Genomic DNA, 72,089 nt, shown 5'->3' with positions numbered 1-72,089 from the left:
TATTTTATTGTTGTACTTAATTGTGCTTTGTAGTACTGTATTATGCTGTGATTTACTGTATTGTTGTTATTAATTGCACTTTGTAGTACTGTATTATGCTGTGATGTACTGTATTGTTGAACTGAATTGCACTGTGTAGTACTGTATTATGCTGTGATGTACTGTTTTGTTGTACTGAATTGCACGGTGTAGTACTGTATTATGCTGTGATGTACTGTATTGTTGTACTGAATTGCACTGTGTAGTACTGTATTATGCTGTGATGTACTGTATTGTTGTATTGAATTGCACTGTGTAGTACTGTATTATGCTGTGATGTATTGAATTGCACTGTGTAGTACTGTATTATGCTGTGATGTACTGTACTGTTGTACTGAATTGCACTGTGTAGTACTGTATTATGCTGTGATGTACTGTATTGTTGTATTGAATTGCACTGTGTAGTACTGTATTATGCTGTGATGTACTGTATTGTTGTACTGAATTGCACTGTGTAGTACTGTATTATGCTGTGATGTACTGTATAGTTGTACTATATTGCACTATGTAGTACTGTGTTATGCTGTGATGTACTGTATTGTTGTATTGAATTGCACTGTGTAGTACTGTATTATGCTTTGATGTACTGTATTGTTGTACTAAATTGCACTGTGTAGTACTGTATTATGCTGTGATGTACTGTATTGTTGTACTAAATTGCACTGTGTAGTACTGTATTATGCTGTGATGTACTGTATTGTTGTACTAAATTGCACTGTGTAGTACTGTATTATGCTTTGATGTACTGTATTTTATTGTTGTATTTAATTGTGCTGTGTACTACACTGTATTATGCTGTGATGTACTGTATTGTTGTACTAAACTGAACTTTGTAGTACTGTATTATGCTGTGATGTATTGTATTTTATTGCTGTACTTAATTGTGCTATGTATTACTGTATTATGCTGTGATGTACTGTATTTTATTGTTGTACTTAATTGTGCTTTGTAGTACTGTATTATGCTGTGATTTACTGTATTGTTGTTATTAATTGCACTGTGTAGTACTGTATTATGCTGTGATGTACTGTATTGTTGAACTGAATTGCACTGTGTAGTACTGTATTATGCTGTGATGTACTGTATTGTTGTACTGATTTGCACTGTGTAGTACTGTATTATGCTGTGATGTACTGTATTGTTGTACTGAATTGCACTGTGTAGTACTGTATTATGCTGTGATGTACTGTATTGTTGTACTAAATTGCACTGTGTAGTACTGTATTATTCTTTGATGCACTGTATTTTATTGTTGTACTTAATTGTGCTGTGTACTACACTGTATTATGCTGTGATGTACTGTATTGTTGTACTAAACTGAACTTTGTAGTACTGTATTATGCTGTGATGTACTGTATTTTATTGCTGTACTTAATTGTGCTATGTAGTACTGTATTATGCTGTGATGTACTGTATTTTATTGTTGTACTAAATTTAACTTTGTAGTACTGTATTATGCTGTGATGTACTGTATTTTATTGTTGTACTTAATTGTGCTTTGTAGTACTGTATTATGCTGTGATTTACTGTATTGTTGTTATTAATTGCACTTTGTAGTACTGTATTATGCTGTGATGTACTGTATTGTTGAACTGAATTGCACTGTGTAGTACTGTATTATGCTGTGATGTACTGTTTTGTTGTACTGAATTGCACGGTGTAGTACTGTATTATGCTGTGATGTACTGTATTGTTGTACTGAATTGCACTGTGTAGTACTGTATTATGCTGTGATGTACTGTATTGTTGTATTGAATTGCACTGTGTAGTACTGTATTATGCTGTGATGTATTGAATTGCACTGTGTAGTACTGTATTATGCTGTGATGTACTGTACTGTTGTACTGAATTGCACTGTGTAGTACTGTATTATGCTGTGATGTACTGTATTGTTGTATTGAATTGCACTGTGTAGTACTGTATTATGCTGTGATGTACTGTATTGTTGTACTGAATTGCACTGTGTAGTACTGTATTATGCTGTGATGTACTGTATAGTTGTACTATATTGCACTATGTAGTACTGTGTTATGCTGTGATGTACTGTATTGTTGTATTGAATTGCACTGTGTAGTACTGTATTATGCTTTGATGTACTGTATTGTTGTACTAAATTGCACTGTGTAGTACTGTATTATGCTGTGATGTACTGTACTGTTGTACTGAATTGCACTGTGTAGTACTGTATTATGCTGTGATGTACTGTATTGTTGTATTGAATTGCACTGTGTAGTACTGTATTATGCTGTGATGTACTGTATTGTTGAACTGAATTGCACTGTGTAGTACTGTATTATGCTGTGATGTACTGTATTGTTGTACTGAATTGCACTGTGTAGTACTGTATTATGCTGTGATGTACTGTATTGTTGTACTAAATTGCACTGTGTAGTACTGTGTTATGCTGTGATGTACTGTATTGTTGTACTGAATTGTGCTGTGTAGTACTGTATTATGCTGTGATGTATTGTTGTACTGAATTGCACGGTGTAGTACTGTATTATGCTGTGATGTACTGTATTGTTGTACTGAATTGCACTGTGTAGTACTGTATTATGCTGTGATGTACTGTATTGTTGTTCTAAATTGCACTGTGTAGTACTGTATTATGCTGTGATGTACTGTATTGTTGTACTAAATTGCACTGTGTAGTACTGTATTATGCTGTGATGTACTGTATTTTATTGTTTTACTTAATTGTGCTGTGTAGTACTGTATTATGCTGTGATGTACTGTATTGTTGTACTGAATTGCATGGTGTAGTTGTACGTAGTACTGTATTATGCTGTGGTGTACTGTACTGTTGTGCTAAATTGCACTGTGTAGTACTGTATTATGCTGTGATGTTCTGTACTGTAGTACTAAATTGCACTGTGTAGTACTGTATTATGCTGTGATGTACTGTATTTTATTGTTGTACTTAATTGTGCTGTGTAGTAATGTATAATGCTGTGATGTACTGTATTTTATTGTTGTACTAAATTGAACTTTGTAATACTGTATTATGCTGTGATGTACTGTACTGTTGTACTGAATTGCACTGTGTAGTACTGTATTATGCTGTGATGTACTGTATTGTTGTATTGAATTGCACTGTGTAGTACTGTATTATGCTGTGATGTACTGTACTGTTGTACTGAATTGCACTGTGTAGTACTGTATTATGCTGTGATGTACTGTATTGTTGTATTGAATTGCACTGTGTAGTACTGTATTATGCTGTGATGTACTGTATTGTTGTACTGAATTGCACTGTGTAGTACTGTATTATGCTGTGATGTACTGTATAGTTGTACTATATTGCACTATGTAGTACTGTGTTATGCTGTGATGTACTGTATTGTTGTATTGAATTGCACTGTGTAGTACTGTATTATGCTTTGATGTACTGTATTGTTGTACTAAATTGCACTGTGTAGTACTGTATTATGCTGTGATGTACTGTACTGTTGTACTGAATTGCACTGTGTAGTACTGTATTATGCTGTGATGTACTGTATTGTTGTATTGAATTGCACTGTGTAGTACTGTATTATGCTGTGATGTACTGTATTGTTGAACTGAATTGCACTGTGTAGTACTGTATTATGCTGTGATGTACTGTATTGTTGTACTGAATTGCACTGTGTAGTACTGTATTATGCTGTGATGTACTGTATTGTTGTACTAAATTGCACTGTGTAGTACTGTGTTATGCTGTGATGTACTGTATTGTTGTACTGAATTGTGCTGTGTAGTACTGTATTATGCTGTGATGTATTGTTGTACTGAATTGCACGGTGTAGTACTGTATTATGCTGTGATGTACTGTATTGTTGTACTGAATTGCACTGTGTAGTACTGTATTATGCTGTGATGTACTGTATTGTTGTTCTAAATTGCACTGTGTAGTACTGTATTATGCTGTGATGTACTGTATTGTTGTACTAAATTGCACTGTGTAGTACTGTATTATGCTGTGATGTACTGTATTTTATTGTTTTACTTAATTGTGCTGTGTAGTACTGTATTATGCTGTGATGTACTGTATTGTTGTACTGAATTGCATGGTGTAGTTGTACGTAGTACTGTATTATGCTGTGGTGTACTGTACTGTTGTGCTAAATTGCACTGTGTAGTACTGTATTATGCTGTGATGTTCTGTACTGTAGTACTAAATTGCACTGTGTAGTACTGTATTATGCTGTGATGTACTGTATTTTATTGTTGTACTTAATTGTGCTGTGTAGTAATGTATAATGCTGTGATGTACTGTATTTTATTGTTGTACTAAATTGAACTTTGTAATACTGTATTATGCTGTGATGTACTGTATTGTTGTACTAAATTGCACTGTGTAGTACTGTTTTATGCTGTGATGTACTGTATTGTATTGTACTGAATTGTGTTGTGTAGTACTTTATAATGCTGTTGTACTGTTTTGTACTGTACTGAAGTGTTGTACTGAAATGTGCTGTGTACTACTGTATTATGCTGTATTATACTGTCCTGTAGCGCCACTGCACTGTATTGTGCTATGTAGCACTGTTTTATGCTGTGCTGCACTGTACTGTATTGTATTGATGTGTGTTGTAGGGGTTGTACTGTTTTGTAAGTTGTTGTATTATACTGTATATTAAAGTGATGTACTGTATTGTTCTGGAATGTACTATATTGTAATGTGTTGTTCTGTATTGTGTTGTGTTGTTCTGTATTGTACACAGTTGTAGTGATGTGCTGTATCTTACTGTGTTTTGTAATGTTAGTCATATAAAATAAAATAAAAATCCTGATTTTATATTTATAATATTTGAGATTATCAACAAACAACACATTTTTATTTTTGCATTTTTTTTGCATAGGATAGACATAATATTTAATTATAAAGACAGTTAAAAAGTTACAGTTTATACAGCCCCTCCACAAATATTAAAAAAGAAACGTGGTTATGCTGGTTCAAAGTAACAAATTAAGTAATATGACCCCAGACAAACAATATCTTAGAAATATACTGTGCATGCACATACACAAGTTAATAAAAATGTACAGTGTCTTATAATATTTGAACAATACACAAAACATGCTTTCTGGGTGGTAAAACTGATTATCCTTTTTAGAAATAAATGCTAATAATTCACAAACTTTGAAATGAAAATATCCAAAAATTAAATATACTGCTGCACACACAATAGACATATCAAGTTAATATTAATAAAATTATTTTCCATTTTAAAACTATCTGTTTTTCCTTTACTTGCATAAACATTTACTGCTCAAATTCATATTGAAGCTTTTTAAAAAAGTAGTCAAAAGCATATACAGTATGTTGCCCAGTATATGAGAGTGCTTTTTCCTCTTTGAAAATAAGCTATCATGTAATATCTCTGTGGTTGGGGCTATGGTAGGGCAAGAAAAATGTTGTGATCACTCTCATTGGATTTTAAAGTAACATCTTTGTATATTGTGACCTGCTGCCAGAATACTATATTTTTTTTTTTTTAGTGTGTGTATGTGCTTGTGTTTATATTGCTGTTCCTGTCCCAAAGTCACATGAGGGTATTGTTACCGTCCTGCGATGTTAAGGAGGTTAGTCTGCTAAATCTGGATGATGACTCCCTTTCTACAACCCTTCTTTTAGCCATTAGCCTCTTTAGGTTTGCTCGAAATTTTTCCCCAACAAAGGCATAAAGAATGGGATTAATGCAGCAGTGAAGCATGCCCAGACTCTTGGTGACCTGCAGTGCCAGGTCTGTTTGGTAACTTCTCTGGCAACCAGAGACCACCTTTGCCCTAACCAGTGTGTCCACCATGACAGCCAGGTGGTTGGGACACCAGCAGAGCAAGAAAGCCACTACTACAGCTATAATCACTTTCATTGCCCTCTGCCTCCGAAAGCCACGAGTACGAACAAGTCGGGCAATAATGACTCCATAGAAACCCAGCATGGCTCCCAAAGGAAGTAGGAAGCCCAGAAAATGATGCAAAATTCGTGTTGCAATCCGCCAATTAGCTGCGCTGGAGGTCTCATAGTGCTCACCACATTCCATTTTACCATCCTTCTGTGAAGGGTACGACTTATAATAGATAGCTGCAGGGAGGGAAAGCATTAAGCCCAGGGTCCAGACAGAAGCACAAGTGATCCAGCTGCAAATTACATGTCTATTTTGTCCACCAATACCCTCTTTAGATGCATGAACCACCACCATGTAGCGGTCTGCACTGATGCACACCAGAAAAAGTATACTGGTGTAAAAGTTGGCCTCGAGAACCATGCTAACAATTTTGCAGGTGCCGTCACCAAACACCCAGCCCTGAAGGAAGTAGACAGACCAGAGTGGCATTGTTACAGCCAGCATAATGTCGGCAATAGCCAGGTGAAACAGGAAGAGATCTGAAGGACTGAGTTTATATCGGCTGGAGCCTACTACTAAGCCCACTACCATGTTTCCGGGGATGGCCAGCAAGAAGATCAGCATGTAGATTATACAATTTAAGATTTTAAGAGTTTGGGGAAATGGATGGACCTCACAGGGCTGAGCGTGGTCGCCAGTGTACGATGTGTTTAAAACGATGTGGTCACTGATGGTATTTAGCTCTTCATAGACATCTTCATAAATTTCAGAGAACTCATCAGGTAGAATTGTAAAGCCTATTTAAAGAAAAGGACTGGGTTATTTTCAGACTCATCAAACATCCTAACATCACAACTTTTATTTTTGACTTATATTTTAAGAATAAGGCATTCTGTTGTAGGAAAATATTCAAATGTAATATGATGACATTACCTACCCAGAGTTGATTATAACTACATGTTCCAAATGTTTATTGGATTTATACAATAACAACTTCCTTTTTTAGAAAACACAAAGAACATACATAAAATTTTGCTGAATGGTCGCAATAAAAGTTTGTTTGTGTTTTGTAAAGCAGCTGTTAACAGCCTGATCTTTCTGACTGTTAACTTCATGCCTTATGTCATCCTTGCTAGAATTGTAAGATTAATATCATAACCTGTGTCACAAAGGTCCCAGAAATTTTTTTTAAACACAGGGGGGCCTAAGAGAAAAAAAAGGACCGCTGGAGGAATTACAGTGCATAATCACTCAGACGGCACTGGAATAAGACTCATCATTCATCAATAGCTGATATAACCACATGGACAAGGGATTACTTTGGCAAACCTTTGTCAAGCACTACAATACAGAGTTACATGCACAAATGCCATTTAAAACTTTATTGTGCAAAAAAGAAGCTTAATGTTCAGAAGTCATGTTCTCTGGGCTTAGAGGCATCTGGGATAAACCATCACACTGTGAAAATATATATTGTGGTCAGACAAATCAATATTTCGGATCTTTTTTGAAAAAAAATGGATACCATGTGCTCTGGGCAAAAGACAAAAAGTATCATCCAGTCTGTTATCAGCAACAAGTCCAAAAGCCAGGGTCTGTCATGTTAAGGGTGGTGTCAGTGCCCTTGGCAAAGGTAATTTTTGTGATGAAAGCATTAATGCAGAAAAGTACATTGAGATATTAGAGCAACATATACCTTTTTTAACAAGACAATCAAAACCTCATGCTACACACATTACAAAGGCATGCCTGTGGAAGAAAAGGGGACAATGCTGGACTGGCCTGCCTGCAGTCCTGACCTCTCCCCAATGGAGAATGTGTGGAGAATTTTGAAATAAAAAATTGCACAGTGACAACCTAATACTGATGCACACCAAAACGTGTTTGCAGGAAAAATGGGACAAAATACCACCTACAGTAAAACTTTATTGCTTGGCGTCCTCTGTGCCAAAACGTCTCAAGTGTGGTGAAAAGAAATGGCAACATTACAAAGTGGTAAATGCTTTACTGTCGCAACTTTTTTTGGAATGTGTTGTTTATTAACAACACAGGAATGGATGTTTGTTAACAAATGAAATGAAGTTGAGCAGACAAAACATGAAATGTCTCAGTTTCATCCTGTCTGCAATCAGATAAAAGTAACCATAAGAAACAGTGTTTTCTTTTCATTTGCGTTTACCATACTGTCTCAACTTTTTTTTGGTTTGGGATTGTACAAAAATACATTTTACAATTGTACTGTGATAAAAACAAGAAAGTTAACAGTAGCATTTAACTAAGCTTGAACACTCTTACAGCTTGTTATTTATGAAACATGAATGGATGAAAAACATAAATCAGTCATAAAGTAAGAAACCCATCTTACCTGCCATTATTCCTTTAAGATTTAACAGACAGATAGATTAAAGTCAACCTGTGTAATTAGAGGAAACAGAGGATTTCACACACAGATGTGTTAATATTTCCTATTTAACCAACTCAGAGTCGCAACCTTGCATCACTCACATATAGCATAGACGCAGAACTGGTATTTGTAAATTCCAGTCACTTGTGAAATCAGTTTTGATTCAATTGATTTACATCAATTAACACTTTGGTTAAAAAAAGACTAATACTAATTTCTTTTCTAATATTTATTTATTTATTTATTTAAAAAATATATATTGTATATTTCTATCCTAATAAATAATATCAAATGTAACATTAGAAGTTGTTCCTAAACATATTTTTCATTATTTTGTAATTGACTTTTTAACTGTAAATATGCCCAGTTAGGTTACATGCAGGTCTTGTAATTTCAATGGTTTCTTCAACCGTTCTTTTTTTGTAAATAAATAACTGAAATACATTCTTCTTCCTCCATAAAATATAGTTATTTAATAGGTTTTGTTGCTGTTTAGCTGCTAGTACAATGGAGTATTGCAGAAAGTGAACAGAATAATTCAGAAAGAAGATTCTTTAGCACTATCATTAAACAGTCAGTCAAAGGAGATTACAATATATTTTGCCAGAAAAGTTGTAAAATGTTTGTAAAATGCATTAAAACAAGAATCTGTAAGTTAACATTCTTGAATTTTTATTTAACTGACAAAAGTATAAAGAAATGACTTTTAACATTTTGGCTAACCAACCTGATTGTATTTTGTAAATATATAGGACATACACCGATCAGGCATAACATTATGACCACCTCCTTGTTTCTACACTTACTATTTTATTAGCTCCACTTATCATATAGGAGCACTTTGTAGATCTACAATTACTGACTGTAGTCCATCTGTTTCTCTACATACTTTTTATTTCACCTGCTTTCACCCTGTTCTTCAATGGTCAGGACCACCACAGAGTAGGTATTATTTAGGTGGTGGATCATTCTCAGCACTGCAGTGACACTGACATGGTGGTGGTGTGTTAGTGAGTGTTGTGCTGGTATGAGTGGATCAGACACAGCAGTGCTGCTGGAGTGTTTAAATACTGTGTCCACTCACTGTTCACTATTAGACACTCCTACCTGGTTGGTCCACCTTGTAGATGTAAAGTCAGAGACGATCACTCATCTATTGCTGCTGTTTGAGTTGGTCATCTCATAGACCTATATCAGTGGTCACAGGACGCTGCCCACGAGGTCTTGTTGGCTGGATATTTTTGGTTGGTGGACTATTCTTGGTCCAGCAGTGACAGTAAGGTGTTTAAAAACTCCATCAGTGCTGCTGTGTCTGATCCACTTATACCAGCACAACACACACTACCACTCCACCACCATGTCAGTGTCACTGCAGTGCTGAGAATGACCCACCACCAAAATAATACCTACTCTGTAGTGGTTCTGTGGGGGTCCTGACCATTGAAGAACAGCATGAAAGGGGGCTAACAAAGCATTCAGAGAAACAGATGGACTACAGTCAGTAATTGTAGAACTACAAAGTGCTTCTATATGGTAAGTGGAGTTGATAAAATGGACAGTGAGTGTAGAAACAAGAAGGTGGTTTTAATGTTATGGCTGATCGGTGTATATTTACAGGACACAGTGCTCCAGTTTGCCAGCTAAATGTTCTTTTTGCTCCATTTACAGCCTGATACAGCAAAGTTTGTGTATAATATAAACATTTTTAATGTTATTATTATGCACCCTATAAAACAAGGATTTGATTTCAATTTTTTGTTGTTTATTTGTTTAGTCATATGTCTGGTTTACTTTTCTCTAGCGTAAGCAATTGCAACATCAATTGCAAAACCAGATAGAAAGACTGGTAAACAGAAATGAATCAACCAAGGAAGATTATGTCTAAACAGGAAGTTAGGAAACAGTTGGGTTCTGTATGGATCAGACACTACTTTTATCTTGAGATTTTATCTAGTGGTAGTGTAGTGATTAAGGTACTGGATGAGAGTTGCAGGTTCAAGCTCCACCAGTACTAAGTTACCACAGTTGGGCCCTGGAGAAAGGCCCTTAACCATAAATGGCTTGCACTATTGGTCACAATTGTAAATTACTCAGAATTGTCTGCTAAATGCCATAAATGAATAACATTTTAAGGTCAAAAACTAGTTTTTAATTGTAGGTTTTCTGTAAACCTAAAAATCTGTAAAACCCAAATTGTAGAGCAGGAGGCTATCATCAAGGACACTGCTAGGAATTTTGGGATGCCTAAAAATGCACCATGGGCCCCTTGCCTCAACACTAATGTCATAATTTCAAAAGCGTTATAACCTGCCTGTTGCAGCCCAGCTGATAAATAGCTTGAGAAACACTGTTTGAATTCCTAATGGAAAGTTTTCACCTAACAGCGACTCACCTGTGCTGTCCACGCTACTTTTCATTAGATAGTTTTAATAGACTCATGTAGTCATTGAACTTAGTGACCATATACTGGGTGTTCAAATAAATATTCCAAGTAACAATGCACTAATGTTTAGACTCTGAGGTCAAATCTCAAAAGTACCAAATTAATACTTAAGCACGACCATTTATTACTTGGGAAGGGCTATTTCATTTCATAACCATGGCCATTAATTTTTTATTATAATATTTGATAATATTTAAAATGTGCATCCCCTTTAGGTTTAGTGAACCAACTCTCAAACTAATTTCATTTTCCATTTTGTCCATTTTTGCATTGTGCATTGCATTGTGCCAGTAAGATAGAAGGTCATCCTGAATGTACTGTTAAATGCCTGCTAGACATACATCTGGTCAAGAGTAGTAAAACAGTACTTAGGTGGCCCGAAAAAGCGATCTTGGGTGCCAGCTTGAAAGTTCTTGGTGCCCGTTTTAATCAGTGAATTCCACTAGAACCAGGAAGCTGGTCTGGGAACAAAAAGAAGCTGTTCCTAGAATGAACAACAAAACCCACAAGCAGTAGCACTCATCATGACTAATGCGTTGCAGCTGTTTTTGTATTTAAGACAGGCATGTCCAAAGTCCGGCCCGCGGGCAAATCGCGGCCCGCGATCGAATTTTATATGGCCCGCGTCTTCTGTCTTAAATTACATTACTTGTGGCCCGCCAGCACAGTCAAACAGAAAAAAAAAGTATCGTCGCTGTTTGATTAAAAACACTTTTAGCGGTTTTCACTTTTTTACACGTGTTGATTGTGGGTATAAATCTCTGTCTGCCCATAGCAGCGAATATCAAAATAATTCATCATAAAAGATGAATGAAATCACGCAATCTCTTTAACGAGTATCTCAATTGGCTGCTAGACCTGTCCATCAAAACCGCATATCTCCTCCTTCTTCCCCTCCGGTACTGTTAGAGAAAGAAGCGAAACTCGTTTGCTGCGTGATGTTTCAATCTCTGCAGTTTATTCAGGTCATTCAATCACATGGTTGTAAAAATGATTTATATTTGTGATGTTTGTAGTTTTTTAAAAACACATTTGTATCTGATATTTATATGGACTAAGCGTTTACACGGACTGTATTTATTAACACAATTGAACTTTTTATAGCAGTAAATAACATGATTTACAAAGTAAAGATATTGTCTGGTAACTTCCCAGCTAACAATTTTTTGTTCCCAGAACGTTCCGGGAACGTTAGTTTTTGGTTCCCAGAACGTTCTGGGAACGGATCATTTTGGTTGCCCTTTGGTTCCCCAGGAAAGTTTTCTTTACGGAAATAGAACGTTCCCGTTTGGTTGTGCATTATAGTTGTGGGAACGTTCCCCTAACGTTCCCGTAACCTTAAAATTATTGAAACCTTAAGGGAACCTTGTACTAACCTTTAAATTATTGAAAACTTTAGACAACCTTGCAATAACACTCCGGTAACACCGGCAGCCCGTGTCGGCTCTAACTCTTTTTAAATGACTGCCCAGAATCGGGCCAAATACACTGGCCCAAATCCGGGTGCCAGATCTCCGCCGACTCTCCCATAACTGGGCCGGAATAGCCCCCGAAACACTACGATACCATTTATTTACCGTTTTCTTCTCCTTTCACATCCTCATAGATAAAATAGTAGATTTATGCTACAGATTAACTACAGATGCTACAGATTAACTACAGATTGTGCAGTAGAAAGTATTTTATTAAGATAATTGCAGCAAGTAGTATAATAATAATAATCAGAATATTATAAATAAGACCAATTACAAAAGTGAACCAAAATGACAGCTATATGAATACTATACATAGAAAATACCATATAATTGCATATAAGAATAATAATTATAAAAGTAAACTATATATATACAGTGTATCACAAAAGTGAGTACACCCCTCACATTTCTGCAAATATTTTATTATATCTTTTCATGGGACAACTCTATAGAAATGAAACTTGGATATAACTTAGAGTAGTCAGTGTACAACTTGTATAGCAGTGTAGATTTTTTGTCTTCTGAAAATAACTCAACACACAGCCATTAATGTCTAAATGGCTGGCAACATAAGTGAGTACACCCCACAGTGAACATGTCCAAATTGTGCCCAAAGTGTCAATATTTTGTGTGACCACCATTATTATCCAGCACTGCCATAACCCTCCTGGGCATGGAATTCACCAGAGCTGCACAGGTTGCTACTGGAATCCTCTTCCACTCCTCCATGATGACATCACGGAGCTGGTGGATGTTAGTCAGTTTTCGAAGGGAGGGGATCATGCTCTGTTTCAGAATGTCACAGTACATGTTGGAATTGATGTTTCCCTCAATGAACTGCAGCTCCCCAGTGCCAGCAACACTCATGCAGCCCAAGACCATGATGCTACCACCACCATGCTTGACTGTAGGCACGATACAGTTGTCTTGGTACTTCTCACCAGGGCGCCGCCACACATGCTGGACACCATCTGAGCCAAACAAGTTTATCTTGGTCTCGTCAGACCACAGGGCATTCCAGTAATCCATGTTCTTGGACTGCTTGTCTTCAGCAAACTGTTTGCGGGCTTTCTTGTGCGTCAGCTTCCTTCTGGGATGACGACCATGCAGACCGAGTTGATGCAGTGTGCGGCGTATGGTCTGAGCACTGACAGGCTGACCTCCCACGTCTTCAACCTCTGCAGCAATGCTGGCAGCACTCGTGTGTCTATTTTTTAAAACCAACCTCTGGATATGACGCCGAACACGTGGACTCAACTTCTTTGGTCGACCCTGGCGAAGCCTGTTCCGAGTGGAACCTGTCCTGGAAAACCGCTGTATGACCTTGGCCACCATGCTGTAGCTCAGTTTCAGGGTGTTAGCAATCTTCTTATAGCCCAGGCCATCTTTGTGGAGAGCAACAATTCTATTTCTCACATCCTCAGAGAGTTCTTTGCCATGAGGTGCCATGTTGAATATCCAGTGGCCAGTATGAGAGAATTGTACCCAAAACACCAAATTTAACAGCCCTGCTCCCCATTTACACCTGGGACCTTGACACATGACACCAGGGAGGGACAACGACACATTTGGGCACAATTTGGACATGTTCACTGTGGGGTGTATTCACTTATGTTGCCAGCTATTTAGACATTAATGGCTGTGTGTTGAGTTATTTTCAGAAGACAGTAAATCTACACTGCTATACAAGCTGTACACTGACTACTCTAAGTTATATCCAAGTTTCATGTCTATAGTGTTGTCCCATGAAAAGATATAATAAAATATTTGCAGAAATGTGAAGGGTGTACTCACTTTTGTGATACACTGTAAATATACAGTATATATATATATATATATATATATATATATATATATATATATATATATATATACAATATAAAGAAGTACTGTTTGTTTGTTTATTAGGATTTTAACCTCATGTTTTACACTTTGGTTACATTCATGACAGGAACGGTAGTTACTCATAACACAAGATTCATCAGTTCTCAAGGTTATATCAAACACAGTCATGAACAATTTAATGTCTCCAATTCACCTCACTTGCATGTCTTTGGACTGTGGGAGGGAGCCGGAGCACCCGGATGAAACCTACGCGGACATGGGGAGAACATGCAAACAACACAGAAATGACCCAGACCGCCCCACCTGGGGATCGAACCCAGAACCTTCTTGCTGGATCTTGTGACCTTGGCTGATGATCTACACCGGCTGTTAGATGCTGCAGAGTAGTGTTCATAGTTTTTACTCATGTATGAGAGGTGAATAAGCAAATGTGGCTCAGTGATGGTAGTGGACACTTGAATATGTACAAAAAATACAAGGGACAATCTTTGGGTTATAAAATTATATACGATCAGCCATAACATTTAAACCACCTCTTTGTATGTATACTCTTTTTCTATCAGCTTCACTAACCATATAGTTTACTAACCATTTACTGACTTTCCCTATGGGATTAATAAAGTTATCTATCTATAGGTGCACTTTGTAGCTCTACAGTTCCACTGTCGTCCATCAGTTACTCTGCATACTTTGTTAGCCCCCTTTTACCTTATTCTTCAATAGTCAGGACCTCCACATGACCACCTCAGAGCAGGTATTATTTAGGTGGTGGATCATTCTCAGCACTGCAGTGACACTGACGTGGTTGGTGGTGTGTTACTGTGTGTTGTGCTTATATGACTGGATCAGACACAGCATCGCTGCTGGAGTTTTCAAATACCGTGTCCACTCACTATCCACTCTTAAATTATACACACCTGCTTTGTTGGTCCACCTTGTGGATGTAGTCAGAGATGGTAGGTCGTCTGTTGCTTATTATTGTATTACTATTATTGTTGTTGTTGTTCTTGTTGCTTATTGTAGCTTTTAAGTTTACGTTATCCACAGTATTCAATGAACTTTAATTATTTAGCAGCTGTTGTCTAATGCTAGAAACTGTTAGCCTTTTAGCTAACGTTACCTGAAGTGTTTCAGTTCAGACTACCAGTTAACCTGAAACTCACTAGATAACATTACCATAAACAGTTTCCATTTCCAAATTGTTCTCTATCTTAATCCAAAACTCATTAATATACTTTCTGCTTACATTTTACTAAGTAAAAAGTTGTTGAGATTAAATGTTTATTTACCTCACACGAACAAACGATTCCTCTTCTTCAACGGCTCGCGTCGCACTGTTGCTATGGTGACGCTCGTTCTGCCGCCGCTGAATCAGAGACTGGACGCTGGGCCACAGCCGGACAACCAGCGTCGGCGCGCATGCGTTTCTACGAGCACCAGCCAAACCCAGCTGTGGTAACAACTGGGCCGGATCTGGCTACATTGATTCTGGCCGATTCTGACACTCGGCCGACTGTGCCGATAGAAAAGTGGTAACTGGGCCAGATGATTGTGCTAGCTGGGTTAACTTAGAAACCTTCCGGGAACGTTACTGGAACGATACTTTATACACATAAGAAATAAAACCTTATACAAGCTTTACCTAACGTTCTCTGTTAGTTCTCATAAAACCATGAGAGAACGTTAGGTTTCATAGTTTTATAGTTGGTACTTGTTGTCGTGGAAGGAAAAATTAAGTTGTTTGTCACTGAAACTCGAACCTTGAATAAGGGTTTTGTTTATACTGTTTAAGCTACTGAATATGTGAAATGAACACGATGTACTAGAACAGAATATTCCACTTCTGTTTGATAGCAAGTTAACAGTTTAACAACATCATTGCTCTTATCTATATGGGTTGAACCTCTATCTATAAAAAACATTACAAAGAATGTTTTTTGGTCCTTCAGCCTGCATACGCTTTGCTGACTGTTTGGATCCTCTGCAGAGAATAAACTATCATCTTCTTACTAACTTCAGCTCTGACTCTAAGTGTCTTATTATAGTGTAATTTTGGAATTCTGTCACCACACTTGTAAGTAAAGGTTGATCTACATGGACCGTCCCAAGCAAAAGGCTGTTTTTTTGGTAAGTTCCTACCAAAAAACTTTAAAGATCATAAGAAAACCTTCCGGGAACGTTACTGGAACGTTACTTTAAACACATAAGAAAGAAAACCTTAAGGCAACTTTTAGATAACGTTCTCTGTTAGTTTTCATAAAACCATAAGAGAACATTAGGTTTCATAGTTCCCGGAACGTTCCGGGAACAGCGCTAATTTTTTTAACGAAAATAGAACGTTACCATAACGTTATGGGATGGTTCCCTAAAAATAACCATAGGGGAACCAAAATCTAACGTTACGGGAACGTTCTGTGTTAGCTGGGTTGATTGTTTCAGGTATTTATAGGTATTTAAATGGTAATTTAGAACAGTATTTCCCAGTCATGTTTCTGCACATTACAGTATTAAAAGGTTTTCTTAATAGATCTATTTGTGTTTTGATGTTTTATTGATGCACAATATTAGATCAAAATATTTTGAAAAGCATGATTTCTGAGTTAGCCAGATAACTTAAGCACAGTGTCAAGGATTGTTCAATATGAACGTCTTTTTTTCTCTTTTGTCTTATGGTTATTTATGCCAGGAAATACTCCAAAGGTATCCATGCATTGTTATAGTTTTTTTTTTTTAATAGTTTATTTAACAGGGACAATACAAATAAACATTGTTACATAAAATGCACCAGATGTGTTGTATAAGAGGCTTCTAGCATAAGCTAATTTGCAGCCCCAGTCCTTGGTTAGGCTTTTATAACAAAAAAGTACAAAATGTAAATACATAAAATACATAAAACAACATACTGATTTGAGCAATTACATTTATGATGAGTCCATCTTTATATCTGTTTATCAACTAATACTATTATATATAGTGTTCACACATTTGATTCTGTTTAAACCATTGCTTTAAATTTATATTAAAAACTTTTAATTCATTTTCGGTTTTGATTTCTGAAGGTAATAAATTCCATAATCGTACACCTTTAACTGTAAAAGAAGACTGACCAAAAGTTGTTCTATAGACTGGCATTCTAAAGTTGCCACTTACTTCTCCCCTGGTTGTCACTCCTTTGTTTTCCTGCTTTGTAATGAACTGGCACAATATTTTTGGTGCAAGAATATTTACGCACTTACAGACAAGCTTTAGGATAGAGAATTTTATAAAATTATCAAAACTCAGCAAGTTGTATCTTTTTAGAATTTCACAATGATGCCATCTCATTGATTTCCGATTCATCACTTTTAACGCCTGTTTATATAATGACATTATAGGTTTGATTGTTGTTTGAGAAGCTTGACCCCATTCAGTTGCACAATATGACATATGCGATAGAATCATAGCATGCACATACAGTGTATCACAAAAGTGAGTACAGCCCTCACATTTCTGCAGATATTTAAGTATATCTTTTCATGGGACAACACTGACAAAATGAAAATTTGACACAATGAAAAGTAGTCTGTGTGCAGCTTATATAACAGTGTACATTTATTCTTCCCTCAAAATAACTCAAAATACAGCCATTAATGTCTAAACCACCGGCAACAAAAGTGAGTACACCCCTAAGAGACTACACCCCTAAATGTCCAAATTGAGCACTGCTTGTCATTTTCCCTCCAAAATGTCATGTGATTTGTTAGTGTTACTAGGTCTCAGGTATGCATAGGGAGCAGGTGTGTTCAATTTAGTAGTACAGCTCTCACACTCTCTCATACTGGTCACTGAAAGTTCCAACATGGCACCTCATGGCAAATAACTCTCTGAGGATCTTAAAAGACGAATTGTTGCGCTACATGAAGATGGCCAAGGCTACAAGAAGATTGCCAACACCCTGAAACTGAGCTGCAGCACAGTGGCCAAGATCATCCAGCGTTTTAAAAGAGCAGGGTCCACTCAGAACAGACCTCGCGTTGGTCGTCCAAAGAAGCTGAGTGCACGTGCTCAGCGTCACATCCAACTGCTGTCTTTGAAAGATAGGCGCAGGAGTGCTGTCAGCATTGCTGCAGAGATTGAAAAGGTGGGGGGTCAGCCTGTCAGTGCTCAGACCATACGCCGCACACTACATCAAATTGGTCTGCATGGCTGTCACCCCAGAAGGAAGCCTCTTCTGAAGTCTTTACACAAGAAAGCCTGCAAACAGTTGCTGAAGACATGTCAACAAAGGACATGGATTACTGGAACCATGTCCTATGGTCTGATGAGACCAAGATTAATTTGTTTGGTTCAGATGGTCTCAAGCATGTGTGGTGGCAATCAGGTGAGAAGTACAAAGATAAGTGTGTCATGCCTACAGTCAAGCATGGTGGTGGGAATGCCATGGTCTGGGGCTGCATGAGTGCAGCAGGTGTTGGGGAGTTACATTTCATTGAGGGACACATGAACTCCAATATGTACTGTGAAATACTGAAGCAGAGCATGATCCCCTCCCTCCGGAAACTGGTTCGCAGGGCAGTGTTCCAGCATGATAATGACCCCAAACACACCTCTAAGACGACCACTGCTTTATTGAAGAGGCTGAGGGTAAAGGTGATGGACTGGCCAAGCATGTCTCCAGACCTAAACCCAATAGAACATCTTTGGGGCATCCTCAAGCGGAAGGTGGAGGAGCGCAAAGTCTCGAATATCCGCCAGCTCCGTGATGTCGTCATGGAGGAGTGGAAAAGCATTCCAGTGGCAACCTGTGAAGCTCTGGTAAACTCCATGCCCAGGAGAGTTAAGGCAGTTCTGGGAAATAATGGTGGCCACACAAAATATTGACACTTCAGGAACTTTCACTAAGGGGTGTACTCACTTTTGTTGCCGGTGGTTTAGACATTAATGGCTGTATATTGAGTTATTTTGAGGGAAGAATAAATTTACACTGTTATATAAGCTGCACACAGACTACTTTTCATTGTGTCAAAGTGTCATTTTGTCAGTGTTGTCCCATGAAAAGATATACTTAAATATCTGCAGAAATGTGAGGGGTGTACTCACTTTTGTGATACACTGTACATCTTTGCAGCCTTCAGTGAAATGCAAGTTTAAACCCAAACCATGTTTGGCACCTGAATGCTTATATTTGGTTGTTGTTCGCTGTGTGAAAATAAAATGATTAAATAACAGCGTATTATATGCATATTTTATTGGGTTTTTTTTATTTATATTTTTCCCCTCTTTTTCCCCCCCAGTCTAGTCGTGTCCAATTACCCTGACTGCGTCCTCTATACTAATTCGACCCTTCACTGCTGACTGAGGACGCCTCTCAACTGACTTGCGCCCCCCTCCAGTATGCACAGTCAGTACAGATAGTGCATTTTTCACCTGCACGAGTCGAGTTCATACACTTGACGGGCACTGTGTATGGAGGGCCACACCCCCATCAGCATTATTCTTCAGCCCTGTGCAGGCGCCATCAGTCAGCTAGCAGGGGTCGCAGTCGCACCAGTTATAAGGACCTATGATCCGACTTTCTTACCCTCTAACTGTGAACAACAGCCAATCGTTGTTCATACAGCCGCCCAGCCTAGTCGGAAAGGCAGAGCTGAGATTCGATATGATGTATTTGAAACCCCAACTCTGGTGAGCTAGTGTACTTTACTGCTGTGCCACCTGAGCAGCCTCATATTTTATTGTTTCAAATAATGTTATCAGGGACTGTTGTCCCTCGGGCACTTTCACATTATCAAATCTGGCCCTCCTAGAAAAAAGTTTGGACACCACTGATTTAAGAGAATTACACCTAGTACTCTCTCATTAACTACAGATAGTCTTTTCCGTCAGCAGAAGTTAATCTGAGTCCATTTCAACTTCTCCAATTCTTTGCTCTCCAATTCATTGCTGTTACTTTTTAGCTAGCAGACTGCCAGACAGCTCAGAGATTTTTATCTTGCATTCTTTTCCAGTTGGGAAAGAAAGATTGCCTTAGCTGTTTTAATTCTGCCTTTTTGGGTCAAATATTGTGCTCAGGTGCTGGCAGGTGATCTTCTTTTCTCCCTCAGCACTGTCTTTACACTAGATTACACATATACATTCTGTAATAATACGACCACAATTACTTAAACACTTATGCAATTATTTACCTTTTTAGTTTTTATTTATAGTTAATATTTGCAGCATGTGGTATCCTGGGATAACACCCGGATAACCCACTGGTCACTGGCTTCAACTAAAGTGATGTAAAGCATCCTGGGAGCACCAAGAGGGCTGCATCCACTTCTATTAGCCTAGTCTAAACTATAAACACTAAAAAATACTAATATTAGAAGATTTTTTCAGAGCTTTTATTGGATGGGCAGATGATTTCTCTGGGTGGGCAATTCCCACATCAGTCTACCCGTAGACACGCCCCTGAGGATTACTACTCTAAAAAGAACCTGGTGCTTACTGTTATGTAAAGTGGAGGGTCTGTGATGATATTGGACTGCTTTACTCCAAAGGCCTTGAAAATCTTCTAACTTCATCCATACATTATTACAAGTGTCAAAGTCTGTGGTTGGAACAACATAATGATGGTGTGTTAGTGTGTGTTGTGCTGGTATGAGTGGATCAGACACAGCAGAGCTGCTGGAGTTTTTAAATACTGTGTCCACTCACTGTTCACTCTATTAGACACCCCTACTTGGTTGGTCCACCTTGTATCGCTCATCTATTGCTGCTGTTTGATTTGGTCATCTTCTAGGCCTTCATCAATGGTCACAGGACGCTGCCCACAGGGTGTTGTTGACTGGATGTTTTTAGTTGGTGGACTATTCTCAGTCCAGCAGTGACAGTGAGGTGTTTAAAAACTTCATCAGCATTGCTGTGTCTGATCCACTCATATATACAGTATATATATATATATATATATATATATATATATATATATATATATATATATATATATATAGTTTATTATTGTAATGTTTGTATATATACTGATCCTTTAAAAATACATTTCATCCTTTAAAAATAAATTTCACTCAAAAATAAAAATAAAGGCATATAGCTTACAGCCAAAGCGTGGCATTTCATGTGCAATACCTATTGGCGGCCTATAGAGGGCGTAATTGTTCCTCGTATTAAGTGTTTTTGGATGGCCCTGGACCCACAGCGAGACTAAACACAATAAAGCAATCATTAAAAAGAATTAACGAATATTTAAAATAGCTATAATTACTTAATCATAAATAAATCGTAAACAAAGACTGTACGTAATAACGTGAACGTGCAGTAAAATACTAATTAATTTGCAAAGGCTCACCGTAAGACAGCTAACTCAGGGTCCATCTAGAGAAAAGAGGAAGAACTACAAGCGGAAATGGGCCGTCATTAGTAAATACCAAAAAAATTGGAGAAAAATTCTGGAGTAAAACAGTAATCACAGCGTTTAATTTACACTCAGCTCTTACAGATCATTAACTTCAAACAACATGATTCTTTTGGAAATTAACAACCGTATCATAGAGGAGACGCTGACTCTAAAATTTGAGAGTGCATCTAACGGGTGAGAGAATAAAACTGCTGCTAAGAATGTCTGTGCATTGAATCTTTCTGCTTTTATAGTATGTTTGGTGCAGGATTTTGTCTGATTTTTCCAGTTTATCCACCTCTGTTGCAGTCAGTCAGTTACATTAAATGTTTAGTGCAGATTCATTACCAAGCCAGATTGGTGTGCGGGTGTGTCCCTGATAATTCACAGTTGTATTTTGATTTATTAAACTGAATCTGGCTTATATTTATTGATCAGGAGACTGTATCTTTTTGATATTCAAGTTGCTTAATAAATGCTGTTATTTACTGGAGTCTTTATTACTTTATTAGCTAGCCGTAGCTCACTTAATTTACCATCTTCAAATTCTGTGTATAAATTCTGTGGATATTTGTAATTATACGTGAATATATATATATATATATATATATATATATATATATATATATATATATATATATATATATATATATATACTCTGACACTTCCGCATTTTTGAAGAATGTGTACACCCCAAATGACTCCCCCGCTTAACACAAAGTGCACTAAGTAGCACTACTTGCATCTAATATTGCATACCCTATGTAGTGCGTAGTGCACTGAGCCATTTGAGATTGAGCCAAGGTGTGCCTATCGGCGACATACCTGAGGTAGTTCTGACATGTTCTGTTATTTAGCTCCATCTGAGTTACATCTCACACATCTGTACAGACATAAATATGCAGTTACCCGAAAATCGACATAGTAACAGTTTGACATTGCATTTCACATTATCAATAACAAGCCGGCAAACAGCAAAAAAAAAAAAAAAAAATTATCCAAAACAATGAACACACATATACACACGCACAGTCGCAATCAGAAAATATTTAACCTGTATTTAACTTTCAATATGTTATTCTTCTAGTCCTAAGCCTCACCTTTTTTGCAGCAAACAAACCACAGATCTACATGGCCAAACAGTTCTAGGTTTGATTTGTCTCTCATATGTCCCATAACTCTGCACATCTGTCCAAATAACTTTCTGAATAATTCCAATTTACTCTTATTGTGCTTCTTGGTCAATAGTGGTGTGCAGAGTGAACTCATTGAGGACATTTTTGTTAAGTGATCTTATGGTTGCCACTGACACATTTATCTCAGTTTTCATCAGGCCATCCTGTAACTGGCCTGTATACTGACTAAGGTGTCCAGGTGGCTCAGTGGTTGAATGTGCGAACCATTGTTAAAAAATTAGCTTTCAGGTTTTAATTCTAGGTGGTGATATTGGCCCAACAGGCGCAATTGGCTGTGCCAGTGGGAGAAAGGTTGACAGGATTTTATTGCCGCTATAAAATTGCGATCTCTGTTGTCTGGTTGAGGTGCCTGCTTAAGAGGTGAATGATTTGTGGAGCGCATGTAAAATGCCCCTTTGTGAGACTCTGCGTGATAGTCTCAGCTTTCTTTGGCCTGTACAAGGGTGGCATAAATAGCAAAAGAATTTGCAGTTGAGGAATTGGCAATGATTAAGTAGGGTAAAAGAAAGGTGGCAAAATGAAAAAAAGTATATAGCAACTATAAAGGCAACCCAGGGCATGACCTCACATTTTTAAGCCCTATAGCTGTTGTCTGACCAGAAAATCAGTCAAACTGAAGTTTATTATGTATGTATTTATGTCATTTCTAAATGTTTGTTCACAGAAATGAATGACCTTTTTAATTGTTAATACATATTAGATGCAATACATAGAGAGTAAGGTTGACAAAACATTTGTGTAGTCATTTAAGACATGCTACTCTTGTTGTTTTTCCTTGCTGTAGGAATAAACCTGAAGCAGTGGAAGTCACATTTGCCGGTAAGTTTGACTAACATTTAATAAAGGTTCTGTTGTTCATCGTAACTTGGCATTAAATACTATAAGTTAACTTTCTAATAAACTTGTCCTGTATGGTAATTTGTATGTTTGTGTGTGTGTTTTGTGTTTGTGTTTTGGGTGTGGACGCACACAGACTTTGATGGTGTTCTTTACCACATCTCAAACCCCAATGGTGACAAGTCCAAAGTTATGGTCAGCATCTCACTCAAATTCTACAAGGATTTGCAGGAGCATGGAGCTGATGAGGTAGACTTCTTCCTCATTACACACCATATATAGTCTGGCCATGAGACTGAATGCAAGACCCATACTTTAACCACTACAAAAATGTCTAATGCCAGTTGATTGTTGTTATAGGATAATATTAGCATGTACAAACATTTTGTGTAGGAGATCAAAACTAGAAATGTGATATGCTATATTTAATTTCAGTAGACATAAAGCTTTTAGTTTTCACCATTTAAGGAAGTACTGACTGCTGTGATCTGACTAAAAGCAGGAAGTTTAGTGTGAGTCATAACGACCTCTGATAACTTTTAGTACCAGAGGTAGCGGTTGTTCACAAGGGTTCTGAAACCTCTACTGTGAAAGAGGAAGTCATCTAAATAAAGGGTTTGATTGGTCATTTGATGCATTGCTGCATGTTTAAGCTTGTATACATGACATCAAGTTTTTTTTTTTTGTCATGGTTATTAATCTTTATAAAGTTAAATGCTTGCAATTTGTATTCCCTAGTATGTCATTAACATATTAATTTACTGGAGCTAAGGGGTTCAACCCAAATTATTAAAACCAACTCAAACTGAGACCTGGGTTCAAGCATCAGCCTTGCAACTGGACTCGTCAGGCACTCTTTAGACACAGTTGGGCGTGTGTAGGAGTGGGGATGCAAGATGGGGTATAACCTTATTGTCACTACGACGATGAATCCCACTGTCTGGTCGTTGCACCAACACAAGCGCTAAAATAATTCTTAATTATAGCATTTCCACATATGGGTATGGCTTATGTAGGCATGTTGGCAGGTAATAAAAACTTGATGCCAGATTTATGCCAGATTGTAAATAAGAATTTATTACATCACAAAATGTGTTTCCACAGTTATTAAGTTAAAAAAAACCAGTATGCTTTACACCACTTGAGTCAGTACCTTGAATTCTACACTGCTTTTGTGATGCTGCCTGGGGAAAACTTAAACACACAAAGCAAAGGACGTTTTTGTGCTCATATTTCTTTCAGAGGCACTTTGGAACTCTGTATTTGATAGAGCCACAATTTTATGTGCTACATTGTTCAGTACCCAGCAGTCATGTTGCTCCCAGATGTCAGTCTTTTATTGCTCCTAGATGATGTAGTACCAGAACTACGCATAATAAATAGGAATTCAGTACATTGTACTAAAAATTGTTGCTTACATTCAAAATGCACTGTTGCCTCACAGCAAGAAGGTCCTGGGTTTGATCCCCAGGTGGGGGTCCGGGTCTTTTCTGTGTGGAGTTTGCATGTGCTCCCGTGTCCGCGTGGGTTTCCTCCGGGTGCTCCGGGTTTCCTCCCATAGTCCAAAGACATGCCAGTGAGGTGAATTGGAGATACAAAATTGTCCATGACTGTGTTTGATATAACCTTGTGAACTGATGAACCTTGTGTAATGAGTAACTACCGTTCATGTCATGAATGTAACCAAAATGTAAAACATGACCCTAAAATCCTAATAAATAAACAAACAAACATTCAAAATGTGTCATTTTTTAAAATCTGAATTAAGTAAAGACTTGTTCTTGAGAGCTGCTTTATTATTATATTTTTTTAATGATTTGGGTGCAATTTATAGCCAGTCTTTTTGTTTTTCAGCTCTTAAAAAGGGTCTATGGGAATTTCCTTGTGGCACCTGAGTCAGGTATGTGAGGTGCTTTTTCAGATTTGTTTACATTCAAGCATACAACATACAACACAAACACATAATTCGGAAGGACCAAGCACTCCAAGTTTCATATGTTAGATTGTTGGCTTGCTAGGATTAAATAAGCATCTTCTCTAAAACTCCTATGCACACCATCTTAGTTTCTTATTGATGTTTTTTAATTGTTGTTTTGTTGTTGTTCACATTCCAGGCTACAATGTGTCCCTGCTTTTTGACCTGGAAACTCTTCCTGCTAATAAGAAAGAGATCATCCACCAGGCAGGCATGCTAAAGAGGAACTGCTTTGCTTCTGTCTTTGAGAAGTACTTCAGGTTTCAGGAGGAAGGTAAAGAGGGAGAGGCAAGAGCTGTTGTCCATTACCGCGATGATGAGACCATGTAAGTTTTCCTCTTTAAGCCACATTGGAAAGTCACTCAGTTATTAATACAAAAAGTGTTCATACATCTTACATAACTGCTTTATCCTGATTATAGCTGTAGTGGGTCCAGACCTTTCCTAGAAATACTGGGCACAAGGCAAAATGCACCCAGGACAGGGTACCGATCCATCTTAGGGCAGCAAATACTTATTCATTAACTCATTCACTTGGGCCCAAGGGGCAGTTTAGTGTTCCACCTGCTGGCAAGTCCGTGGGAGATTACTTTACTCTTCTGGAAAGGCTTTCCTCGAGAATTTGGTGTGTGTTTGTAAAGCATTAAGTCAAAAAAGTAATTATGAGATGAGGCACTGATGTTGGGTGAGAAGTCCATCACAGTAGATGTTCCAATTTATTCCAAAAGTGTTTAATGGGTTTGTAGGTCAGGACGCTGTGCAGGACACTGGTATTCTTACACTTTATGCCTCACAAACATAGTATTTATTTTACGTTTATTTCCTGTGCGCAACAGTGTGTAATGTAGTGCACAGTGCACTAATTAGACATATTAAGACATACTTTAATTTCCTTCAGGATCAATAAAGTATCTATCTATCTATCTATTATTTAGCATAGTAGTGTGGGAATTAGGGCAAGACCTGCTTTACTGAAAATACATTAACTATATGTTGAGTCAAAGCATTAGGACCACTAATATGCTGTCAAAACAGCTCTGGTCTATAGACACATGGACTCTATAAGACATCTGAAGGAGCCCTGTGGTAACTGTTATCAAGACATTACCAGTAGGTCCTTTAACTTCTGTAATTTGCAAGGTGGCTCATCCTACAGTGCACACTAGTGCTATTTTTGCACGAGTACATGTTACACATGTCCCTGGCTTTCCAGATGATCATAATGAAAACCGGACTTGTCAGACCAGGCCACATTGTTTCATTGCTCGTATGTCAAATTCTGATATCTGCATTACCATTGTAGGTTCTTTTAATGATCAACCAAGGTTAGCATGGGCACTTTGACTAGCCTGCAACTACACAGCCCCAGGAATCGAAGGGTTTGATGCAGTGTGTGACATTCACCTTATTGCCAGTATTAAAACTATCTGCAGCAACTAGCCCTTCTGTTGGTCTGCATCAGATGCCATACTCTTCATGTTCTCAGGCATCAATGACTCTTGGCTACCCAACAATCTGTCAGCAGTTCATGGCCTGTCTCTCTGAACCAGTGTTAGTGGGTATGGCTGACTGTGAGCACCCCTTGCTGTTTCTGAGATACTTCAACCCAGTCTTCTGGCCATAACAATGTGTCTCTTATCAAAGTCACTCAGGTCTTTATGCCGGATCTTGTGTTACTTCCATCAGCCCAACATTTATTGTATTTCCTACAGTCACATACACAGTTGTTACAAAATAGATTTTTGCACTTTTTTGGGAGGGGGTGTTTTGGCTCATTATTGTATAAATATATTCCCCACATCAGATGAAAAGAAATATATTATGCAGGTTAGTTGATGTGATAAAGCAATAAAATTAGGTTACTTAGGTAACTTACTCTTTACTCAAACCTTTAATTGTATTTTTTAGAGCTTAATTAATAGATGTTAATATAAACGACATTTAGGTAAATTTTGTGCATTTAATTTTAATTTTGTGCAAATTAATCTGCATGGAACACCCACCCTCTTACTTGTTTGACATACGATTAAATGTTTGATAATATAACACTTGTCTCTAGATGGCACCCTAGGTATTTGTCCACGTTGCGTATGCCTTGACTGTCTAATTGGAAATCGAATCACAGCACTACACTGTTTATTGTGTCTAAATGTTCAGCCTGACAGTGTGTGTTGTAAGAAACCTTTTGTTTTGGCTTTATTTACAGTGACTATGGTTATATCATTAGCAAAGACACTGACACTCAGCTACAGTAAAAAACTTTTTTATTTACAGGTATTTGGAGGCAAAGAAAGACAGAGTGACTGTGGTTTTCAGCACTGTCTTTAAGGATGATGATGATGTTATTATCGGAAAGGTGTTTATGCAGGTCAGAATTATTTATTATTTTACTGTTTGCCAACATCTCGTTATTTAAATTATAGTGAAGTCGTAGCCTAGTGGTTAGGGTACTGGTCTAGTAATCAAAAGGTCAGTGGTTCAAGCCCCACCACTATAGGTTGCCATTGTTGGGTCCTTGAGCAAGGCCCTTAACCCTCAATTGCTTAGACAGTATACTGTCACAAATGCTGAAAATTAAAAAAAAAATTTAAAGCAAATGGCCTTCCTTTGTTTAGTAATACTGGTCTGTAATGTCATAAATACTTGTTTAACTGGCACGAAATATGTGCATGCTAAAAAGCAAAACAACTTAAAAAAAAATGGTTGTCACTATTTTTGACCCCTTTATATGCTACATTATTCTTGTGATCCAAATAAGTTTGTACCTGCCATTTATTTTGGGTAAAAAAAAATTTCAAATACTGATAAACATTTTGAGTAAAATCTTTTGTTCAACCTTCCAATTGCATAAACATGTTTTTATTAGTGGTTAAAATTATATAAATGTGTTCTTCATCACTTTGTATACAAAATTATGTTAACACTTGAATGGTGGAAACCATTTATTCAAAAAACATACTTTATATGTGTAAGATGTTCACCATTATGTTCAGCACACAAAAATCAACGAGCAACAGTACCATTTAAAGCCCGGACACACATTTCTTGGGGAATAGACCCATTAGTTTTAACATAATTTTGACATATTTGAAATATATTTGGCTTGTCAATTAAGCTACCTAAAGAGAAATAACTTTTTTATATGAGCAATATGGGTGTTACATAAATAAAAAAATTAAGTGAAATTATGTTAAATAAAATGTTTTTTTTTTGTTTATAATGCTCTGGTTAAGGATCTAAAATCATACTCTGTTAAATATGCAAAAACAGAGGCAATAGGATATTTGCATTATTTTATTTTTTTTAACAAACTATAAACAAATGTGCACTTTTTTATAATTCTGTGATCTCTGTCTTTATTTCAGGAGTTTAAGGAGGGAAGACGAGCTAGTCATACAGCTCCACAGGTGCTGTTCAATCACAGAGAGCCGCCACTGGAACTGAAGGATACCGATGCTGCTGTAGGAGACAACATCGGCTACATCACCTTTGGTGCGTATATCTTCAAATCAGGCTGTGTTGCAAAGCTTCTGTTTGTTGTCCTGTTTAGACAACTGTCCTTCTAGAAGTTCACATGTAGTAAGTTTGCTGTTAAAAGCACAATTTGTGACAATTTTGTATGCATGTTCTACAGTTGAGCTAAGTAAGGAACATTTATGAAGGTTTTGATTTTGGACCCTTTCTGGTATAAATAACAGTAAAAGTATATTTAAAACACTTTTTATACATTTTATATCTCTTACCATCCATGATCAAACCACAACCTCAGAGTATCATTTGTACAGAAACAACATGCAAGACATACACTTATACACAGTAGGCCCATATGTGCACTAAGCACCTGTAATTTCACTGGTATGTTTTAAGTGGTAGTACATTTTAAAGCATGTGCTACCACTAGCATTACTGTTTTTGCCTAAATGTACAGTGTATCACAAAAGTGAGTACACCCTCACATTTCTGCAGATATTTAAGTATATCTTTTCATGGGACAACACTGACAAAATGACACTTTGACACAATGAAAAGTAGTCTGTGTGCAGCTTATATAACAGTGTAAATTTATTCTTCCCTCAAAATAACTCAACATACAGCCATTAATGTCTAAACCACTGGCAACAAAAGTGAGTACACCCCTTAGTGAAAGTTCCTGAAGTGTCAATATTTTGTGTGGCCACCATTATTTCCCAGAACTGCCTTAACTCTCCTGGGCATGGAGTTTACCAGAGCTTCACAGGTTGCCACTGGAATGCTTTTCCACTCCTCCATGACGACATCACGGAGCTGGCGGATATTCGAGACTTTGCGCTCTTCCACCTTCCGCTTGAGGATGCCCCAAAGATGTTCTATTGGGTTTAGGTCTGGAGACATGCTTGGCCAGTCCATCACCTTTACCCTCAGCCTCTTCAATAAAGCAGTGGTCGTCTTAGAGGTGTGTTTGGGGTCATTATCATGCTGGAACACTGCCCTGCGACCCAGTTTCCGGAGGGAGGGGATCATGCTCTGCTTCAGTATTTCACAGTACATATTGGAGTTCATGTGTCCCTCAATGAAATGTAACTCCCCAACACCTGCTGCACTCATGCAGCCCCAGACCATGGCATTCCCACCACCATGCTTGACTGTAGGCATGACACACTTATCTTTGTACTCCTCACCTGATTGCCGCCACACATGCTTGAGACCATCTGAACCAAACAAATTAATCTTGGTCTCATCAGACCATAGGACATGGTTCCAGTAATCCATGTCCTTTGTTGACATGTCTTCAGCAAACTGTTTGCGGGCTTTCTTCTGAGAGACTTCAGAAGAGGCTTCCTTCTGGGGTGACAGCCATGCAGACCAATTTGATGTAGTGTGCGGCGTATGGTCTGAGCACTGACAGGCTGACCCCCCACCAATCTGCAGCAATGCTGACAGCACTCCTGCGCCTATCTTTCAAAGACAGCAGTTGGATGTGACGCTGAGCACGTGCACTCAGCTTCTTTGGACGACCAACGTGAGGTCTGTTTTGAGTGGACCCTGCTCTTTTAAAACGCTGGATGATCTTGGCCACTGTGCTGCAGCTCAGTTTCAGGGTGTTGGCAATCTTCTTGTAGCCTTGGCCATCTTCATGTAGCGCAACAATTCGTCTTTTAAGATCCTCAGAGAGTTCTTTGCCATGAGGTGCCATGTTGGAACTTTCAGTGACCAGTATGAGAGAGTGTGAGAGCTGTACTACTAAATTGAACACACCTGCTCCCTATGCACACCTGAGACCTAGTAACACTAACAAATCACATGACATTTTTGAGGGAAAATGACAAGCAGTGCTCAATTTGGACATTTAGGGGTGTAGTCTCTTAGGGGTGTACTCACTTTTGTTGCCGGTGGTTTAGACATTAATGGCTGTATATTGAGTTATTTTGAGGGAAGAATAATCTTACACTGTTATATAAGCTGCACACAGACTACTTTTCATTGTGTCAAAGTGTCATTTTGTCAGTGTTGTCCCATGAAAAGATATACTTAAATATCTGCAGAAATGTGAGGGGTGTACTCACTTTTGTGATACACTGTATGTCAGTAAAATTGCTAAACAGTGTGTGCATAATTAAAAAAAGTACTTTGGGCTTAATAACAATTTTTTATTGCATGCTGCAAATTATCCAAGGTTATCTGGCATACCAGTTAGGTTTGTTTCAATTACTATCAGAGGTACTCGTGCCATATTTTGAGTACCACTGCTCTAAAAACATCACTACAGTGGCTGTGAGTAAAGCCAACTCATAATCCTACAGAGCAAAAAACCGCATTAATACATTCACATTTAAACATCTCTGTTATAATTTGCTGAAGTTCGTAAACATGTTTATTTATTCACTCTGAGCAAACAGCCTATATACTGAAAATCCAGTATCATTCTGACATTAAATCCAGTATCATTCCGACATTAAATCCAGTATCATTCCGACATTAAATCCAGTATCATTCCGACATTAAATCCAGTATCATCTAGGAAGATTTTTTCTTTCACTTTGTCATTGTGGGCTATTTTGTGTAGAATTTTGAGACAAAAATTAACTCAATCTATTATAGAATGAGTCTGTAATGTAATAAAACATGTTGAAAGGGGTGTTCCGACTTGATTGTATATAGACAAGTTAAAAAAATATGTGCCAGCTGACTTGAAATTTATGTTTTAGGCTTTCTTATGTGAGTACAAGTGCAAAGAGGTACAATAATTTTTTTTCTTTTGCAGTTCTCTTTCCTCGCCACACCAACGCAAATGCCAGAGACAACACCATCAATCTAATCCACACCTTCAGGGACTACCTGCATTACCACATCAAGTGTTCTAAGGTTTGTGTGTTTGATTGATTGTACTGATTAAAACAGATTGTATTTGCACTCAGCTGGAATCTGTGTTTTTCAAGTAATTGGTGTTTTTATAGTGAGGATTTTTGAAAACTTAAATAGTAATTGTAATTGTGTAATTGTATTAGTAATTGTGTTTGGACACCGTAGCTATCAAAAACTTTAAGCAAGGATTTAAAGATTCTGTGGACAAAACACATATCTGTAATTGCTGTCTGATTGTTTACTTCTTCCTGTTCTGATGAGCTTCAAGTCTTTTAGTAAGTCTTTTTTTACTCTTAATTTGTTGCTGGTAAGCTTTATTTCAGTCATCTAAATAATGTCTAAGAAGTTTAAGCAGCTACTTTATTTTTATTATTATTTGAAGTAATTAATATCATTGTGTTATGTTATGGTTTTGTTTTGAGATTTTACATACCTGAAAATAAAAGTAAGATGTACTGTATTTGTCTGAACAGTATGTTTATGTAAATATTGCTGTGTAATCTAATACCTTATGGGACTTTGCATTTCAGGCCTACATTCATACACGCATGAGAGCCAAGACCTCAGACTTTCTAAAAGTGCTAAACAGAGCAAGACCTGATGCTGAGAAAAAGGAGATGAAGACCATCTCGTAAGTTCATTTACAACTCTCAATCCACACTTTATAGCCAAAAATCTGCAAACACCTGACTTAAGCTTTTAATACACCCCAATTCAAAATCATGTGCATTAACTTAAGCTAGTCCCCTCTTGAACATCTTCCACATGTCTAAAAAGGTTATCCACAAGATTTTAAAGTGTCTCTTTGGAAATTTGTGCTTTTTCAATCTAAAAACTTTTTGTAGGGTCAGTCACTAATGTTAGACGAAAAGGTGTTGCTTGCAATCAACATTCCAATTCATTCAAAAGGGATTCAGTGGGGTTGAGGTTTGGGCTCAGTAAACGTCGCTGTTCCTTTACACCAGGGGTGTCAAACTCATTTTCACCGAGGGCCACATCAGCATTATTGTGGCCCTCAAAGGGCCGATTGTAACGTATTCTGCTGTGATTGCAGTCTGTCGTTTTTCTTGGAGGCTAAATTCTGCATTTATATTGTCCTCCTTTACCACAGACACAGCCTCATAACACAAGAGACGCAACGTTTTCTCTTCCTGAAGCACAAACTTGTTTTCATTTTCATTACATTTCCTCCTTCTGCTTAATTTTCTTACTTATCTTCTTGTACATTTTAGGATCATGTGTAAATATGTGTAACATCATCTACTGGCGGGCTGTGTCATTTTGCAGGTCACAAAATCAGCATGCGTTTTGAGAGATGCAGTTAATGTAGGATTTTACAGTGTATTTTAAGACAATTGTTCTGCCCTCGCTAATAGTTTATCCCCCTTTCCCAGCTAGACAGACAGACAGACGGACAGCTCCCTTCAGAATACAGTCAGTTTTATTTGCTTCCCAGCTGTGTGATACACTGTGTGCACCAGAATGAAATACAAAAATACAAACAATAAAAACAATAAAGAACTTAATATAGTACAAGCACACAGCTGTAGTCAAGTGTTACATCTGGTACAATTTGAGATTTAACCAAACGTAAAATAGCGCTAACGAGTTAGCATTTTGTGTAAAGATACTAATTGCTATAGTAACGTAACAACAGTATTTAATTACGGTAAATTTGTAACTAAAGCACTGTGATATACTCACTAAACATTTACAAACAACTGAGAATATAAACGCCACTACTTACAGACGATGCTTTGGTATTATACTGCAAGATAATTATTTATATTTATTATTATTGTTTACATTACTACCCGCGTTCTTTTGCCGTAAAAGTCACATGGCTTCTCATCGAAGGTCAAAGTTAGTTGCCATGACTACGATATCAACAGTTAAAGGCTTAAAGGCGCAGGTGTCCCATTAAATTATAACTGCGTCTCTGTAACGACTCGAACCATCACAACAATCATACAGTCGTTTAAGCTCTCGCGGGCCGGATCAAATGACGCGGCGGGCCGGATGTGGCCCGCGGGCCTTGAGTTTGACACCCCTGCTTTACACAATACTTCATGAATCACATGGTCATTGTTTTTATGCTAGAATTAAAAGGGTCTTCCAAAAACTATAAAATGCATTTTATATAATTCATTTTATACACTGGTTAGCACTGTATGTGGCTAAAACACTTGAATAATAAAATCCTATTAATTAGAGAAAAGTGTCCATATATGTTTGGCCATACAGTGTATATCTTCAATTGCTCCTTTAAAATACACTCAAATCTTTTGTCAACCCGGCTAAAATGGACAAAATGCATTTTGTGTTTCCTGGTGAAACCAGACCAGCCAAGACCCTGTTGATGATGATATTAATGATGGAAAAACAAGACAAATGACATCTACAAATCAGATAGATTTTTATTGGCAAAATGTAAATAATAATTTTTTATTTGTTTATTAAATATTTAGTGTTAAGTATTTGGTAAATTCTGAGTATTTAGGAACTCGTAACTGGTCGTCATGAACTCCTGTCTTGCTGGGTTTTGAGCATGATGTTAATACTAAGGCCAAATTTTCGTAGTAATTTATCAACTTGGGAAAGTTCAGAAAGAAAAATGAAAATGTATTGAGACTAGGGATGTCCCGATCACGTTTTTTTGTTCCCGATACCGATCCCGATTATTAATTTTGATCCCGATCCGATACCGAGTCTCAAACCGATACTTGTATTTTCTAGATATTGTCTAGATAAGAACTGGATACTACTGTTCACACAGTGCACACTTCAAGTACATAACAGTTATTCAAATTAATCCAATGTACATGTTTAACAACTAAATAGCTCTGCAGTGCTGTGGGGAAAAATGCTGCATCCAAGCTATTGGCTTAATGTTTTGTATTTTTACAAAATCAATCAAAAAGAGTGAGATGATTACAGTTTTACTTTAAACTTTACAATCGAAGAAAAAAAATCTGTTTAATGCAGTGATACACTAAAAATGAACAGAAATCTGTGTAGCAGCTTAACTTGAATATAAGAAAAAAAGTTACTTAAAAGCATTACAGTAAAACCTGAATACCAAAATAAAATGGAAAGGCTCTTTTGTTATAAAGGAAAGCCAGTTTTTAAAGTGCTTGTATTGTGACAGTGGTTTGATGGACGTTTCTATGCGAAGTGAGTGTGTTTTGACCCTTTGGGGCTTCCATAGTGCATGGAATAGCGTGCTTGACTCTAGCTGTCCGCTATTCGGTACCGTAACAGAAGAAGTTAATAAAGTGTTATGCTCCCGACAATATGTGAATATACTGTGTATTTATTTCTTTATTAAACGAGTGCATCACTACGTTGTTTTGTAAACCGGTGTGATCCTTGACTCACACACCATATAAACAGTAAAATTCTACAGTAATGAACGCAGCTCTGCTCCCACCGCCTCGTGAAACGCTCGCATTGCAGACATTACACGTCGCTGCTGGACTTGTTTCACTTTCCAATTTAAAGTATTTCCACACAGCGGACATGCTGATGTAAAACAAAAGATCGGGATTATGATCGGGTTTAGTAAAGCCGATTACGATCGGGTTTAGTAAAGCCGATTCCGATCAGTTAAAAAATGCCTTGATCGGCCCCGATCTTTGAGATCGGATCGGGACATCCCTAATTGAGACAGTAAAATAGCTACATGCCGTGTGTGTGTGTGTGTGTGTGTGTGTGTGTGTGTGTGTGTGTGCTCATTTAGTCTTTTATTCGTGGGTTAGAATTGTAATGAGAATAGGCATTTCTGTACAAGCATTTATCATTTGCTCTTGATAACACTAAGAATAGAACAGTGTTAAATAATAGCCTATTTAAATAATTAGAACTAATAAGGTCTATTGATTTATTAGCTTTTGTAGTTATTTAGCTTAAATGAGCAAGCACTCACATCCTGCCCACATCAAAATAATGTCTAAAACGAGTAACCAGGAAATTCCCCTAAAGTGGGGAAAAAATCTTAAATAGAAGCTGATGATTTTGTCCAGCCTTTGAAGGCGTTTTGTCCCCTGTATAGTTATAGTTGGACTCATCTGGTTAGTTTTGGTCATACAACATGAGTACCCAGTACCAGCGAAGCCCATAACAAAACAAAATTTTGTGTTTGGAACATGTACAAGGAGTAGTTAGGGCAGCACGGTGGCTAAGTTTGTTGCACTGTCGCCTCACAGCAAGAAGGTCCTGGGTTCGATCCCCAGGTCCGGGTCCTTTCTGTGTGGAGTTTGCATGTTCTCCCCGTGTCCGCGTGGGTTTCCTCTGGATGCCTCTACATGCAAGTAAGGTGAATTCGAGACACTAAATTGTCCATGACTGTGTTCGATGTTAAGGTTTGGGGTGGCACACTGGCTCAATTGGTGGCACAGGCGACTCACAGCAAAAAGGTCATTGGTTTGATTCCCAGGTGGAGTGGTCCAGGTCTATTCCCTGTGGAGTTTGTATGTGTTTCCTGTGTCTCTGTGGTTCTCCACAGGAAGCTCCGGTTTCCTCTCACAGTCCAAAGCCTGTGTTGACTGGTGCAATTACGACCTCTGCTGGCTGACTGATGGCACCTGCACAGAGATGAGAAAAGAGTTCTCTCAGGGTGTGTCTCTCCATACACAACGCTGAGCTGCACTGCACTCGTCAAAGTGTAGGTGATAAGATGCATACAGCATGCTGTCCACGTGTCGGAGGGGGTGTGGGTTAGCTTTATTCTCCTCCATCAGAGCAGGGATCGGTGGAGAGGAAGCATGACGCAATCAGGCAATTGGACGTGCTAAAAGGGAGAAAAAGGGGAAAAAATGCATAAACAAATTTTTTTTTTTAAATCCTAATAAAACAAACACATTTTAAGGTTTAAAAATTTTGTTTCTTGACCAAAAAGTTTAAAGTCTACTTTTGATCTGGTACATTGCCTTATTTGTGTCCCAGTACTGTTTGCGGTAATACATAATGATGAATCCAAATCCATAACTTGCCCTGGTTATTGTTCTTGGGATCTTTTTACAAACCCGTTCAGCTGAATTATTGCCACAGAGTTTCATTTTGCTTTTATGCAGCCATGATCAGAATTTTCCCAGACAATAGCAATGTCTTTTATACTAAAACCAGATGCAACTTACACAAGAACATATCAAATAACAAAAGAAAGGTAATTTAACACTTGCTCTCCCCACTGATTATAATGTGCTATAAAATAGCATGCTTATCTAAAATCTACTGTACATAACCCCTGTTGATAATTTTCCTGAGAAGGAAATAAGGAAACATGATAAGGATTTATGCATAAGTCTTTGTAGGAGAAATACTCAAGAAAGAGAAAGAAAGATAAGCTGTGTGAATAAGGTACAGGTAAAAAAAACTAAGCAGAAAAATGTAATACAAGCATATTTCTACCACGTACATAAATAAAAAAAGCAATGTCGTGATATAAATCATGTATTAAAATTACATTGTATTACCAACCCCCATTTATAGCAACATATAACATACAGGTACATGGTCTAGTATCTTTATAGTTGAGGCTTTAAAGCAACAGGTATTAAAGGCAGCTTGAAAACACCATACTCCTCCTCAAATAATATTTTTAAGCTGTGTGTATTATATATGATTTGATGCGATTTACTTTCAAAACCTTTAATGTTTGTGTAAAAATACTGTCTTGGGTGTTTCATATATGAACGTAAATCCAAGTAGTCTGAAGTAAAACATAAAGTAGAACAAAATCCATTTCTATTAGATTGAGATATGCTTGCAAGCAGTTACTATTATTCAAAATGCTATCTATTACTATCTAAACTATCATGTTGTTAATATTACAATATGGATTTAGAATATTTAACCCCCTTGACTTTTTGCACACTTTAACGTATGGCAGATTTATACGTATACACAGAAAACATTAGGACCACCTGTCTAATATGCTGCAAACACAGTTCTGAACTGGTAAGACATGGACTCCACAAGACATCTGCAGAAGTCCTGTGCTATCTGGTACCAGGATATTACCAGCAGATCCTGTAAATTTTGTAAATGGCAACAGTGCATCCTGAAGCCTGTATGCCTATTCAGGGTGCTTTCAATGGAAAACAGGAGTTAGCTTGGGCACTTTGGTCTGCGACTACACAGCCCAACACAGGAAAAGGTTCAACTCGCTGTGGCATTTACATTCACATTGTGACATTTACCTAATCACCAAGTGATAAGGTGAAGTATATGCAATAAATGCCAGTAATTGCCTTTAAGTATTCTGGTATTAATGAGTTTTGGCCAGCCAGCAATCTGCTGGATGTTTGTGGCTTTTTCTTCCTTGAACCACTGTTAGTGGGTATTCACCACGACTGCCTGATCCTATATCTGTTGCATTCTGCAGGTGAACTGAGTGACTGCCATCAGCCCAAAATTTAATATATTGCTGACCATAGTCATTGCCATTTTTGTTCGTAAATTTGCATTTTATCATCCATAAGGATGAAGTAAAAACATGTTTTTAAAGGTTTTCAGACTTCTAAAACATGAAAACACTGATTCGCAAAATTGTGTAGACCCATATTATTTATCCTTTTTAGCAGCCCCTTTGGCATCAGGTACAAGCTGTACATGCTTTGTAAATGTGGATCTGGTTAACTTATCCTGTTTTTCATTGCAGGTCTTCTTAAGCTCCATCAAGTCTGTAAACTGCCATATTCAGGTTTCCCCACAGATGTTCAGTGTTTCCAAAAAAAAACTCTAAAACATTATGGGTGGTTAAGTGTGGCAATTATATAATAATAATAATAATACATTTTATTTATATAGCGCTTTTCAAGATACTCAAAGACGCTTTACATAAGACAAATAATCAAAACAAATACGTACATACACCATACAAATCATAGTACAAAATCAAAATAGTACATCAACATCAAGAATAATTAAGATAAAAACAAAGAGAGCAGCATAAGACAGTTCATTAAAAATTAGCTAAATTATGAGAGAGAACAACAAATATAGAACAATTTCTTAAAATTAGACAGAAACAGGACAGATTTACATGCAATCAGGAAACTGAAAACTTTACAAGTTTTAGGATCTAGGACTTCACATTTCTGTCGTGATCTAAGTATAAAAACTATTAAAAAGAATAGCAAAAATAAAAGCATTTATTTTGTGTTGTTACATTCATTCACAAAGTCAATGGCTCTTTGCAAATGTGGTAAATTTACATATTGGATAGGTGTACTTAATAAAGTGCTCAGTTAGTGTATGACTAGTTAGGCCTCTGAACAAAGTTGAACAAAGAACAGTTAGTCTTAGCACACTGCTTGTGCTGGTGTTGGGAGGCAAGCAGTCTGACAGGACTTCTTTTTGTTATTCTTGGCCCAAGATCCATGCACCTCATGTTATTTGGCTATGATATAATCTGACACCAATACAGTACAACTGGTGTTACTTCAGTTTAGTAAAGGCACCCTAAAACTTAATTTTGTGGGTGACCTGAAGTGCGTATCTTCCTTAGCTAACAGATTTTAATGGTTATCCATACATTCAGTTCTGTTTGTCCTGTACTTTTGGAGCAGTTTAAAGATTTCCTTGAAACATTTCTTTTATTAAATGTCATTAAAGGTGAGTGTAGTAAACAGAGGCTCCCACAAAGTAGTTTGGGCACAGGAGTGTTTCTACTTGCTTCAATCAAATGCCAACTTTTGTTTGCTTTGTTTCAGGGGCAAGACATTCTCTCGCTGAAGAACATGGATACTCCAAACCTGAGCTGATGTCATTTGATAAGACCCTATTGCACCACCAGTTTTTAAAGGCTCTAAACCTCTTTTTGTGTTTTGTTTCTGCTTTTTAAAAAATATATGCTTCAGATTGTAACCTAAGACATCCTTGGAGCATTTCAAAACATAATAAAACCCTAAATACATAGATTTATCTGTATAAATTAATGTTTTGATACCTTTTACTTTGCATATTTACCATCTTACTACTGCCATATCTGTCTCTGTTCAAATTTTTCATACCCCTCTTATTTTCATTGCTGCTTTTGATGTCATAGCTCAGTGGATGGTAGACATGATAAATAAACCTCCTTTACAAAATGTACTGGGTGAAATGTTTTTAGAAATTCTTTCGGTTTTGGTGTACTCGTTTTTAAATTTTTGTTTACTTAACTTATTCGAGAGCAAATAAGGGTTTGTTGTTTGCTGCTGTTAACGCTTAGCAGTAAAAATGCTGATAAGTATCACTTTAAAGCACATTCTGTTTAACTTCTATGGAAATTGTCAGGTTGCAGGCTTTGATGCAATGCATTTAGTTTTTAAATTCCTGGCACCCTCATGAACAATAGTGGTAGTGACTGTGATTGTGTACTCACAGTGATCAGAAAAAAAAATCTGCTCAAACAATAAACATAACTGGGGGGTTTTTTATATTTAAAAGCACACTTATTTTTTTAATAAATTTTTTATTTATTTTAAGAATGCTACAATATCATTGATATACCCAAAATAATATTTTAAACTAGCTCAAATACAGCCAAACAGTGACCTGAGAAACTCCTCTTCCAGAAGTAAATTTCATGATAATTTCATTCATAGACATTGCAGAAACTGCATAGACAGAAATTAAATAGATCAAACCAAGCAGTCAGCTAGCAGAAACAAGTGCAAGGCTTCAAGACTCTTGATGTACTGTACAGTGCTGTAAAAAGGTATTCTATTTTTGCTCATTTGTCATATTTAATTTTTAACTTAACAACTTCTTTGTTAGTTTAGATTCATTCCTACATTTCAGGTCTGCAACACATTCCAAAAATACATGTTCTTCATTGCCTTTAAGTATTGTGGTATTAATGAGTTTTGGCCACCCAGCAACCTGCAGGATGTTTGTGGCTTTTTCTTCCTTGAACCACTGGTGGGTATTCACCACCACTGCCTGATCCAGATATAATTATTTTGCCCTTATTAAATACACTGCCCATATCTGTTGCATTCTGCAGGTGAACTATGAGTGACTGCCATCAGCTCAAAATTTAATATATTGCTGACCATAGATCCATGCACCTCATGTTATTTGGCTATGATATAATCTAACACCAATACAGTACAACTGGTGTTACTTCAGCCTAGTAAAGGTACTCTAAAACTTAATCTTGTGGGTGACCTGAAGTGCGTATCTTCCTTAGCTAACAGATTTTAATGGTTATCCATACATTCAGTTCTGTTTGTCCTGTACTTTTGGAGCAGTTTATAGATTTCCTTGAAACATTTCTTTTATTAAATGTCATTAAAGGTGAGTATAGTAAACAGAGGCTCCCACAAAGTAGTTTGGGCACAGGAGTGTTTCTACTTGCTTCAATGAAATGCCAAATTTCATTTGCTTTGTTTCAGGGGCAAGACATTCTCTCGCTGAAGAACATGGATACTCCAAACCTGAGCTGATGTCATTTGATAAGACCCTATTGCACCACCAGTTTTTAAAGGCTCTAAACCTCTTTTTGTGTTTTGATTCTGCTTTTTAAAAAATATATGCTTCAGATTGTAACCTAAGACATCCTTGGAGCATTTCAAAACATAATAAAACCCTAAATACATAGATTTATCTGTATAAATTAATGTTTTGATACCTTTTACTTTCCATATTTACCATCTTACTACTGCCATATCTGTCTCTGTTCACATTTTTTATACCCCTCTTCTTTTCATTGCTGCTTTTGATGTCATAGCTCAGTGGATGGTAGACATGATAAATAAACCTCCTTTACAAAATGTACTGGGTGAAATGTTTTTAGAAATTCTTTCGGTTTTGGTGTACTCATTTTTTAATTTTTGTTTACTTAACTTATTCAAGAGCAAATAAGGGTTTGTTGTTTGCTGCTGTTAACGCTTAGCAGTAAAAATGCTGATAAGTATCACTTTAAAGCACATTCTGTTTAACTTCTATGGAAATTGTCAGGTTGCAGGCTTTGATGCAATGCATTTAGTTCTTGAATTCCTGGCACCCTCATGAACAATAGTGATAGTGACTGTGATTGTGTACTCACAGTGATCAGAAAAAAAATCTACTCAAACAATAAACAAAACTAGTTTTTTTTTTTTATATTTATATATTTGATTTATTTTAAGAATGCTACAATATTATTGATATACCCAAAATAATATTTTAAACTAGCTCAACTACAGCTAGACAGTGACCTGAGAAACTCCTCTTCCAGAAGTAAATTTCATTCTTAGACATTGTTGAAACTGCATGGACAAAAATTAAATAGATCAAACCAAGCAGCCAGCTAGCAGAAACAAGTGCATGGCTTCAAGACTCTTGATGTACTGTACAGTGCTGTAAAAAGGTATTCTATTTTTGCTAATTTGTCATATTTAATTTTTAACTTAACTAACAACTTCTTTGTTAGTATACATTCATTCCTACATTTCAGGTCTGCAACACATTTCAAAAAAGTTGGGCCGGGGACAATTAAGGGCTAGTTATAGGGTGAAAAAAATAAATATTTTACCTCAGGATAAATAAAGTATCTATCTATAACAATGTGATATCAAACAGGTGGGGCGGCACGGAGGCTAAGTGGGTAGCACTGTTGCCTCACAGCAAGAAGGTCCTGGGTTTGATCTCCAGGTGGGGCGGTCCGGGTCCTTTCTGTTTGGAGTCTGCATGTTCTCCCTGTGTCTGCGTGGGTTTCCTCCGCCTGCTTCGGTTTCCCCCCACAGTCCAAAGACATGCAAGTGAGGTGAATTGGAGACACTAAATTGTCCAAGACTGTGTTTGGTATAACCTTGTGAACTGATGAATCTTGTGTAATGAGTAACTACCGTTCCTGTCATGAATGTAACCAAAGTGTAAAACATGACGTTAAAATCCTAATAAACAAATAATCAAACAGGCACAAAAGCAGTATTTACAAAAGGACTTTGAAGAGCAAAAATGGGCAGTTTGTCAACAAATGTGAAAAAAATATTGAAATGTTTTAAAACCATGTTCTTCAAAGAAAGATTGGAGGGGTTTTGCATAGATCTTCCTCTACAGTGCATAATATCATTGAACAATTGGAGGAATTTGGAGGAGCTGAACACCAGTGAACTCCAATTTTTCAGATGACACTGCTATAAGAACCGCCATTCATCAATAGCTGATATAACCCCATTGGCAAGAAATTACTTCAGCAAACCTTTGTCAAGCACTATAATACGGAGTTACAACCACAAATGCCACCTAAAACTTTACTATAATCTTACTTTAATCTTACTTTCTAAATGCTAAAATGCATCATCATAACCCAAACACACAAGAAAACCATAGATGGTAGATAATCTAGGCCCACCCTCACACGCACACACTTAACATTTGGTTAGTCTACCCATTTTTTTTATTTTTTACTAACTCATTCAAGAGCAAGTGAGGCTTTGTTGTTTGCTGCTCTATAATTACTCACAAAACAATGTTATTTAAAGAAGAATTGGAAGGGTTTTGCATAGTTCTCCCTCTACAGTGCATAACATCATTAAACAATTCAATGAATTTGGAGAAATTTTAGAGCGTAAATGGCAAGGGCACAAACCTTTGCTGAACACTTGTGATCTCCAATCCCTTAGACAGCAATGCTATAAGAACTGTCATTTATCAATAGCTGATACAACCACATGGGCAAGGAGTTACTTTAGCAAACCTTTGTCAAGCACTTCAATATGGAGTTACAACCACAAATGCCACCTAAAACTTTACTGTGCAAAAAAAAAATAAAGTACTCATTTTAAGGGCTTGCCACAGCATCTTAATGGGATTCAAGTCAAGCCTTTGACTCGGCCACTCCAAAACTTTAATTTTGCTTCTTTGCAGCCATTCATAGGTGACTTGCTTGTGTGCTCTAAATCGGTGTCCTGTTGCATAACCTAACTGCACCTAAGCTTTGGGTCACTAACTGACTGGTGACCATTCTCTTTCAGAATTTTTAAATAGAGAGCAGAATTTGTGGTTCCATTAATTATGACAAGTTGACCAGGACCTGCAGAAGCAAAGCAGCTTCAGACCATCTTACTACCACCACCATATATGATGTTCTTGTGGTGGAATGTGGTTTTAACAGTACCCATGTCTTCCATAAAGATCCACCTTTTATTCATAAGTACACAAAATACTATCTTAAAAGTATTGGGGGTCAAAAATGTGAGACAATCCTTTGTGTTTTTTTGGTCTGCAATGGTTTATACCTTGCAACCCTCCAATGGATGTCATTTTTGTCTTTCGTATTGTAGAATTATGTACACTGACCTTAACTTAAGGCAAGTGAGGCATGCAGATGTTTGTCTGGGTTCTTTTGTGACCTTAATGAAATGTGCATTCTTTGGTAGGCCTGTCACTTTTGGAAAGATTCTGATGATTCAAGTTTTCTCTATTTGTGGGTGATGGCTCTCACTGTGCTTCACTAGACTCATGTTCTGCTTTTTGAGACCTTCTAGTCTGCTTTACATTGCCAGACAGATTCTATTTCAGCAATGTTTAGATTCAAGGTGTCGCTAGTGAATTGAAACCCAATTGTCAATTGAATTTGTTTAACTGGTTGATTTAGAAGCTTAATCCACATGGGTGAAATAGCTTTTGAATAAATTCTCAGTTAATTGAATAATCATTTAAAAGCTGTGTTTTGTATTTACTCATGTCTTTATCTTATATTAAAATGAATTGAAAGATCTGAAACATAAATGTGACAAATTAGGAAAAAAATAAAAGAAATTTGGAAGAGGCAAAAACTGGGGAAAAAACTAAGAATCTCATATTTTATCACAGATTTCATTGTCTGTTTCTTTCACCAATAAAGCGTTAAAATATGTGTTTTTATACTAACACATTTTGTTAAACATAATTTCATTTCTTTAAGTTTAACTAACACCCAATTCACTTCTGCCACCTAAATAACCGGTTGCACCACCTTTTAGTAACAATGCAACTAAATGCAACTACACTTTTTTCTGTAATTTGATAATAGTCATTCACATGAGGATCAAAGGATCTCCAGTTTGTCAACAAATGCATGAGAAAATTATTGAAATGTTTAAAAACACCGCAATCAAAGATTGGAAGGGATTTGCATATTTCTTCCTCTACAGTGCATAATATCATTAAACGATTCAAGGAATCGGGAGGAATTTCAGTGCGTAAAGGCCAAAGGCACAAGCTTAAGCTGAACGCCTGTGATCTTCGATCCCTCAGAACCGCCACTCAACAATAGCTGATATAACCACATGGGCAAGGGATTACTTTGGCAAACCTTTGTCAAGCACTATAATACAGAGCTACATTGACAAATGCCACTTAAAACTTTACTGTGCAAAAAAGAAGCCTTATGTTAACCATGTCCAGAAACAGCTTCTCTGGACTCAAAGGCATCTAGGATGGACCATCACACAGTTAAAAAAATAGACGCTGTTTTCTCTGGACCAAAGACGAAAAGACTGTCCAGACTGTTATTAACAACAAGTCCAAAAGCCAGGGTCTGTCATGGTATGGGGATGTGTCAGTGCCCTTGACCAAGGTCATTTACACTTCTGTGATAGCAGCATTAATGCAGAAAAGTACATTGAGATCCTAGAGCAACATATGCTGCCTTCAAGACATCATCTTTTCCAGGGACATCCAACGCTTTACTGTGTGGATGTTTATTAATAAATAAAATAAAGTTGAGCAAAAAAAACATGAAATTTCTCAGGTTCATCCTATCTTCAATCAAATAAATGTCAAAGTAAATGTAAGAAACTCTCTTACTCTTTCAAAAGCATAGATGGTAGATAAACTAGGCCCCATCCTCACACACACACACAATAATTAACTAGACACATACCAATAATACCCCAAGAACTACATACCATCAACTATTTACAACAGGTGTGGGGTTACACCTGACATCTCTGTGGCATGGTGTGACTTGCTTCTTTAGAAATGTAAGTGTAAGGAATTTTTTCAGAAGGTCAGATTTCCTTGAGTCTTATCCTTGTCGCTCAAGCACATGCACAGATGACTTCAAACAGGTTGATTTAATTTACTCATCAGAAGCTTGTTTAAGTTAACACAACCATTTGCAGCCACTGCTCACTTAGTATGAATATGGCCATAGAAATTAATAATATATTCAACATTTTTGTATTTTTTGAAAGATTTAATTTTCCATTCAAATTGTTATGAAAATTATCTAATTTGTAAAAAATGAATGATTTAAAGAAAAAAAATTGACATGCATCTTTTAAAACCTATAGTATGAACTGTATATTCTTAATTGGATGCCTGCAACATTGGGTTTGGGGAAAGTTTGGAAAGTTTATGCAATGATGAAAAGCACATGTTTTGAAACGTTTCACTGGAAAACTGGTGAACGACAAAAGATGATGCAATCATGGTCATATATGAAAGATGCATTAATTAAAGCTTCAGTTGTTTAAAAATGGCATGCTGACGGGCTTGGGAATACTTTGGGAAAAAAAATTCAGTAAACACAGCTCATTAGTGCATCTACAATTGCAAGTTAGGATTCTATGGAAGCCACATATCAACAAGATTCAGGAATGCTGGTGACCTTTTTGGCTCATGCTTATCTATATACAACAATCAAGCAACAAAAAAAACAAACATATTACAACAATCAGAGGTGTCAGAAGTATGCATGTTCTTTGCTTAAATAAAAGTACTACTAATCTAATAAAAATACTCAAGTATAAGTTAAATTATGGCTTACATAGTTTACTCAAGTAGAAATCTAAAATTACATGCTACTAAATTTACTTAAAGTTTATTTGTTTACTACAATTATTTACTACGATGTTTTACACTTTTTGTTACATTCATGACAGGCCAGGTAGTTAGATTACACATGATGTAAAAGGGTTCAAATATTTCTTTAAAAGCCTTTCTAACTCAATTTGTGACAAAGAAATGTATTTTACTGAGGGCAAGCGATACAGTTGTACAACTACATGAATCATCTGCAAAAATCATAGAAATGACATTATCATCTTTAACTAACCATCACAAAAAAATTCAGACATGAGGAACCAAAATTTACATAATACTTTGATTTTTTTTTAAATAAATGGTGCAAAATCACGCATAACTAGACATGTCAATATTCCTTCATGCAGTATAAGGTATACACTACTTGTACACTACGTGACGCAGCATTCAGGTCAGGTGACAAACAAACCTACAGTGAAGCACGAGGGAAACTTAAAAAAGACATCAGGGAGGCAAAACGGAAATACAAACAGCGCATTGAGGACCATTTCAACAACAACAATGCACACAGCATGTGGAATGGTATAAAGGCACTGTCCGACTATAACACCACCAATGTCCTGCCTAATGATGATCCGACACTGCCCAATTCTCTGAACCAATTATTTGCCCGCTTTGACACTCAGAATGAGGCTCTGCCCATCCCGCCACTCACCAACCCAACTGCTGGAGGACCAACACTGGTTCTAAACCACCACCAGGTGAGAACCACCCTGAGGAAAGTCAATGCAAGCAAAGCAGCAGGTCCAGATGGAGTTCCTGGCCGGGTGCTGAAAGCATGTGCCGACCAGCTTACAGAGGTGTTTACCAGCATATTCAACCTCTCACTCCAACAAGCTGCTGTCCCAACGTGTCTCAAATCCTCCACCATCGTTCCAGTACCCAAGAAATCAGCTTCATCATGCCTGAATGACTATCGTCCAGTGGCTCTAACACCCATAGTCATGAAATGCTTCGAGAAGCTGGTGCTGTCACACATCAGAACAGTCATCCCACCTGGCCTGGACATGTATCAGTTTGCCTACCGACCAAATCGCTCAACAGAGGACGCCATAACAACAGCACTCCACACCGTGCTGACACATTTGGAGGAACCTGACAGCTATGTGAGGATTTTATTTGTGGACTTCAGCTCCGCATTTAACATGATCATCCCCAATAAACTGGTCAGCAAACTGGTGAACCTGGGCCTGAATTCCTCAATGTGCACCTGGATTATGGATTTTCTCACTGGACATCTTGGCAACCACACCTCCTCCACCCTCATCCTAAACACAGGAACTCGCGTAGTGAAAACAGCTTAACGGATTATTGGCACAGAACTTTCACACCTGGACTTGTTGTATGCTGGCCGACTGAGGAAGAAGGCTAGCAGCAGCATCAAAGACACCACACACCCCGGACACACACTGTTCCAGCTACTACCCTAAGGCAAACGATTCAGGACAATAAAAGCACGCACAAATAGACTAAGGAACAGCTTTTTTCCTAGAGCTGTGGCCTCCATCACACACCACAGGACTGAAAAGGACTGAGCACACACACAAACACAGGACTACATGTCACACACGGACTTTGCAGCATTTGCACACACAGTTAGTATTTAATATTTAAAGCAAAAATGTAAATTCACTTAAAAGTGCAAAGATTTTTATTGTTGTTTTTTTTTAGAGTGTAAATAATTTTTCTGTGTGATTACTACTACTGTCTTTCTTCTACTGCTGCTACTCTATTGGAGAGATGCCACTCGAAATTTCATTGCACTTGTGTATAGTGACAATAAAGATTCTATTCTATATCATAATAATTAACCCAAAGTATACTTTTCACCGATTCTTTAAAACACTGTCACTGCACTGAGGCAAACACACTGTATCTTTACCAGTTTTTTACCAGAGAAAACATTAAAGTTAAGCACCTGGTTAGACAATTTGTCCCTTATTGCCTTGGATCCTAATAGTAGCATGTAGAGTGTAAATAACAAGTCCCAAAACCAAATTTACATGAACATAATTGTTGGGAAACTTATTTTTCTAGAATCTTGGCGACAAAATAAAGGTTTGAAACTGGCCTATAATTGGACAGCAAACATGGATTAGGTTTTTTTTTAATTAGGGGTTTAATAACTGCACATTTAAACAATTTGTGTACATAGCCAAGGCTAAGTGGTAGGTCTATTATGGCAGTGGCCCCCAACTGTCTGTGGGTCATTTATTGCCAGGCCGCACAAAAAGAATAAATAATTAGAGATCACTAGAAAAGCAGTTTTCACCGCTTACATTTCTAACACATTTCGGGTGTTATTGTTTCCTATCACCCCTAGGTGGGAGCAGTGTGTCGTTACAGTGAAAAAGCTTAATTTCCATTATTTGTGAGCAGAAATGTTAAATCTTCCCAAGCCCCCGTTGGTCCGTGAAATTATAGTTTATATGATATGTAATGGGACATTCTCACCTCCGTGGTGCAAAAAAGGTTGGAGACCGCTGTATTATGGTAAGCAGGGGCTCTACAATGAAAGGGAGTAAATTTTTCAGCAGACTGAAATGGGGTCAGTTATGCACGAAGATGAGCAATGATTTAATCAATGCAGTTTAAGAGATTGGGGTTAAAGGAATTTAGTTCGATAGCATTGTTACAAGTGACTTGCTGCTTAATAGGGCAATGTGTCACATTTTGAATTTGAAGTTGTATTTTTTCTTGTGATTAAAGAATGTTAAATATATGTTGCTAGTACAGTGTGATGGTATATTAGATTCAGTTTCTGTTACATTTCTGGTAGGTTAAGAACCTGTCTCAAAAAGAAATCTAGGATTATTTTCATTATCTATAAAAGAAGAAAAATGTAAAGATTTGGCTTTTATAAGAATAGTTAGTAATCACATAGGGCATCTTTTCATGCTATCTTATACACTTCCAGTGTAGTGTGCCGCCATTTGCGCTCCAATTTTCGTGCTGCTTGTTTTAGAGCAGGTGTGTGGTCATTGTACCATGGAGCAAGCTTTTTCTCTCTAATCATTTAAATTTTAACTGGTGCTACATTATCTAGGGTTGTGCAGAATATGGACTCTCAGTGTTGGGTTGCCTGTTCTAGCTTTTCGGCTAATTCTCGTAGGTTGTTAATGAATGCAGCTGAAGACAGTGATTTGAGATAGTCATTTGTGGTAAAATAACCACTTTGTCTACGTCAATACCAAGAGTTATTATTAAGTCCCGGGTATGTTTACAGAGGTGAGAATGTCCCATTACATTCTGAGTAATACCCATATATTCTAAAATAGAATCAAATGCAATTTTAAGTGAACCACCCTGCTTCAAAAACCAGGCATTTCCTCAAAAGTGTACCAGTTAACTTTACAAGCGATTTTGTTTTCTGTAAAGAATTTCACTGTAAAACTGGCAGCATTTTACTGTTATTTTACAATGCATTTCAATATTGTACTGTATACTGAAATACAGTAACATAATTTTTACAGTACATGCCAGCATGGTGCTGTTTTACAGTGCATCTATTGTAATTTAACAGCATATTTATGTACATTGGAATACATTATGACAGAAGAATAACTGTTTTTTTACAGCAGTTTTACAGTTCATGCCAGCATGTCACTGTTTATTTATGATGCTAAAATATAAATGCTACTTTTCTATTTAATTCTTATAAATCCCCACAAATAAAATACAAATTCAAAAGGATATACATTCAAAAAAATATTGCTGTACTTTATTTAAAGTCCTCAGTGATATGTACTTTTGATTTAATGACAAGCTTTCTTGCATCAAGAACAGTGTAGGGCTGGCTTATAGTAGCATTGCTAATTCTTAATGATACAGACTTAATTAACAACATCTGAAATCTAAAAAGCTCAATAACTATGCAAAACTATACTGGACACTGCCAATACACACATGCACATAGTGGGTAGAGCTTTGGGCTATCAACCGGAATTTTGGCAGTTCAAATCCAGGCTTTGCTATGCAGCCACTGTTGAGCAAGGCCCTTAACCCTGTCTGATCCAGGGGCGCCGTACGATGGCTGACCCTGCACTCTGACCCCAGCTTCCAAACAAGCTGGGATATGCGAAGAAAGAATTTCATTGTACTGTACACCTGTATATGTATGTATGACAAATAAAGGATATCTTCTATCTTCTTCTTAGTTTATTCCAAAATATTTCTTTTCAAGTTGGATAGCTGTTATACAAATATTAGAATATAGATTTTAATTTAATTTTAATATCAAATATTTTTACTAACCTGCAATGCAATTATAATTTAAAATCTGGAACTATATGTAAAATAAACATGTACAAGCTAGTATTTTTTTTAGTTTCATTACATCACATAGGCTTTAAAAAAAACTTGAGTTAAATTTTGATTAATCCTCTGGTCCATACAGTAGATCTTAGCTGAGCTTTTCTAGATCTTCTCATGTGTGTTTGTTTCACTTTTTTTCTTTCAGAGAAGCTGTGGAAAAGTAGATGGGTTAAAATAATATATTCATTATTAACTCTTTATTCATTTTGGTATTTTTACTCTTTTGGATTTCTGTATACATCATCAGACAGTAATATAAAAAATTTTAAAACCTGAGTTAAATAACTTTTAAATATAGTCATACAGGTATCAACTTACCATTGCTCTGCAAAGCCTGTTCCAAAGTGAAGTCCACACTATTAAAGAAATAACCTCTTTATTAATTTATTATTATTGCATCCACTTTTATCACAAACAGCAAAAAACAGTAATTGATTAATAATTTGAAAATGCTGACCTGAAACAGCATAGAGTAAAACAATTCTCAAAAGTTACTTGAGCTTCATCTCTTTTCTACCTTGATGCTCAACTGTCAAATCTTGTTTATTTTATGGCAGTAGATTTATTTGTTTAAAACTTAAAAATTACAGAATTGAAAGATCATTAAATTATTTAAAAATGTTTCCAGCCTGTTATGAGTTTTTATAAACAGCTAAAAGTCAAGTCCAATACAATAAAAGGATAAAAAAACTAAAGCATCAGGATGTGTTTTATTTCTCTCTGCTTTAATTATTTTTAAAGCAACTCTCCTTTAAAGATTTGTGAAACATTTATGCACTGCAGATTTATATGGTTTATAATGCATTGTCATTACATCAGTTGTTTAAGTACATAGGCTAAAATAAGCTGTTGAGACCATTACTTTACCTGTTGTCCAGTCCTCCCATAAGCTGGCGATAGCTTTTAATCTCAGCTTCCAGCTCCATCTTGATGTTGAGGAGGGTCTGATAGTCTTCAGACTGTTTCTTCACCTGGCCTTGTACCTTGCTTAGCTCAGCCTCCAGCTGCTGAATTATGAGGTTTTGACGGACCAGTTGCTGAGTGTACTGACCTTGTGTGTTTTCCAATGTCTCCTCCAAAGACATGATCTGAGAAAAAGTCATTAGTACAGAAATTTAAATAATCCTTATCTAAGTAAAAAACACAGATTGTTGCTACAGATACTGTATTCTGCATACATTAAAGTGTTACTGACATATTAAAACTATTCCAGAATTTAATTGTAAAAGAGTAACAACTAGTTTAAGCCAGTCAATATTCTGGATATTCTGGTCTTCAGATTTAAATTCCAAAGAAAGACTTTGGTGGGATTTAAAGACAGTTGCGGCACAGGCGTTTGAATTATTCACACATTGCTACCATTAAATTTCTACCCACTGCTGCATTTTCAAATAAACCTAATCTGGCAGTAAACCGCGAACCTGGAAAAAGAGGTGTCAGAAGCTTGATAGCACTTTCTGAAATCACTGATTAGAGTTTATTAAGGCAAAAAGATGTTGCACCTAGTTCTGATGCTGGAGGTTGTATAATAGTGCACATCTGTCAAGAGAAGATGTTTTCATTTAAACTCAAATTGATGGCAACTCAAATTGCCTTTTATGTATTAACAAATATTTTCCCTCTGTTTACTTCCAGTGGTAACCCTTCTTGTATATTTTCATTTAGTTGTATACACATTATCATGATACCTTTTAGGTGAGAGGGGTTGAATATTTCCAGTTGAAACTGTACCTGTCCCACCAATTTAGCACTGGTATAAATTATTTGAACTGAAACCCACTTAATCAGAATCAGAATTTATCATTCATGAGTTTTTGACAGTTTGGAGGACTTTACAATAAAGTGGTGAGTGTTACCGTATTGTGGATAGTCTGAAATTCAATTTCTTGCATGTTTTTCTGTCTGCGAAGCTCACAAATGTCAGTCCTGCTACTCTGCAGGGTCTCTGTGTTCTTTGTCAGCTCCACATTTATGCTTTCAAACTGTAAAGGGTGAAGAAAAAAACAACAGCATAAAAAGATAAAAGTGTACATGGAACTACAGCTGTGTTCATCAAAAAGCCACCAGTCTTACCTTGGTTTGGTACCATTCATTGATCTCCTCATAGTTCTTCTGTGCAAGTTTTTCATACTGCATGCGAATCTTGTTAATAGTCTCACTCAGGTTGGACTGGGGAGAGTCTACTTCGACTTTTACATTAGAGTCCTTGATTTTCTCCTTTAGCTCAGTAATATCCTGCGAGGTGGAGAAAGGCCAGAAATTCTTTGAATCAAGCAAGAATTTTCAAATAAATTAAATTAAATTGTAGAGCAGGCCTTACTGACATCATAATGATTTTTCTTGAGATAAGCCAATTCCTCCTTCGCAGACTCAATCTGGCTTTCAAGGTTAAAGCGTTCCATCTGCATGTTGTCAATGGCTTGTCGCAGTTCTGCCAGGTCATGCTCCAAGTTCTGCCGAGCATCTTGTTCTGCCTTTAACCTAAAAGGATAAACAAAAAATTTTGCTTGTGAATTTGATAGCTTATACTGCTAAACATAGCACCAGCAAAAGATTAAAAACTTGCAGTGGCTGGAGGCATATTAACCTTTAACTCATTAAATGTCGAGTTAAAACTGACTATAGCTAAATTGGCATTCAATTATCAAAAATTTTAAAACCGCACTACAATTATTATTTGGGTTGTTGGTTTTATGGTCACATAAAAATGAAAAAGAACAAAGTGTACTCTGACTTGTAGAAATATGCATCCTTTCAACATTTGTTTGCATTAGTACAATGTTCATGAGCCTGGATTTAAGCATTGGAGGTCACTTACTTGTTTTTGTAGTCATCATTTGCCAATTTGGTGGAGTCTACTTGCAACAGAAGTTGTGCATTCTCAATTGTCTTTTTATGGATCTGCAAGCAATAGCGATAGTCAAAAAGTTAAAATACTTGTAAGAATCTCAAATATTTTTAATATACTTTAATATCTTGCAAAACATGTTTATTAAGAATGACAATATAATTTATTAATTATTATAGGTTATATTAAGACAATGGGTTTTCATATAAATGAAATAAAGTTAATCAGACAAAACATAAAATATATTGATTCAAAATCTATTATTATCTAATATTTAAAAGTCAATGTAAGAAACACTGCTTTTTTTTTTTTGCATTTTCCGTAATGTTCTTTTTTTTATAAACATTTAACGTGAAGTTTAACATTGCTTAATTTACTAAACAATAACCTAGAAAGACCAAACTTCTATTACTAACTAACTAACTAACTTACCTCTTCCCTGAGCTCATCCAGTGGTTTTTCGATTTCGTCCCAGTCATGGTCGGTGGTCTGAGCCATCTTCTCCTGCAGATCCTTCATCTGATCCTTCATCTCTTGATTAGAAGTCTCAAGTTTTTTCACTTTGTCCAGGTAGCCGGAGAGTCGCTGATTTAGACCCTCCATGGTCTTCTTATCATCTGCTTGAACTGGAGCAGGGGGCGCGCTTTGTAAAGGCTGCTGCTCGCTGTCGGGTCGAAGAGCGTTTCTCAGACCCTGAAGACTGGAGACAGATGCCCTGGCACCCCGACCTCCTGCCCCACCGAACATGCTGCTAGAACTGTTACGAGACATTCTAAAAAGATGCGAGAGATGGAAAAGAAGACGCCTGAAAGGCTTAGTTGTGTCTTTAAACTAGCTTACGGATGTGCACTCTTGGGCAGGTGTCTTTATACCCCTGCATATGCCTCCTCTCTTCTGCCCATTGGTCAGTCGACGCCTCCAAACCGGTCAAACCAGGTTTAAATGACCGTTTACTTTTAGTAAATTCTGTAGAAAAACGATTAGGATATGACAATAGGCGGTGCAGGCGCTCTGAGAATAAATACGAGTAATTCTTGGTTTCTCGGTGCATTTTCTTCAGTCTACTCGGAGCGGTTTTGTTTAATGCCCAGCATGGCAGAGAACAGGGGTAATCCAGGCTTCAGTAGCCAGTCTTACTCCCCTTCATCAAGCCGAGGATACCCGAGTGTACCCCCGACCAACCCAAACCTGCTAAACCCACTGGAGAGTAAAGTTGATACTCAGGACGCTCAAGCCAAGACTAAGGAGAAAGATCAGATGGTCGGACTAAACGACAAGTTTGTTGCGCTAATTGACAAGGTAAAGCAGTGTTAAAATATTTATAGTACTAATTAAATATAGCAAAAGATAGTGAGGTGTCTGGAAGGTTCATATAAAATAATTTGGTCAGATATCTCTTTTTAATATTCCTTTTTAAAACAATCTCATATATAGGTTATTGTGTAGAAGTGTTTCCCACACTTCTGGGATGCCTCTCATGAGACCTCTACATTCCATAAGGAGGCCGGGGTGTATTCGGTTGCAATCCCACATCTGGGATCCATTTTAAATGCATACATTTCTGTTATTCTATAGAAAATATATTAATCACACAGAGGCCCTAACTGTCAGTAGGAGTGTGGGAACCTCTGCTGAGTTGTAAGAAAATTACCCACCCTATGATTTTGTCTGGATATTCAAGTATTTAAGGAGAAGCAAATTTCATTGGAGTCAGAGAGCAGCAGATCCGAACACAAGCTCTCTCCGGACAAAGCCAGGCTGTCCGAGCGACACTGCTATTATTCTGTAATAAACTTCTTAATTACAAATAAGCTGTGTCAACGGAGTCGTCATTTCATCATCGGCACCTCATCGCTAAGACAAAGACACCTCAATAGTGAAGAAAATATATAACAGTGGTAATTGTAAATTAAACGTCCCTGCAACACAAAAAGTCTTGTTTGTTAGTTGTACCATAATGATTTAGAAAATTACTAATGGACAACCATTAAAGGCTTTGAAAATGCTTAATGTAATAATTTTGAATGTTTTACAGAAACTTTTTACTTAATCTTTTTTATAGTCTTCTTATGTCTGCAAAATGTATTTATTAACTATCAGGGATCTACAGTGAAATAGCCTAATTTGCGAGAAATGTACAGATGGTCTGTTAGCAATTACACTACGAAGCCACAAGAGAGAAGCAATACCACAATAATTTACAATTAGTTGTCATTGTCAGAGTGACAGGTCCTGTCGGATTAAATAGAAGTAAATTTATATAATTCTGTTTCTCATACAGACAGACTTACGTGCTTAAGAAACTTATCCTGGTCCACACATGATAAAAATATATGAGAATCTAAACAATTACACTATATGGCCAAAATATGTGGGCATTGCTCTTAAGTATTTTTATATACTAATAGCTGTACAAAATCAATAATCTAAAATAAATTATTTTATGCTTCCAATTTTACAGCAAATTTATTTAGCAACAGTTTGGAGAAAACCCTTTTATGGCTGTACCCTTGTGCACAAAGGTCCAAGGACCATAAATCAATGATGAATGGTTTGCAACACTGTTGTAATAGTAGAAATGCTTATTTTAGATATACCTGAATGTCTTTGAATGTACTTGAGTGGTCCAGCCAAAAGCTCACACTTTAACCCCATTAGACATCTGTCGAAAAATCTAAAGATTGCATTTCACAGATGCTTGCCCTCCAATCTGATGAAGCTTGCAAAGATCTGTCATAAAAAATAGGACAAAGCGAATAGAGGGTCTACATAATTTTGTATAATTGTTTATTTTAATTAAATGAATGATTTTTTTGTATTGTGGGTGATCCTGTAAATGAACAGAAAATCACTGAAACTCTTATTTAGGTTAGTCATTTGGAGGAGGAGAATAAGGCTTTGGAAACCCATCTGAACATTCTGCTAGAGCATGATAAATACAAGGACAACATTGACGACCTTGTAAAAGAAAATGCTGCAGAACTAAAGCGACAAATTGATGGGCTTGCTTTGGACAAAAAAAAATTAGAGACTGACCTGGTCAAGTGCAAAGAGGAGTTAAAAAACACCACAACAATGTGAGTATGTTTACACTAGAACGCTGATTGCTATAGGTTATATATTATGATTATGATAATGCATTTTATTAACATGTATTTTGGTTTACAATACTATCAAAAATATGTACTTTGTTTACCAAAACCTGTTGGAGGTGAGCCGCAATCAAAAAGGAACTTTCCAACAGTAAAATGAGGTAGGGGGATGGTCAAACAGCCATGCCACTGGGAGGAGCACAGTGCACTCTCAGTTTCGGTCCTAAGTTCAGATAATATTAGGAGGGTTGCCTGGAAGGAAGGCCTGTGTAAAAAGCAAATCAGGTATGGAAAAAAGATTGATCTTCTGTGGTGACCCCTAAATAAAGGAGTAGCAGAAAGAATAAACATTACTTAAGTGTTATATACAGTATATTCCTTGTTATTGGTAGATCATCATCAATTATACCATTAATACCATTTTACTGACTTTTTACAGTGCAGTGTGTATTTATACAGTTCTCTTAGATGCCAAAAAACACCATCATAATTTGGAACTTCATATATATACTGATCAGCCATAACATTAAAACCACCTCATTGTTTCTACACTCACTGTTCATTTTATCAGCTCCACTTACCATATAGAAGCACTTTGTAGTTCTACAATTACTGACTGTAGTCCATCTATTTCTCTACATACTGTTTTACCCTGCTTTTACCCTGTTCTTCAATAGTCAGGACCCCCACAGGGCCACCACAGAGCAGGTATTATTTGGGTGGTGGATCATTCTCAGCACTACAGTGACAACAATGACATGGTGGTGGTGTGTAAGTGTGTGTTGTGCTGGTATGAGTGGATCAGACACAGCAGCGTTGCTGGAGTTTTTAAATACTGTGTCCACTCACTGTCCACTCTATTAGACACTCCTACCTTACTTAATCCACCTTGTAGATGTAAAGTCAGAGACTAGCGCTGATCTATTGCTGCCATTTGAGTTGGTCATCTTCTAGACCTGCATCAGTGGTCACAGGACGCTGCCCACGGGGCGCTGTTGGCTGGGTTTTTTTGGTTGGTGGACTATTCTCAGTCCAGCAGTGACAGTGAGGTGTTTAAAAACTCCATCAGCATTGCTGTGTCTTATCCACTCATACCAGCACAACACACACTAACACACCACCACCATGTCAGTGTCACTGCAGTGCTGAGAATGACCCACCACCCAAATAATACCTACTCTGACCATTGAAGAACAGGATGAAAGGGGGATAACAAAGCATGCAGAGAAACAGATGGACTACAGTCAGTAATTGTAGAACTACAAAGTGCGTCTATATGGTCAGTGGAGCTGATAACATGGACAGTGAGTGTAGAAACAAGGAGGTGGTTTTAATGTTATTGCTGATCGGTGTATATATATCACCTGTACTTCTCATGATTTGCTGTTATGTAAAAATTTATTATTTATGGGTTATAACTGTATTTCGATTATTATGCATCAACATTATCCTTGAAGTGTTAATATCCTTGAAGTTTGTTAATAATGTTGTACATGTTGAATATGATGGGTGACACAGTGGCGCAGTGGGTATCGCTGTTGCATCACAGGTAGAAGGGTCTGATTCCCTGGCCGATTGGCCATGGTTCTTTCTGTGTGCACCCTGTGATTGACAGCCAGTTCAGGGTGTTTCCTGCCTTTCACCCAGTAAATCAGAACCACTTAGACCCTGACCAGGATAAAACAAGTGGTAAAACAGAGAATAATGAAATAAATGAATGTTGATTATGACAGTATATCACTGATATAACCAATTATTATCACATGGCTAATAGGTTGAGAGCATAAGAATATAACAAAAACAAATTTAGTTGATAATATATGCCCCAGAGACCTGACCAGTATCCGTTTCATAAACAAGTGCTGTTTAGTAATCCATGTAAGGAGGAGCAGCATGCTGAAACAGTCTGGAATGCACACAGCACACAGGCCTCATGCTCTCCCCACCAAAGCCAGAGAAACAGAGCTATGACAGAAAGCAACCATGAAAGCCATCAATCTACCTGTGTTTCCGCACGCTAGTCTGTTTCCACTCAGTGTAAACATTGTTTTTTTTTTTCCTGGTTACATGGTTAGCACAGATGCCCAGGGCTCAGAAATGTCTTCAAACTTCCTACACAAACTTTCTACACCTTTTTAATAAGATGATTGTACCTTATGGAATGCTTGGAAATACTATGGGGGCAAAATTCTTAAAAGTAGGTTATTTATTTATTATAAACAACCACTTTATCCTGATCAGGGTTGCACTGGGTTGGGCACCACCAGGAAATACTGGCATAAGGCCTGTACACAACCTGTACAGGTGTCAGTCTCACATTGACTCCTTACACCTTGGGGAAATTGACTGCAGCAAACGTAGGTAGCAGGTAAAACAAAAACCAGAGTACCTAAAGGAAACCTCTGAAGACATGTTGAAACCATGTAAAACTCCTCACAGTTAGTAAGTGGAAGTAAGGATTGAAACCAGGACCTCAGAAACCACCCGGCTGTATGGCACCCACTCTACTAGCTGCACCACTGTGCCATGAGAGATAACAGGGAAAGTAATATGCTATTTAAAAACATTTGTATGTACTCAGCAACAAATAAAAGTGTAATATATACTTAAAATTGATGTTTAAGTTTTAAGAACCCATGCTTTGTTCTATCAGAATCAGAATCAGAATCAGAATCTTTTTTATTCGCCAAGTAGCAGATGTACAAGGAATTTCTTTAGGTGCAGGTGTCAACATACATACAAGTTAAATAGTAAAAGGTACACTATATCTAAACGTATAATAAACAATAAACAATGGTATATATATACATAGAATAAAATAAACAATATAGTAGTGATAAAAAATTGTGCAATAGAGATTATTTACACATAAGGTGCATATGTGCATTAACTATTAAAATGCGGGAAGCTTGTGTGAAACCCACGAGCATTTATTAAAACGGAGGGATGTGGGAGTAGTCCTTGTTGAGTAAGCTGATTGCCTGGGGAAAGAAGCTGTGGAGGTGGTGGTTTGTACGAGTCTTTAATGCTCTCACTCTCTGTCTCCGCTGAGATGAGAACCTCTGAAAAAATGAGTGACCGGGGTGAGAAGAGTCTGCCATAAGCTTCCTTGCCCTCTTTTTCATCCTAGAGGAGTGTAGATCTTCTAGGGTGGGAAGATGACAGCCGATGATTTTCTCTGCACATCTCACTGTACGCTGTAGCTTACGTTTGGTGTGCAGAGACGCCGAGCCAAACCAGACGGTGATAGAAGCTGTGATGACGGACTCGATTATCGCAGTGTAGAATTGAACCAGCAGAGCTTGGGGCAGTCTAAGTTTCTTAAGCTGTCTCAGGAAGTACAAGCGCTGCTGGGCCTTCTTCATAACTGCTGTGCCATGCCTGTCCCATTTAAGATCCTGTTGGATGGTCGTGCCCAGGAATTTACAGGACTCGGCTCTGCTGACTGTGGAGCCGTGTATGACCAGCGGAGGCAGTGGAGAAGGTTTTTTCCTGAAGTCAATGATCATCTCCACCGTTTTTTGTGTGTTTAGCTCCAGGTTGTATTTACCACACCATGACACCAGCTGTGTTAATTCCTCCCGGTATGTGGACTCGTCGTTGTTTGAAATGAGTCCGATCAGGGTAGTGTCATCTGCAAATTTAATGAGCTTAACTGAGTTGCTGTTAGATCTGCAGTCATTGGTGTAGAGGGAGTAGAGCAGAGGAGAGAGCACACATCCCTGTGGAGCGCCAGTGCTGAGGCAGAGAGGATCCGAAATGTGGTCACCCACCTTTACATACTGTTTCCTGTTAGACAGGAAGTTGTGGATCCAGTAGCAGATAGATGGGGGTACATTGAGCTGCCACAGTTTTTGAAGCAGAAGGTCAGGAATGATATTGTTAAAAGCAGAACTAAAATCTACAAACAGCACACGAGCATACGTAGAAGGGCTGTCCAGGTGTTGCAGGATGTAAGAGAGAGCCAAATTAATGGCATCATCTACAGACCTGTTGGCTCTATATGCAAACTTGAGAGGATCCTGAATGTCATGAGTCATAACTTTAAGTTGTTGAAGTACCAGTCTCTCAAAACACTTCATCACCACAGATGTTAGGGCCACTGGTCTGTAGTCGTTCAGGCAGGAAATCTTCTGCTTTTTTGGAACTGGAACGATGACAGAGGTTTTGAAGCATGCAGGAACAGCAGACATGTTCAGGGACTGATTGAAAAGATCAGTGAGGATGGGAGATAGTTGATCAGAACAATGCCTGAGTGTAGCAGGTGAGATGCCATCAGGTCCAGCAGCTTTCCTGATCTTCTGTTTCCTGAGAACACAGCCGACCTGCTGTTCAGTGAAGGTGATGGGTGGAGGTGGGGTGGGGGTTGCAGGTGTTGGGGGTGAGGTGTGAACAGGCAGTAGACTAAAGCTTGGCAGTGGGGAGGAGGGAGATGTCCTTTGTGTTTCAAATCTCGAATAGAAGTTATTGAGCTGGTTTGGCAGCAGGGGGTCCACAGTTGCGTTTGATGGTTTGGGTTTGTAGTTTGTGATGGATTGAAGTCCTTTCCAGATGGAGGAACAGTCATTTGAGGAGAATTTCTGCTCCAGATTTTTCCTGTATTTGTGTTTGGCAGCTTTAATTCCCTTGTTTAATGTCTTCTTTGCTTTTCTGTAAGCATCGCGGTCCCCACTTTTAAAAGCCATCTCTTTTTCTTTGCGCAGTTCCCTAAGTTTATTTGAGAACCAGGGTTTATTGTTCTGATATGCATAGATGGTCTTTGATGGGATGCAAGTCTCTTCACAGAAGCTTATGTATGAGGTGACTGCATCCGCATAGTCGTCCAGGTTGTTATTTGCAGATTTAAAGGAGTCCCAGTTTGTTGAGTCCAGACATTCCTTTAAATTCTCTATGGCTTCATGAGACCAAATTTTCACTGACTTCCTCTCAGGCTTTGTGGTTTTAAGCTTTTGTTTATATGAGGGGATGAGATGAATAAGTGAGTGGTCCGAGTTACCAAGTGGGGCACGAATTGAGGCCTGGTAAGCGTCCTTGATGGTGCTGTAGCAGTGGTCGAGAGTCTTATCTTCTCTGGTGGGACAATCGATCAACTGTTTATATTTAGGCAGTTCAGCACTCAGTTTGGTGTGGTTAAAATCTCCCATGATGATGATAGGAGAGTCTGGGTGTTGCTGCTCAACTTCTATAATCTGGTCAGCCAGCTGTTGTTGGGCTAGGCTGGCATGTGCCATTGGATGAATGTATACTCCAACCAGAATAATAGAATTAAATTCCCGGGGTGAGTAGAATGGTTTACAGCAGATAGTAAGAGTTTCCAGATCCGGAGAGCATGTCCTGTCCAAAACAGTTGCGTCTGTGCACCATCTGTGGTTAATATAAAAACACACTCCTCCGCCTTTAGTTTTCTGAGTGAGAACAGGGTCGTGGTCTGTCATTTAACCACGTCTCACTGAAGCACAAAGCAGAAGCGGTAGAGAAGTCTTTAGTCGTTCTTACCAGCAGTTTTAATTCGTCAATTTTATTGCTGAGAGAGCGCACGTTAGAGAGAAGTATACCGGGAAGCGCTGGTCTAAAGCCGCGTCTCCGAAGACGCGCGAGCGCGCCGCCTCGTCTTCCGCGATTTCTCCGTCGCTGCTGCGCATCATAGCGGGATGCCGGCTGGTGATCTCCCGGTGCGTTACTCCGAAGAATTTCAGCTGGTATGCGCTCTAAATCCAGTAAACTGTTTAGTGGAGTTAAGCCTCTGATGTATAGAAGCTCATTTCGATTAAAAGTTATACGAATTGTGTTACTATACGCGAGTTTAACAAGTAAAACAAACAAACACACGAGACACCAAAACACCGTGGCTGCCTCTCTGGGCGCCATAGTGAGAACCAATTATCAATCAAGTTCTTTTTAAAAAATAAATGTAAAGCTGTTGAATTATGTTGGCTGCAATTACCCAAACAGCATGTAGAAATGTCTGTCACTCTTATTCCTTCTTAACTGATATATTTGACTTTAATTGGTGACTTCTCTGTGCTTATATAAATTGGACTAGCATGACAGAAATCATGAAACAGTGGTCTCTTGCAAAGATTAAGACAATAACTGCCACAAATCTGTCCTCTTTATACAGAATTAAATGGCAAAACAGTACTATTAAAAATGATCAATAGTAAAAATTAAAATATTGATTCAAAATTTTAGGTATTTAGTAATGAGGTTGACCTTAATCCCTAAAGAGCTTCCACAAAGCCCAATATTTTTTGATTGTTAACAGCTTGCTAGTCAATGGGTACAAAAGATGTTGTCCAAAAATTAAACCAATGCTCTTAACATGACTTTATTTAACAGGTACAAAGATGAGGTGGACAAGAAGACTAATCTGGAAAATGAATTTGTCATCAACAAGAGGGTAATCATGTAGGAAATATTTCTATATGCAAAACAAGACTTCTTTAAGACTTCTGTTCAAATGGCAGTTGCTGTGTTTTTGGTGTATAGGATCTAGATGATGGCTTTCTCCAGAAGGTGTTGCTTGAGCTTGAACTGGAAGACATTATAGCTAAGCTGGACTTCTTAAAAAATGGATATGATGAAGTTAGTGCCAATTTAATAATTGTTATGGGTTTTGTTGTTCAGTTCTAGTCCAGAAAACTAGCATGAAGTGTTCAAAGTACAAGACACAAATGTTTATTTTTACCATCTGCTCAAAGATACAATTTTGCAGAGCTTAACAACAGTTTAAAGATTTACCAAATACACAACAGTATATGACCAAAAGTATGTGGACACTACAAAAAAATATGCATTGATAAATATGCATCCTATTAGCTAGGCTATAACTCTCTTGATTTTTAGAAAAGTGCATCGGTGACTATTTGTTCCTCTTAGTCAAAACTGCATCTGTGAGGTCAGGCGCTGGTTTTGGAGAAAAAGACATGGCATGCTCTAATTGATCTAATTGATCCCAAAGGTGTTCATTCAGATTGGGGTCAGGGCTTTGAGCTACCCGCTAGCATTTTTAATACCTCATTTTAAAACTCACAGGGTGCTCAGTCATGCTGGAATAGGAAATGGCGTTCCCTAAACATTGGCACAAACTTAAAAGTGTATTACTGATTTTATATAACAAATTTTATATGCCTGTTAGTAATAGGTGTGGCTGAAACTTAGCCTTTACTGAAACACCCAAGTGTTGACATACTTTTGGCCATACACTATTTATTTGTTAATTAATATTAAGTTTTTATGTTGTCAAATGTTCATGGTTGGTGAACACTACTTACACAGCTCTTTTTTGCAATAGGAGATAAAAGAATTGGAGTCTATGATCCACAATGAGACTGTGGTGTTGAAGCCTGACAACTCTCGAAATCTAGATGTGGATGAGATCCTGCAGGAAGTGAAGGCTAAGTATGAAGAAATGGCCAAGCGTAGCCGAGAAGAAGCCGAGCAGTGGAACAAGAGAAGGGTCAGACTTTCTTGTCTTTATTCTATTTTAGCACTCAAGAACTTCACTCTTTTTATTCATTTGAATGAAGGGTTTAACACAATCACACCAGGACTGTTAGACTGCATGGTTGTGGCTTGCATAATCTCTAATAAAATTTATGTTTATCATAGAGGTCAAATTATGACTTACTATTTAATTAATACAAACAATTGATTGTTAAGAATATTAAGAATATTAAGTAAACAAAATGGCAAATTCATTATTATTAAACATTCTTGATGTGTATTTATTATAATTTTTTAAAGGTGGTGCAGTAGGTCACGCACACCTGAAAACAGTAAGCGCAGGGTAGAAACACAGCCTGGATAGGGCCAGCATTGCAAGACAAAACACACTCACCTTTTACTGTTATTGTGAGGTAGAAGGAAACCAGAGTACCTTACAACATAAACAATGAGAACATATTATGCAAATATGATAACGTTTTTCAAATGTATCACATCCAAATAAAATCTTAGTGTATTGGACATTCTGCAACTTCTACATAAACTATCCATTTATCTGAAATTGCAAATATATAAAGATATTTGTTTCCACAGATGAATGACATGGTGCTAAAGGCAGGAAAGCATGAACAGGAAGTGAAAGACATCAAAAGGGAGATCACTGTGATCCAGAGAAGCCTTCAGAAACAAATCACAGGGCTTGGTGCACTAAAGAAGAAGGTACAACTCATATGAGCTTAAATCAACATCTCATAATCATTTCACTTGTAAAGTTACTTTACATCTAAGACTTAACTTTCCCTATTGCAGAAAAGGAATTTGGAGGATGAAATAGGTGCCTCAGAGCTGGAAAACCAGAGGGCCTTGAATAATGCTCAAGATCACATTTCCAAGTTAGAGGAAGCACTCTGCAGGGACAAACAGCTAATGGTTAGACAGGTTCGAGAGTACCAGGAGCTTATGAACCTCAAGTTGGCTCTGGACATTGAGATTGCTACATACAAGAAACTTCTGGAAGGAGAGGAGATGAGGTAATGTATTACAGTCTTGATTTCAAACTAGCCTGTTGAAGTGTGTCTACATCAAATGTTTGGTTTTGGAAGTGTACTTTAAATGTTATATATCTGAGCAGTGTTTTGTTTTATTTGCAGAATGGCTGACCATCAGCGAAATCAGTCTGGTAAGAATTTTCTGCAATCATTGTTACTACTTTCATCTTTGCATTACATGTTTCTGAGCCTGGTTTATGCTTTTATTTGAATAGGCTGCAATGTCCTCTTGTGGATAGGCTGTAAATGGATGGAATGGTAGTAATTTTCTATTACTAGCTTTGTGGCTAATAAAAGTTTGAACAGTGTTAATGCTTAAAAAAGCTAAACCTCTTACTGTTCTGATTAACTATGAACACGTCCGACGTTCTGAATTTTATTTTATGTAAAGCATAATCCAGGTTTAACGTTTTTTAACATTTTTTTTCACACATCTACATCATTTTGCCACCACAGGCTTTGCTTCTTTACTGTCATACTAAACTTGTTTCATCTTTTGCTTAGATTTTTAAACTCAAAACAAAAACACCCCCCGTCCTTGCTTATGCAGACATCAAGGCTTCAAAGATCCAGCCAAGTCTCGAACCTGCACAAGAAAACCTGAAGGTCCTGCTTATCAAAATTGAGGTTAAGGAAGGCCGCATCATCTCCGAAAGTACAGAGGTTCTTGAAGGACTTATTTATTAAAACACAGCTCTAACATATGATCTAACTTAGGTCTAACATTTAACTTAGCTCTAACATAAGTCTTGAAATACCCTGTTGATTGTTGTGCTTTCATTTATTCATGCTATAACCTAAAGAGCTTTGTACATAGCTGCAGAATTAGGTACAGGAAACCATTACTCTATAGAGACACTACATTTATACACATCACTTCACTACATTATGAGCCTAAATAATGGAAGAGGCACTATTTTTGTTGGAGGATCTTCTGTTCTACACTTTTCTCAGGTAGTGAATGAAAAATGTATTAACCAATAAACCAGAATGTCAAGAATTAAAAATAAAATTAAATCTTTCTTGTAAAGGAGCTTTTCTTTGTTATTTTTGGACCCTTGTTCTGTCTGTGTAAGCTGTGACCTAAAGGTGCTGGTCTTGACAACATCTTTTCCCAAAAACTCCATGTCTATTTCAGCAGGACAATGCCGGGTCTCATTCTGCACAACAACAATGTGTTTCCTCATGAAGAGGAAAATCAGGCAACAGCAACCACAAACTAGAGCTGCAAGAATGGGCAAAACAATTAAAACAATTAAAAATGATAAATAAAATAAACGGTGATGTGACCCAGTGGTAAACATGCCTCTGTCCCAGATTTCTTTGAGTGTGTTGCAGGCAGCAATTTCTACATTTGTTAATATTTGACAAATACAATTAAGTTTGTCATTAAAAACACTAAAAAATATTTTTCTTTTGTCTGTAAAATAAAGGTTCAAGTAAATAAACAAATTAAAAATTTCAGTTTTTATTGCATTTATAGAAACTTTTCTAATAATGGGGTTTATACCAAAAACAGTTACTGCTTACTAACTTACTAATAACATACAGTATGTTAATACCTTACAATTATCACTCATTTTAGCAATAATTCCTCATAAAATAATGTAATTCTGATGCGGGCATAATTGGAGAAATCACAAGCAGTGTGAGCAACTTTTTAAATCAGGTTTGAATTATGAAGATAAATTTTAGACACATTTGAAAAAAATACACAATATTCCAAAATACACATTCTTTCGTTTAAAAAAATAAATACTGTATACTGTAAAATACTGTTTTTAAAATATACTGTATTTCTGGCATTGATGTGTTTGTAATTAGTATTTTATTAATAAATACATTTTAATTAATAAAGTCTGTGTATTACCTGATAATTAAGTTGTATAAGGTTCTTATTACAATTTATTATATTTGGACAAAGGTACAGCAAACAATTTATTCTAAAATATTTAAAATCAGTTTATAGGTCTTCTAACAGGCATATTATCAAACAATATTTCTGAAATAGCAATGATAATTTATAAAATAATTTAACACTTTACCAGTTGTCACCCAACAATCCATCATTACTGATGCACCAAAATCCCCAAGTTCAACTGTTAAGTACCCGAACAGCAATATTTCCTTGATGGTGTGGGCTGTGCCAGCGATGCCAAAGCTTACACATCACCCTCCTCGCAGGGTCAGTGTACTCTCGATTGGCTAACCCCAAAAGAATTGGCACAGTACCCATACCACCCATACCAATGCATGAAAGCACAATGTAGACAGTTTTGTTTCCCTGCACCCCCTGATTAATTAAAAAGGCCATGCACATGTGGCTGTAGACAATGTAGGGCACCCAGCAGGTCAGGAAAGCAAGAGCGATGATGGCCACACACCGAATGTAGCGCAGTTCCATCTTCCTCTGGCTCTCTTCACTAGCTACAGCTCGCTGCAGTCGCTGGATATTCCTGAGCTGCCCATGTGTGATCCACAGTACCCGTCCTGTCATGGCAGCAATTGACAGAATGGATGGAGCCAAAAGGCCATAAACTTCTATGTAGATAAAACTGCTAGGAAATACAGTGCGGTACGTACAGCAGTTGTCTTTGGGCTTTGGTGCACATCTAGACTCAACTGTGCTGTTGTCTGCCACTCTGTGTTCATCTTTGTTGTTCCACCCAAAAGCTGGCATCAGAGCAAAGAAAAGTGGCAGCAACCACACAGCCAATAATGCCACAGCAAACCGTCGATGCAGCCAGAAGTGGGTACATAGTAGTGGGCTCACAATGCTTATGTACCGCTGGTAGTGCACCAGGACCAGGTTAAAAATGAAGGCCAGAAACAGGAAGTTGGGCATGACGTGTGCAACAAGGCACAAAGTGAAGCTAAGGGGGCGTCCCAGGCTCATCCAGGGAACAAATGGCAGTGCCACACCCATTCCAAGGTCAGACACCAGCAGGCTCAGGTAGATGTAGTTGGAAGGGTTGTGGAGCTGACGGCTGCAGCCAATACCCAGAATAATTATCAGATTGGCCAGTATGATAATTGTAGAGATTGGAAGGGTGATAGCGTTGATTAGTTGGGCCTCATACCCACTGCTCCTGGAGTCATTGCAAAGCATCATGTCTTTTCATGTGAAATATGCACCATCTTATGATGTCAGGTTTTCCCTGTGTAAATACGCAAATAAAAAAAATCTGATCATTACACACATTCTGGTTTTGTGTGTATTTTATTTCTGGTATTTTTATATATTTCTGTATATTTTGTAATGCTAGTTAAGGTATCTGAGGCAAATTAGCACAAAGAAAAGATGCATGAAGATTATCCATGTAATTTTTTTAAATATATGTAATTTATAAATTGATACAACACAGTTCAAAATAAGGATAATCGAAACAAATAGTCCAACAGTGTAAGCTCAAGGTCTTACCATGTGCAATTGGGTAAATATAAGGATTTCACCTGACATTATCAAAAAATCCACACTATTAAGAGAAATGTCTGTAGATGGCCAAAGCCAAAAACACTCTGAATGAGTGTGACCTTCAATCACTTATAAAGTCTGCAATTATTAGCACATGAGCTTAGGAATACTTCACAAAAAAACCTTGCCAGTAAACAGTCACTGCTGGTTACAGCAAGACAGTGCTGAGCCATACTGAAATGATGTGGTGCATTTCAATGATGCTGTGAGTTTCAAAACAACTCAGTGTCACAGGGTTGAGAATAACAGAAAATGTATAATCATTTGGCTCTGGTCAGTAAATGTCTACAAGCTAAGTGTTTCTAAAATCCACTCATCAAGCACATTATTAGGTACATCTATAATGGTACATTGATTCATTAACTAGTTTATAAAATAAACCTTCTATTCAGATTAACTTTGTGGATATAAAATTTCTGACTTTAGCACATCTGTTGCTCTGCTCTTTTGTCACCCTCTGTTCCCCATTTATGACTTGAAAGTGATGCACATTGGACACCCTCTGACCAGATGATGTTTTGGTGGTGGACCATTCTCAGCACATTTTCAATTTTGGTAGTTACAACTATGGTTTACTGAACACAAGATTAAGTTAGTGCAGCAGGTGAACGACACATTATGCTTATTTTTCTTTAACACTAAAAGATGTCCAGCAGTGCCATCAGATCAGAACTGGCAGAAACCAGTGGGACCCAGGTACACTCATCTACTGTTCGGGGAAGTGTAACAGGCAGAGCTGTTACTCTGGCTAATAACTAATTGTGGACTGTGGCAGCCACCGTAGTGTGGAGAAGCAGCCCCCCCTTTTCCCTGCACACAAGGTGTAAGTTATTAGCACCTGTGGGTATATACAGTGGGGGAAATAAGTATTTGATCCCCTGCTGATTTTGTAAGTTTACCCCCTTACAAAGACTTGAACAGTCTATAATTTTTATGGAAGGTTTATTTTAAAAGAGAGAGACAGAATATTAACAAAAAATCCAGAAAACAAACATTACATAAAAGTTATAAATTAATTTTTATTTAATTAAGGGAAATAAGTATTTGATCCCCTACCAACCAGCAAGAATTCTGACCCCCACAGACCGGTTATGTGCCCATGAGGCACACAAATTAGTCCTGTCCCTGTATAAAAGACTCCTGTCACAGAATCAGTTTCTTCCGTTCAAATCTCTCGACCACCATGGGCAAGACCAAAGAGCTATCAAAGGATGTCAGGGACAAGATTGTAGACCTGCACAAGGCTGGAATGGGCTACAAGACCATCAGCAAGAAGCTTGGTGAGAAAGAGACCACTGTTGGTGCGATAATTAAATGGAAGAAATACAAGATCACAGTCAATCACCCTCACTCTGGAGCTCCATGCAAGATCTCACCTGGTGGGGTAAGAATGATTCTGAGAAAGGTGAGGTCAGTCCAGAATTACATGGGAGGAGCTTGTCAATTATCTCAAGGGAGCTGGGAGCACAGTCACCAAGAAAACCATTAGTAACACATTTCGCCGTAATGGATTGAGATCCTGCAGTGCCCGCAAAGTCCCTTTGCTCAAGAAGGCTCATGTACAGGCCCGTCTGAAGTTTGCCAATGAACACCTAAATGATTCAGAGAAAGCTTGGGAGAATGTGATATGGTCAGATGAGACAAAAATTGAGCTCTTTGGCATCAACTCCACTCGCCGTGTTTGGAGGCAGAGAAATGCCCAGTGGGGATGGTGTTCTTGGGGTCATATCCAGCATTTCTCTGCTCCCAGCTCCCTTGAGATAATTGACAAGCTCCTCCCATGTAATTCTGGACTGACCTCACCTTTCTCAGAATCATTCTTACCCCACCAGGTGAGATCTTGCATGGAGCTCCAGAGTGAGGGTGATTGACTGTGATCTTGTATTTCTTCAATTTTCGAATTATCGCACCAACAGTGGTCTCTTTCTCACCAAGCTTCTTGCTGATGGTCTTGTAGCCCATTCCAGCCTTGTGCAGGTCTACAATCTTGTCCCTGACGTCCTTTGATAGCTCTTTGGTCTTGCCCATGGTGGTCGAGAGATTTGAACGGAAGAAACTGATTCTGTGACAGGAGTCTTTTATACAGGGACAGGACTAATTTGTGTGCCTCATGGGCACATAACCGGTCTGTGGGGGTCAGAATTCTTGCTGGTTGGTAGGGGATCAAATACTTATTTCCCTTAATTAAATAAAAATTAATTTATAACTTTTATGTAATGTTTGTTTTCTGGATTTTTTGTTAATATTCTGTCTCTCTCTTTTAAAATAAACCTTCCATAAAAATTATAGACTGTTCAAGTCTTTGTAAGGGGGTAAACTTACAAAATCAGCACGGGATCAAATACTTATTTCCCCCACTGTAGGTATGGCAGCAGGCTTGGCGTTGGAGCTTGTGCTCCCACCGTTTTGGGGCTTGTCCTCCAGGGCTTTGCTGTTGGGGGACGTTTTGCCTGAAGGTGTTTGCTGGATACGGGTGTCGCTTCCTCCCTTTTCCGTTTCGCCACGCCGTTAGTTATTAGTGCCAGCATATACCTAGTATGCTGGTTTTGGAGTTGCTGTTGGGTGTTGTCGAGGGCAGTACTGGCTTTAAGGTGTGCGTGTTGTTGTGCCAAATAGCGGGTGGGTTTGGGAATTTGTGTTGGTACTGCATTGGAGCATCATCTGGCTGGTCTAGGTGGTGTTCAAGGTGCACAGGACGGAGCCTTCTATTGAAGCACTGCTGTTTTGCCTATACTGGATACTTCATTTGGGGTCTATCTGCTGCTTACTGTAACCACATAGCAATCTATGTGGTTCATTGGTTCATACTGATTTATTTATCTGCTGTGTTTTCATTGTCTCTTTTTCTTTATTATAATAATTATTATTGTGACAGGTATATTGGCTGTAGCACCCTCATTCTTGCACCTCTTTCTTGCACCTAGTTTGTAGTATTGTGTGTGTGTGTGTGTGTGTGTGTGGTTTCTCAGTGTGTGTTTTAGATACGCCAAACAAAGTGCTGAAGAGTTTGGAGTCAGTTTTTCTTCTGGATAAGAAGAGAGCATTTATCCACTGCTAGAATCTGCACAGCCAGTATACCTGCTTGTTTTCTCTTTTTCTTTGTTTTATAGTACCTGAATGATGAGGCCCTGCTTGGTGATGTCAGATATATGGATTTTAATTTAAGTTATCTTACCACTGATGTGTATTGTCTTTTAAAATATTCAGTAAAAGATAAATTGAACTCAATCTCACATCTCTTAAACTTCTTAACGTACCTGTGTGCTTGTGGGTTTTACCTGCACTACATTTCCTAGGGTGAAATTCCTTAAGTGGTGTTGTC

The 72,089-nt window shown here is 37.6% G+C and overlaps 5 protein-coding genes across 5 annotated transcripts; 2 read left to right on the top strand and 3 right to left on the bottom strand.

Moving 5' to 3' along the window:
* Positions 1 to 5,564: 5,564 nt before the first annotated feature.
* Positions 5,565 to 8,242, bottom strand: LOC134317275 (C-X-C chemokine receptor type 1-like). The gene is made up of 2 exons (XM_062998094.1): positions 8,236 to 8,242; positions 5,565 to 6,667 (listed from the first exon to the last, which is right to left on the bottom strand). Exons 1-2 carry the CDS (start codon positions 8,240 to 8,242, stop codon positions 5,565 to 5,567), a joined length of 1,110 nt encoding a protein of 369 aa, XP_062854164.1.
* A 13,156-nt stretch (positions 8,243 to 21,398) lies between these two features.
* On the top strand, positions 21,399 to 39,681 carry LOC134316427 (actin-related protein 2/3 complex subunit 2-A). The gene is made up of 10 exons (XM_062996788.1): positions 21,399 to 21,604; positions 23,390 to 23,424; positions 23,579 to 23,691; positions 25,297 to 25,342; positions 25,557 to 25,743; positions 27,692 to 27,785; positions 28,783 to 28,909; positions 31,659 to 31,759; positions 32,290 to 32,390; positions 39,475 to 39,681. The coding sequence occupies exons 1-10, from the start codon at positions 21,531 to 21,533 to the stop codon at positions 39,494 to 39,496; spliced, it is 900 nt and encodes a 299-aa protein (XP_062852858.1). The 5' UTR covers positions 21,399 to 21,530; the 3' UTR covers positions 39,497 to 39,681.
* Positions 39,682 to 48,012: 8,331 nt separating this feature from the next.
* LOC134317274 (keratin, type I cytoskeletal 18-like) lies at positions 48,013 to 54,476 on the bottom strand. Its single transcript, XM_062998093.1, has 8 exons — positions 54,138 to 54,476; positions 53,676 to 53,758; positions 53,182 to 53,338; positions 52,931 to 53,092; positions 52,714 to 52,839; positions 51,725 to 51,945; positions 51,176 to 51,213; positions 48,013 to 48,074 (listed from the first exon to the last, which is right to left on the bottom strand). Exons 1-8 carry the CDS (start codon positions 54,474 to 54,476, stop codon positions 48,013 to 48,015), a joined length of 1,188 nt encoding a protein of 395 aa, XP_062854163.1.
* A 9-nt stretch (positions 54,477 to 54,485) lies between these two features.
* LOC134317273 (keratin, type II cytoskeletal 8-like) lies at positions 54,486 to 66,024 on the top strand. The gene is made up of 10 exons (XM_062998092.1): positions 54,486 to 54,609; positions 54,766 to 55,004; positions 56,574 to 56,782; positions 63,137 to 63,197; positions 63,287 to 63,382; positions 64,092 to 64,256; positions 64,838 to 64,963; positions 65,054 to 65,274; positions 65,395 to 65,423; positions 65,843 to 66,024. The coding sequence occupies exons 1-10, from the start codon at positions 54,486 to 54,488 to the stop codon at positions 65,977 to 65,979; spliced, it is 1,407 nt and encodes a 468-aa protein (XP_062854162.1). The 3' UTR covers positions 65,980 to 66,024.
* Positions 66,025 to 67,387: 1,363 nt separating this feature from the next.
* On the bottom strand, positions 67,388 to 68,401 carry LOC134316426 (G-protein coupled bile acid receptor 1). The gene has a single exon (XM_062996787.1). It carries the CDS (start codon positions 68,399 to 68,401, stop codon positions 67,388 to 67,390), a length of 1,014 nt encoding a protein of 337 aa, XP_062852857.1.
* Between the last annotated feature and the right edge of the window lie 3,688 nt (positions 68,402 to 72,089).

Source organism: Trichomycterus rosablanca, chromosome 6 (genome assembly GCF_030014385.1).
Source record: "Trichomycterus rosablanca isolate fTriRos1 chromosome 6, fTriRos1.hap1, whole genome shotgun sequence".
Classification (NCBI taxonomy): domain Eukaryota; kingdom Metazoa; phylum Chordata; class Actinopteri; order Siluriformes; family Trichomycteridae; genus Trichomycterus; species Trichomycterus rosablanca.
The sequence above is the reverse complement of the archived record's forward strand: the minus strand, read 5'-3'. Positions and strand labels throughout refer to the sequence as shown.

Coding starts and splice junctions, on each gene's coding strand:
- LOC134316427 (XM_062996788.1), top strand. CDS start 21,531: ATGATTCTTTTGGAAATTAACAACCGTATCATAGAGGAGACGCTGACT. Junction 25,343..25,556: donor CCTTGTGGCACCTGAGTCAG/GTATGTGAGGTG, acceptor TTCACATTCCAG/GCTACAATGTGTCCCTGCTT. Junction 27,786..28,782: donor TCGGAAAGGTGTTTATGCAG/GTCAGAATTATT, acceptor TCTTTATTTCAG/GAGTTTAAGGAGGGAAGACG.
- LOC134317274 (XM_062998093.1), bottom strand. CDS start 54,476: ATGTCTCGTAACAGTTCTAGCAGCATGTTCGGTGGGGCAGGAGGTCGG. Junction 53,759..54,137: donor TGGATGAGCTCAGGGAAGAG/GTAAGTTAGTTA, acceptor TATTGCTTGCAG/ATCCATAAAAAGACAATTGA. Junction 51,214..51,724: donor ATGGGAGGACTGGACAACAG/GTAAAGTAATGG, acceptor TTTCTTTAATAG/TGTGGACTTCACTTTGGAAC.
- LOC134317273 (XM_062998092.1), top strand. CDS start 54,486: ATGCGAGAGATGGAAAAGAAGACGCCTGAAAGGCTTAGTTGTGTCTTT. Junction 55,005..56,573: donor TTGTTGCGCTAATTGACAAG/GTAAAGCAGTGT, acceptor ACTCTTATTTAG/GTTAGTCATTTGGAGGAGGA. Junction 63,383..64,091: donor TAAAAAATGGATATGATGAA/GTTAGTGCCAAT, acceptor TTTTTGCAATAG/GAGATAAAAGAATTGGAGTC.
- LOC134316426 (XM_062996787.1), bottom strand. CDS start 68,401: ATGCTTTGCAATGACTCCAGGAGCAGTGGGTATGAGGCCCAACTAATC.